Raw genomic sequence first — 72,089 nt, 5'->3', positions numbered from 1 at the left:
TGTCCGTATTCCAAACAGTAAGGGAACAACAAATATGTTTGGTATCAACTCTATTCAACCAAGTGATATGTGTCGGACAAAGGTTCTTCTGTTTATCTTAACATAAACTCCTTCTTCAGGTTCTTAGATATATCTTATGTTCAATTACCAAAGGTAATCGTTAAGGTTTTGCAATCAATACTTTTAATCACAAAAAATTGTATTGATACCGATCTACACAACTAATCAATCCAATCTACCACAAGGATAAACCGATTATAGTTGGATCCACTTATACCGAAACAAGTATTGTGCACACCAAAGATTATAAACCGAAGTCAGAAATCTTCAATCTCTTCTTTGTCTTCAAATCTTCTTAGATCTTCAATAAACACCTGCACACAACAACTTGAATCTCTCTTGTGATCAATCACGCATAGAACAAAGTCTGTTAACAATGGATTATCACAAGATCGTCTTTAGCACTGAAAACAATCTAAAGATCCCTGTCGAAACTTCGATCTAGTTTGAGTGAATCTTATATCATAAGAGAAGATTCTCAATCATAAACAAACTAGGTGCAATCAAAGTTCAACCACCGTTAGTCAATCAAATCAATCGAAAACACAAGATAAACCGCAATTATCTAGTTTCCCACCAACGTTATTCGTAGAGCTTCTCAATCCCAAAGAAGACTTTAAACTGAGCGTCCGTAAGAGATTTCGCCTAATTAGGTTACTCTCCTCTCCGAATAGGCGGCTACACCAGTAACAACACAACCGAGGAAGTTTGCTGTCACAAAGGATTAGTTTGCTAAAAAACTTCAAGTATTTATAGACAAGGAAGTTTGGACACCAAGGAATTTCCAAAACCGAAAATATTCTCAAAGATATTCCATACATTCCAAATTCGGTTTTCATAATTCCTGTAAATGCTCTGTCCAAAATATTGACCGAAAATCTCCTTGGAAAATCTTTAACTAGTAAATGCACATTACTAATTCTTATTTCCATATATAAAATTAACAACCTTAATTAAAAGATTCTTAACTTATTTAATTTCGATCCTGGGATTTTCTTCCTATAGCTATTAAGGAATAACTTTGAACAATAAAAGATAAACAATACTGCCTGTGTTCAAAGTGTGTCGAGATCCTTACTTTGTAAGTCCTCTTTCATACTTACAACCTTGAAACCGATTTGCCACACTTCCAAACAAGTTTATAATTGGTTCATCTGACTTTCAAGAACTATGTGATTGATTAAGAAACACTCAATCACAAATCATGGGTTTAACGGTTCTACCAAAATAAGCTTCGGTTCTACCTCCATGTGAGTAATGTCCATAGTCACACTAGCTTTCCAAATTCGGTTGGCTAGGTACTAGGATCGGTTCCCCACATATATATATGGTATCTAACTTATATGTGTTGCACATGTCCATAAGATCGGTTCCCCTTTGCCTAAAAACGTGTTGCACATGTTCATAGGATCGGTTCCCCTTTCTGCTATAAACCTTGCTGCACCTCATACAAGGATCGATTCCCCTTTGTGATGTACTGCATCTCTTCATAGGATCGGTTCCCCTTTACCCAGATTCGGTTCAACAAAACACAAACTCGATCATACCATCTCAGGTGATTACTTAAGATCGGTTTCACTAATAAAAGTCATACCAATACATAAGTTAGGCCTTTGTGAATAGTTCTACTAGGAACACAAACAAGTCGTGAGTGGTTATACTAAATCACACATATTGGATGTTCACAAGATATGCAATGAATAACAATCCCAATAACGCCTGGAGATTTCCTTTTCGATTCATAAACAAGTTTATGAACTTACTTCCTTAAACACATGTAAAACATTGTTTCCTAGGATGAAATACTCACCTCATACCCATACATAATCACAATAGCATTTAAACGATTATGTCGATGTCTTATCTACAAAGTTTAATGGTTAAGCAATAAACTTCATATTGTATTCCTTAATACTATGTCTATCTAGAGTTTAAACATGCTTCGCAGTTTTGTTTTCAATATGCACGACTTGAAAGATACGTTAGGGAATGAAACAGTTCAAGTCAAATATCACTAACCTCAAGTGGAAGGATGATGTTGTCGTAGATTCTTACTTCTTCACTTATTCAAGTCTTCACAATACTTGTAATGTCTCATATCCTAATACTTTCAAGCTAACCTATACGAAGTTGTCTCTAGTACATAATCAAGCGACTCTTAAATGAGTTTTGATTCACTAAGATATGACAACCAAACTTGACATACCAACGCTTGGTGGGTTCAACCGAGCTATGCTCAAACACTTCTCTAACAGTGTTTTCAAGAGAAATAATATTTTCACGCTGTAGAGTAGTTTCTTGAACTAGTTTTTCGGCATTGTAGAGAGAGATTCTGAAAAGCGGGGGTCTAACAACACTACCCAATATTTCGCTTAGCAATCTGTATGGACTAACTCCGAAATACTTTCTAGAGAATCAACTAGACAGTCAGACTCAATCTAGGTAAAAGTATCTCAAGGAGTTAATCTCTCTCTCTTGTTTTGATTTACTCAAGCTAATAGAAATCAGCGAGTCCTAATCAAATACAAGGAATATCTTGGATGGTATCAAAGACCAATATCCGAGGATCAATCAATGACAATCAACAACCAAAGGTTGGATTGCTCTAATTGATGATCTAACGCACAACCTGTATTATTTCAATTATAAAGATAAAACAATATAATGCGGAAATTGAAATAACACAGACACCAGAAATTTTGTTAACGAGGAAACCGCAAATGCAGAAAACCCCCGGGACCTAGTCCAGATTGAACACACACTGTATTAAGCCGCTACAGACACTAGCCTACTCCAAGCTAACTTCGGACTGGACTGTAGTTGAACCCCAATCAGTCTCTGATGGTTATTTTCAATGATGTTGTAGTAAAAGGTTCGTTGAGACTTGTGAAGGAAGATTTTTTTTAGACTTAATTTTTATAAATAAAAATAACAAACTCAATTAAAAAGTGTTGTAAAAATTATGGAGAGACCGTTGCTAGGATTCCACCATTGGTCGATATTAGTGATTTAATAAAACAATAATTATTCAACTCAACATTCAAATTGATTCTAATAGTATTGCCTAGACATGTAGATTTTCAAAAGAATAGATGTTAATCCAAGCATAGAATATCAAAACCCTAAAGCAAGCATATTCTATCAAGAGAAAATACACCTAACTAATTAAAATCATATAATCAAGTTTTAATTCAAAGCAAAAATCATAATAGAGTTGTTATAATTAATTAGAAATAGAAATGTATCACTTATACCGAAACAACGGCTTCCTCCATAGCCCCAAGGATTGGGGTCTCGCTCCGCATATTGGAAACACACTCAGAATACTTTTTCATTGCTCAAAAGTGTTTACAAGTGATGAAATGGGAGAAAATAATGATTAAACCGGGTTTGCTCTAAACGATCCCCAAACTCTCCATCCCCAAATGTGCTCTCTAGCTCTCTATTTATAGACACAAATACACATTCTTCCATAACTCCAAAATCTTCTTCTTTTTAATTAAAAATATCTTCAGGAATTTTTCCTTCTCTTTATTCTGCATATTTCTTTCCTAAACTAATATCTTCTTTAATTCGCAGAATAGAATCCAAGATAAAATCTTCCAAGGATATCTCTCTTGTTTAATACAAGATAACTTCCTTTTTCTTCAAATTCTTCCTGTTTATAAGGCAAGAAGATATTCTTATCTTAAAGATAATAAATCCTTTACCGGTGGAACCAAATTTCCCGCAAATATTCTTTTTGAATGTTGAAGATGAAGGGTGCCTCTTATCCTTCTGTTGGGGTGTCGATAGTAATTTGGGTGCTGAGAACAAATTTGGGCTGCACATAACCGCGGGTTCCCCTTAGCCAAATCTGAGGTCCGCTTAGCAAATGTCCTCCGGGGGTGCCTTTAGCAGTTTTTCGAGCCGATTCTTCCAAAAACGTTTATTTTCCAAAAATACCTACAAACACACAAAACACCAAAATAAGTACAAAATCGAGTACCAACATAGAGAAAATTGAGGACAATTTAGACAAAAAAATGTGTCTATCAGTCTCCCTCTGATCCAAGGTACAGTTGTACTCCCTATGCCTCTTATCCCAACAGGATACTGCGCACTTGATTCCCTTAGCTGATCTCACCCACAACTAAGAGTTGCTACGACCCAAAGTCGAATACTTGATGACAAACAAATCCGTCTCATACAGACAAGTCTATCGAAGGATTAATCTTTCTACCACAGATAAACCCTAAAAGGTTTTGTTCCGTCTTTTGATAGTAATCAAGGTGAACATGAACCAATTGATAATCCGGTCTTATATTCCCGAAGAACAGCCTAGAGTTATCAATCACCTCACAACAATCTTAATCGTATGGTAGCGAAACAAGATGTTGCGGAATCACAAATGATGAGACGAGATATTTGTGATTACTTTTTATATCTTGCATATCAGAGATATCAATCTCAAGCCAATCAATATGATTGTACTCGTACGACAGAAGATGCAAGATCAGATCACACAACTACGATAAAGTAGTATCGGTCTGGCTTCACATCCTAATGAAGTCTTTAAGTCGTTAACCTGGTTTTAGAAGAAGAAAACCAAAGGTTAAAGGAGAATCGACTCTAGCACGCAAACTAGTATCACACGTAAGGTGTGGGGATTAGTTTTGCATTGATGCTAGATGTCCCGTTATATAGTCTTTCAAATCAGGGTTTGCCATTAAGTTACCTTGGTAACAAAGCAATCAATATCCACCGTTAGATGAAAACCTGATTTATATTCAAGCTAATATTTCTCAACCGTTAGATCGAAAACTTAGCTTGTTACACATAATTGAAATGCACGCTTCTAGGTTTGTTAACCGTACCCAAACGTATGCACTTGTTGGTTATAATAGTTAATCAAAAGGTTAGCCATATGAGCATTTCATATCAACCATGTTCTTCTTCACCATAACTAGTTCACATGACTCAAATGAACTAGTTAGAGAGTTGTTCAATTGCAAAGAATTCTTATGTAACTACACAAGACACAATTGAAGCAAAGATGATTTGATTCACTCGAATCGGTTCATGAACTTTTATAGCTGCGGTTTGCAAACTGCATTCCTTAGTCTTTTTAAGTTTAAGTTCAGAAATCATCTTCAGATATATAACCTTCTTAAGTTCGCAGACTTGGTTCGCGGACTTAAGTTACCGGGCATAGTTTAAAAACTCCGGCAGAAATTCTCGGGATGAGAACTTCGCCGGTTCGCGGACTGAGTTCGCGGACTTAGCTTCACATACTAGTTTGTCAACTCCAGCAGAAATTCTCGGGTTTGAGAACTTCGTCATTTCGTGGACTGAGTTCACGGACTTGGCTCACGTCATTCTTCCGGTTCTCTTGATCAATAAAGTTCGCAAACTTTGGTTCAAGGAATAGGACTTATACATAAATGTATTTCCACAACAATGCTTATGTCCACATTGGTTATGTAATCTAAACTCTCATTCCAATCATTGAAACATTCTTCGTCAAAGCAATTTTCAAAGTGATTGAAACATATCATGACTTTCTTCACTAGGTGAAGATAAACTTGGTTGAAGCGAAAAGATTACAAACACATATTTCAAGATATAGATAGGCGAGGTATACTCGGCTCGAAATACCAACTGTGTATAATCAAAGTCTATATATAGCATACGACTTTTTGTCTCAAGAAGTAGGAGATAGAATAGATAGACTTTTGAGTGATAGATAAGTTCAAGTCTTCACATACCTTTTTGTCAAGAAGTTCCACCAGTTCCTTGAGTAGTTCTTCTTCTTGTATGATGAATTGCCATGAAGTCCTTGAGCTAAACTACTTTCTATCCTAGTCCGAGACTTAGCTATAGTAGACTACAAATCAAGACTTATATTTTTGATCACTAACATTGACAAACATGCTTGAGATAGCAACGCATGCGAGTTCGACCGAGCAATGCTCTAACAATCTCCCCCTTTGTCAATTTTATTGACAAAACTATCAATACATATGGAATACAAAAAAGATAATGAAACCTTTTAGCTCCTATTCCACATGTCTAATCTTCAACGTTCCTCGAAATCTTCGTCATTTCCAAGTAATCCAATGATCCCAAAGGTTGTAAGTTTAGCATCACCGTTTTTGAAGATCCGTAGCTATAACAATGAGAAAACATAATTCTCGATCATTGTTATACAGTGTCATAGTATTATTATACAGTGTCAAAGTTCAATTGTATCACAACTTCAACAATAATACTATGGTGATATGTATCACTCCCACTTAGTCAATACTCCATCTCACATGGAAACCACTCCCCCTTACACAATGATCCGAAAACCATATGTTTTTTTAGTGTGAACTACATATTAATTCTACCCCTTTTTGTCAATAAAATTGGCAAAGGTACAAGAACGGGATCATAATGGAATTTCCGTAAGAGACATTTCATGACTAAAAGAAAAAATACATATCAACTAATTTAGATGCAATCATAAAGCCGAAGCTAAATGCATTCATCAAGGAGTTTAAAGATACAAGATAACCCCTCTAAAATTCCACAGCCGCACATCCCTCAAGATATGACCATTAAGTACAAGTTCAAAAGAACTCTCCCCCATTTGATGTCATTCCCGAGAGAACAACAACGAGCGACCTTAATTTCAAAAAAAAAGAAAAGGATTTCTATTGGTCACCAAAACCATAAGAATGATTTTTATATCCAAAAACTCAATCAAATTAATCACAAGTAAACCCATGATTAATTTAATCGGAATACACAACCAAATTAAACACAAAAAGTGATCAATTTAATTGATTATGCTCAACATAAGTAAACTTACGGAGCTACGACTAAGTTTAACCATAAGGAATGATTAGCTTAACCGTTCATATACTCACCACAAGAAAAACTTATGGAGTAATAACTAAATAACCAAACAAGATGACTAATTTAGTTCATAATGCTCGACATATAGTACCTTACGGAGCAACAACAAAGTCAATCAAAAATAATCAACTTGGTTGTTTAGTGCTCAACATAAGACACATTACGGAGCCTCACAGTATTACATAAAATACAGATCAGTAAAGATCAATACTACACAAGAATTCATTTTATCTTCCATTACTATTCGCATAACGGCATTCAATAGAAATAATCCTTGCAAACAAAAGATTTTAACCTATCTTCCGTCAAAGATTGACAATATAGGCTTAACTTTTGTCATTGTCAAAAGTCATTCATTCTTTAACCAATACATGAATATCGATCACAAACGACTTTACTTTTGACAAGGTATGGGACAAAAATAGTTCACGGATGTAAACACCAATATCCCATAACAAGTTGCAATATAACAAATCATAAAGATTAAATACTGCAAAAACATCATCCTCCAAATATTTTTAGAATTTTTTAAACAAAAAAAAAGAATAAGAAGATGAAAAATAATAGCTATGTGAAGTCACAATCATTGTTATTCAAGCACTAGTTATTCTTCCAACTAAACCAAAAAGAAGACATATTAGGCAACAATGTCTTTCAGAAATTATTTATCATTCTCGAACTCCTTGATGTCAACAACCATTGGTACATAAGGTTCATGAAGATAAGAGTTAATATCAACAAACCGTCTTGGATGGTGATGTCGAACCAGGGCTTTCTGAATTTCCAAAAATCTTATAACGCAAGACTTAATATCACGAATCTCCTTTCTTACTTCCTTCAACTCATCAAGAACATCGGAAAACTTTTGAGAGTTAAAAGGGACAGCCCTTGGCTTTCTTGTATTCCTCCTTTTTCTTTTCAAGGACGGAGTTATTGGAGATATCTGTTTTTCCTTGATTGATGGCTTAACAATCATGTTGACAACATTTCAATCCAAAGACATGATGCTTAAGGGAAAAGTTATAAACAACTGATTTATGTGAGTGGATTTCACAATCTCAACAAGCAGTCTTAAGATATAAAGGATATCAGAGAGGAAAAAGGAATGTAGGGTTCGCAACCTTTGAACAGGTTCGTAGACGTCCAACTCTAAACCCTATAAAGAGTAGAATTTTCGATAATAACCCTTCCTTTTATTTGATAGACAGAAAAGAACAATAAAAAAAAACTTTTCCTAAAGCCTGTGCATTCAAAACCATGTCTCTTTTGATCAGGCACATGAGACAATATTTCCCAAACAACACAATTAATTTGTGATGTGGTGAACAACAATTTGTCCACCATTTTCCTCTTGAGAGGAATCCTCTGACCTCTGTCTATCAAAACGATTTGACCATGCTTTCTTCTATAATGGTCTTATTTTGTCTTTGGAAACTAACTTCTTAGACGAAGATAAAATCCTACATACCTCAGCGGTCTTCTGAGCAAGTTTAAGCTTCCTTGCTAATCGATTTGCTCTTCGTTGAAGTTTGTTGGCGTGCCTCACTTGATGTTTGTACTTGTAACATATTGATAGTTCATGACCCTTCTGAGAACAAAACGAGCACGTCAATCTTGAATAATATCCAGGCATCTGTGGTGTGACTACATCTAGACACAAGGTAGATCTTGAAACATTACAAACAGAATTTCCAAAAGATGGGTCAATTGATTCTTCCAGCTTGATTGGGTTCTCTTCTTCAGCGAAACCATCAAGGTTGATATATGTATTGCTACAATTATCAAAATCATTGTTTTCACATAGAAGACCAACACTTGATTTCCTATTTTCATCAGAATCATAGATTTCAGACATCTCATCAAGTGTTATAGCAAGACCTTTGTTCCCAGTGTATTTTCTACGATTTGGGTACTCGTTTGCAAAATGACCAAAACCTTTACACTTAAAGCACTGTGGCATATCCTCGTCATCAGCCTCATCAGCATCCCTGTTTTTAGGAGGAACACGATTGTGAGGTTTATCTGATGACTAGGTTTGTTTCTTGAAAACAGTTTACTTCTCTTCAATAGAAGATCCCTAAACTGTCTTATGATAAATGAGACTGATTTGTCAAGATCTTCATCTAAAAAATCACTATCAGACTGATCATCCTCAGAGACATAAATACTTTTACTCTTGTCAAGTAATTTAGTGTTCTTTTGTGCTTTAAAGGCAACATCCTTTCCGATTTTGGATGTATACTCATGGTCAAAGATCTTTATCCAACCAATGTATTTCTGGAAAGATTATCAAGGTTATTTCCCTCAACGATGGCATGCTTCTTAGACTCGTATCTAGATGGAAGCGATCTGAGAACTTTCATCACAATGTCCTTTTCAGGAATACTCTTACCCAATGCAAAAGATGCATTAACAATTTCAGAAACTTTGTGATTAAACTCATCAAATGTATCTTCATCTGCAATACGAAGGTTCTCTCAATCAGAATTAAGGTTTTGAAGCCTTCCCTTGCACTGGAGTTACCTTCAAATACGGTTTCTAAGATATCCCAAGCACCTTTAGACCTAGTGCAATTAGCCACATGGTGCTGAAGATTTGGGGTAATGGCATGTATGATGGCATTCAAACTGTCGGAGTTTTTATTTGCAACAAGTATCTCGGAAGGACTGTGTTCACCAATATTCTTTGGAACTTTTACATCTCCAACTTCCACAATGGGAGCATCATAGCCATTAACAACATATACCCATGATTGAAAATCACGTGCTTGAATAAAAGCTCGCATAGAAATTTCCACCATAAGTAATTAGAGCCATCGAAGACTGGTGGTACGTTAATAGAGATAACACCTCTGTCCATAGAGTCAGATCGCTACAAACAGAGACTTGTAAGGTCTTAAACGTGTTTGCCTGTTCTGATACCAATTGAAAAAGCGTGGGTCTAACAACACCACCCAATATTTCGCTTAGCAATCTGTATGGACTAACTCCGAAATACTTTCTAGAGAATCAACTAGACAGTCAGACTCAATCTAGGTAAAAGTATCTCACGGAGTTAATATCTCTCTCTTTTTTTGATTTACTCAAGCTAATAGAAATCAGCGAGTCCTAATCAAATACAAGGAATAACTCGGATGGTACCAAAGACCAATATCCGAGGATCAATCAATGACAATCAACAACCAAAGGTTGGATTACTCTAATTGATGATCTAACGCAGAACTTGTATTATTTCAATTATAAAGACAAAACAATATAATGCGGAAACTGAAATAATACAGACACCAGAAATTTTGTTAACGAGGAAACCGCAAATGCAGAAAAACCCCGGGACCTAGTCCATATTGAACACACACTGTATTAAGCCACTACAGACACTAGCCTACTCCAAGCTAACTTCAGACTGGACTGTAGTTGAACCCCAATTAGTCTCCCACTGATCAAAGGTACAGTTGTACTCCCTACGCCTCTGATCCCAGCAGGATACTGCGCACTTGATTCCCTTAGCTGATCTCACCCACAACTAAGAGTTACTACGACCCAAATTCGAAGACTTGATGACAAACAAATCTGTCTCACACAAACAAGTCTATCGAAGGATTAATCTGTCTACCAAAGATAAACCCTAAAAGGTTTTGTTCCATCTTTTGATAGTAATCAAGGTGAACAGGAACCAATTGATAATCCGGTCTTATATTCTCGAAGAACATCCTAGAGTTATCAATCACCTCAAAACAATCTTAATCGTATGGTAGCGAAACAAGATGTTGCGGAATCACAAACGATGAGACGAAGATGTTTGTGATTACTTTTTATATCTTGCCTATCGGAGATATCAATATCAAGCCAATCAATATGGTCGTACTCGTACGATAGAAGATGTAAGATTAGATCACACAACTACGATAAAGTAATATCGGTCTGACTTCACAATCCCAATGAAGTCTTTAAGTCGTTAACCTGGTGTTTGTGGGTGAAAATGGTTTCTGCTGATTTCGGTAATTTCGGGTGTGTAGGTGAGAAACGAATTTAAACCCTAAACAATGTACTGCAAGGAAGTACTTTAAATTCGAGAGATCAATCTGTACAAGTCCGGCCTAAACCAAGAAATGGCCATTCCAGACTTGATTCGGTCACAAAGTGAAGGAGAATGGGTTGGTTTTGGGGAGGGAAGCAAGGAAAGTGAAGGAGAATGGTTTGGTTTTGGGGAGGGAAGCAAGGAAAGTGAGTGTTTTGGTTTTGGTTGGTTTCTGGAAGAGTAGTTGTTTTCTACGACTTGTATCAGAAAGTGGGAAGCTAACAAAATGGAAAGCTAGCAAATGTTTTCTGAGTGTTGTATGCTCCTGACTGAACTTGTTGTTCGGTGGAAATATGTAAGACCTATTTATACAAGTCGAGGTGTAACGTACTCTGGTCTCATCAAGGAATGGAAAACTGGGTGAGTAAATGGGATGAGGTGGTAACCGTTAACGCATGGAATTGATGTTCCATAAAAAAGAGTGTTTCACCATTACTCCCTGTATTTACTAACCGCCTCATCCTTATGACACTTCCTTATGACGGGTGTAGTGTACGCCGCACGCTATAAACCGCCAAACCAATACCCAAATAGGATCCCCCAGTTTGTGATATGTTTTGATGTCTCGAATGTTTTCGTGGAAAACATGTAGCATATTGTTGTCCTGGCAAGTCGAGCTTGGGAGACTTGCTGGCTTGGTGACCTTCGACAGTCGAGATTTTGCAACTTAAGAGGAAAGGTAACCTTTGATCGTCGCACGCTTCCGTTCTTGGTAGCCGCATAGGGAAGGCCAGTATGGTGGTGCGGCAAGGTTGGCATGCCATTGGCGCGGTTTGGCATGGCCAAACTAGGGTTTTGGGTCAAAGGTTACCACGCGTTTTCTGGTAACCTTGTACGGCTAGGATTTGCTCCTGGGATTGAAGGTCGACCATTGATTGTCGCACGCCTTCGTTTTGGTAGCCGCGTTGTGCATGGCTTTGTCTAAGTTTTGACATGCTGAAACCCTAATTAGCGCCCTTTACTAGAATCATCGTAGAATTCGCATACAGACTCGGATTTTGACGGTCCGGCCATCCATCTGACCGGAAAAGAATTCTCTATCTCCTTGCGCGGGAATATTCAGGTTTTGAGATCGTTTGGGTGGTGAAAACAGCCCGACAGTGAAAACCAGGAAGAATTCAGGAGGGATGGTGGCATGGCCAGGCTAGATTTTGGGTCCAAGGTTACCATGTGTTGTCTGGTAACCTTGGATAGCTAGGATTTGCTCCTGGGATTGAAGGGCGACCGTTGATTATCGCACGCCTTCGTTTTGGTAGCTGCATAGGGAAGGCCGGCATGGTGGCGCGGCTAGGTTGACATGCCTTGGCGCGGTTTGGCGTGGCCAAACTAGGGTTTCGGTCCAAAGGTTACCATGCGTTGTCTGGTAACCTTTGATGGCTAGGATTTGCTCCTGGGATTGAAGGGCGACCGTTGATTATCGCACGCCTTCGTTTTGGTAGCCGCATAGGGAAGTCCAGCATGGTGGCACAGCTAGGTTGGCATGGCATGCCTTGGCGCGGTTTGGCGTGGCCAAACTAGGGTTTCGGGACAAAGGTTACTATGCGTTGTCTGGTAACCTTGGATGGTTAGGATTTGCTCATGAGATTGAAAGGCGACCGTTGATTGTCGCACGCCTTCGTTTTGGTAGCCGCATAGGGAAGACCAGCATGGTGGCGCGGCTAGGTTGGCATGCCATTGGCATGGCATGCCTTGGCGTGGCCAAACTAGGGTTTCGGGCCAAAGGTTACAATGCGTTGTCTGGTAACCTTGGATGGCTACGATTTTCTCATGGGATTGAAGGGCGACCGTTGATTTTCGCACGCATTCGTTTTGGTAGCCGCATAGGGAAGGCCAGCATGGTGGCGCGGCTAGGTTGGCATGGTGCGTTTGGCATGTGGGTCCAAGGGCTTGGCATGCCGTTTGGCACATGGTGCGGCTAGTATGGCTAAGTGCGTTTGTCTTGGCATGGCGGGGCCAAGGGCTTGGCATGCCGTTTGGCACATGGTGCGGCTAGCATGGTTAGGTGCGTTTGGCCTGGCATGGTGGGGACAAGGGCTTGGCATGCCGTTTTGCACATGGTGCGGCTAGCATGGCTAGGTACGTTTGGCGCGGAGATGTGGCTGGCATGGTTTTCCATTGGCACGGTGGTGCGTCTGGCATGGCTGGCATGCCTTGGCGCGGAGATGTGGCTGGCACGGTTTTCCATTGGCACAGTGGTGCGGTTGGCATGGTTGGCATGCCTTGGCGCGGAGATGTGGCTGGCACGGTTTGCCATTGGCACAGTGGTGCGACTGGCATGGTTGGCATGCCTTGGCGCGGAGATGTGGCTGACACGTTTTTCCATTGGCACAGTGGTGCGGCTGGCATGGTTGGCATGCCTTGGCGCGGAGATGTGGCTGGCACGGTTTTCCATTGGCACAGTGGTGCGGCTGGCATGGTTGGCATGCCTTGGCGCGGTAGCATGAGAATTTAGGGTTTTTGCACAGGTGATGTCAGTCAATGATAAGGGTTCTGCCGTGGAACATGACACATAGAAAGAAAAAAGGTACCCTGGTAATTCTTACGTAAGCATGCTGATCAATTCAATATGTGCTAATGGTCATAATAACGTCATGCCAGATGTGCGGTTTTACGATTTTAATCCTAGGCTAAAAACCACCATCAACACCTGGTTTTAGAAGAAGAAAACCAAAGGTTAAAGGAGAACCGACTCTAGCACGCAAACTAGTATCACACATAAGGTGTGGGGATTAGTTTTGCATTGATGCTAGATGTCCCCTTATATAGTCTTTCAAATCAGGGTTTGCCATTAATTTACCTTGGTAACAAAGCAATCAATATCCACCTTTAGATGAAAACCTGGTTTAGATTCAAGCTAATATTTCTCAACCGTTAGATCGAAAACTTAGCTTGTTACACACAATTGAAATGTACTCTTCTAGGTTTGTTAACCGTACCCAAACGTATGCACTTGTTGGTTCAATAATTGTTAACCAAAAGGTTAGCCATATGAGCATTTCATATCAACCATGTTCTTCTTCACCATAACTAGTTCACATGACTCAAATGAACTAGTTAGAGAGTTGTTCAATTGCAAAGAATTCTTATGTAACTACACAAGACATAATTGAAGGAAAGATGATTTGATTCACTCGAATTGGTTCATGAACTTTTATAGCCACGGTTTTCAAACTGCATTCCTTAGTCTTTTTAAGTTTAAGTTCAGAAATCATCTTCAGATATATAACCTTCTTAAGTTCGCAGACTTGGTTCGCGGACTTAAGTTACCGGGTGACCGCTGTCGTATGCGTCAAAAATAATATTACTTTCTCATAACTTAAAATATATAATATATGGCAAGGGTAAGAAAGGATCGTTCCCACAGAGAGGATCTAGGTTGTCAAGTTGTTCCGGTTTCCTATATAAACAAGGGGGGATTTCTGATTTTTATGTAAAGGAAAATAAACTAAAAGCAAATAATGAAATAAACAAGCAAATCAATAAGATAAAGATATTGGTCAAGGATTAGTTTTCATTCACAAACATGAATTTGTAACAATAACTAGAATTGATATTTAATCTCAACTTTTATCAAAAGTCCTAGGATACCTTGATCGCAAGAATATCCCGCTAATTTCCTCTTGTCATCAACAAACACATTAAAAGGTGCGAAAGTGAATTCTTTCTAGAAAGCAACCTAAAGTGTAAAAGCACAATTAAGTTTAACTCCCTAAGAGCACTAAGTTCTATGAAATAAGACTAATCAATGCAAACGAACGTGTAAAAGCACTAATCCGTTTTAACATAGGTTATGATCCACTTGTGACTACTAGGATGTATCACTACAAGCAATAATCACAATAATGCTACTTGTATTCAAGGTGTATCACGATTACGTATAATAAACCTTAAACTAGCAATAGATATGATTACGAGTTCTACCAATTTGCAACTTGACAAAACTAACAATCAATCATACATGGCGATATTTCTAACGAATCATAATCGATAAAACATGGAGACAAAAATAATTTATTGAATGAAAACCCATATTTGGAAATCCAACTTATTTCTTAACCAATAATAAAATCTAGGTACTCCTGGCATAGGAGTTCATCACAAGAAGAAAAAGAAAACTCATGTTTCTAACCCTAGGCAAACAGTAGTAGAGAAGATAATATATATGTAGTGAGCCACCTCTCTTTTTATATGTTTCTACTGCCAATTTCTCAATTTAGGTTGCATCAAACCCACGACAAATACCGCTCAAAACTCTTCTCAAACTTGTCCAGAATATGTTAGGCCCACAACCCATTTTAACACTTAATCTGTCAGTTACAGAGAACTGACAGCATATCTTCAGATTGATTCACTTCCACCAATTTGTATTTCCGGCCTTCTTCCCTGCTTAGCATCAGCATCATCTGCTTACACCATGGTTTGACTGCAACAACTGAGACTTCAACAGCTCCATACTCTCACCTGCAATCTCCCGTTTGTCTTCTCTCCCAATTCCATCTTTCTTGTAGCTGCAACTCCGGCTACGAACTGATTTGCAAAACCCATCGCACCAACACCTTGTTCTTGTGCTCATAACCCAAACCACAAACTCAGCATCACAACCTTGGAAATCTCCATTGCTTCTTTTTCCTGCACTGCACTTAACCAAATCACCGCCAGTTATCCACAGTTCAAGCCATACAACCCATTCCTGCAACACAACATCATTCCTTTAGCTTCAGTTCAGCTGCAATACCAGCAACCTTCCTGCACTTGCATTGTTTCCACTGTAATCCATCTTAGTAACACCAACTTAGCTCAATGCTCTTCTCAGTCAACCAAGCCATTTCAGCCGCACAATCAATCGTGCCATTGCAGTAGCAACTTCAACAGCATCACTGCAATTCCATCACCTTCCAGCCTTCCCTTCTGCTCTTGACTGCAATCCCAGTTCAACATCAAACCCTTGTATTCAACATCAATACCAGCTTCAATTTCCTTTTCTTAACCACCATCCACCAGGTTTAATTCCTTTTCCATCTCAGTTTTGTTGACTGCACTCCTGGGACAGGTTCCTGTGAACTCAAATTCCAACTCCTAAAACAAACCCATTTACTGTCTCAGTACCTTCCCTCTTCAGACACCACAGTCTCTAAGTTAAGACCATTGCATGTACTCAGCTGCAATTAATCATTCACAGCTCCATAACCTCCACCTGCATCATTTCAGTTCAGTTCCTGCAGCTCATTGCACAGCATACTCGATCTTCCCTGTACAACATATAAAAACAGCTCCAGTGCCAACCAACTTCCCTGCAGCTTCATCACTATGAACTGATGGAAGCAACATCATCTCAGCTAACTTGCAATTGCACCTACAACTTCATTTCTGCATTCAATCTCAGTACTTGCTGCTCCAACAACGCAAAACCCAAATTCTCCTTCAATTTCAGATCCACCAGCAGAGCCATTCAATTATATCCTTTCCTTGATTCAACCAAAACCCTTTTAACTTCCTCTCAATTCTCACTGTTAATAGCGATAACAGACCCAAAACTTCTCGATTCCAAGATCAATCATCTGCAATTGCTTCTTGAACTCTCAGTAAACCTCAGCAACAGAAAAACCATCTTAATCTCTGACAGATACCGGAATTAGAACTCAATTCGAGTAAAACCCAACTTCAATTTCATCTTTCAATCATTAGATCCCCTTTATACACAACCACATCTTCTCTGTAATCTTCTCTTCATCATCTCCCTGAGTTACTCTCTTGATCTCACCATAAAACCCTTTCAATTCTTCCTTCTCGATCTCCATTTCCTCTGCCAGCCGGTGCTCTCGATTCTCTGTTCTAATGGTACCGCCATAACTTACTTCACTTCTCTCTGAATTTCAGACGAGAATGATTTCTCTCAGTTTTAGGGTCTTGTGTAGGAACGAGGCTAGTAGATATAGCCACCCTGGTGAGGTAGATAAGGGCCAACCAATAATGTCTTTAGACACCCGCTCATTAGATAAGGGACACTAAGGTTTGCCCCTTGCTTCTCTAGATTAACCCGCAGTGGTTGTCTTCAATCAAGGGCTTGGCTCGGCTCAGTTCCGCCTCCAAAATGACGATCCTGCTCTTTATGCTCAAAATGGATGTTGTCTCCTTCTTTCGCTCCAAATGACTCCATTGCACCTAATAAACTCAGAAGCACACATAAGATACATAATTTACATGAAAACTCGCAAAGAAAGCATAAACAATAGATATAAATCTAGGTGTTTTACAACACCTATACCCCGGCAGAGTTTACAAACTCCAGCAGGAATTCTCGGATGAGAACTTCGCCGGTTCGCGGACTGGGTTCGCGGACTTAGCTTCATGCACTAGTTTGTCAACTCCAGCAGAAATTCTCGGGTTTAAGAACTTCGGCGGTTCGCGGACTGAGTTCGCGGACTTGGCTCACGCCATTCTTCCGGTTCTCTTGATCAACAAAGTTCGCAAACTTTGGTTCAAGGAATAGGACTTATACATAAATGTGTTTCCACAACAATGCTTATGTCCACATTGATTATGTAATCTAAACTCTCATTCCAATCATTGAAACATTCTTCGTCAAAGCAATTTTAAAAGTGATTGAAACATATCATGACTTTCGTCACTAGGTAAAGATAAACTTCGTCGAAGCGAAAAGCTTACCAACACATATTTCAAGATATAAATAGGTGAGGTATACTCGGCTCGAAATACCAATTGTGTATAATCAAAGTCTACATATAGCATACGACTTTTTGTCTCAAGAAGTAGGAGATATAATAAATAGACTTTTGATCTCAACTACACTTTCTATCCTAGTCCGAGACTTAGCTATAGTAGACTAGAAATCAAGACTTATAGTTTGGATCACTAACATTGACAAACATGCTTGAGATAGCAATGCATGCGAGTTCGACCGAGCAATGATCTAACAGATTCAATATAGCAATAGAGTTCACGTTCTCTTTCAAGGGATTTCTCAAGTTCATCAATAAGCATATCATTTTTTTCTTCAAGAGTCATAATTTCAGAAACTTGAACATCAATGATATCAGCTGATTTTTTTAACGATCTGGTGAGTTCCATTACGGATTCTGACACAATCCCGCAGATCTTGTTTTTCCCTCGGGATTCGGAAGAATCTACTAAGGAGTTATCCTTTGAGGCAAATCCAAGATTTTTGGTGTAATCCGAACCTTTTGGAAAACATATAATATGCGTTAACTAAAGAGATACTTCTTAGGTCCTCAGAGCACATATTGCTACAAACACAGACTTATGAGGTCTTAAATGTGTTTGCCTGCTTTGATACCAATTAAAAATGCGGTCTAACAACCACACCCAACGTCTCATTTGGAAATCTGAGAGGACTTACTCCAATACACTTTCTAGAGAATCAACTAGACAGTCAGACTCAATTTCGATTAAAGTATACCAAAGAGTTTAATATCTCTAACTCTTAATTCAATCTGCAATCAACAAATAGAAATCTGCGAGCCTGATTGAATATAAGAGGAATTACTTGAACGGTACCAAAGACCAATGTTCAAGTGTCAATCAATGTAAATCAACAACCAAAGGTTGGATATTCTAATTGATTGGTCTTAACGCACAACCTGTGATATTTCAATTATATAACAAAATATTATGCGAAAAAGAAATAACACAGACACCAGAGTTTTGTTAACGAGGAAACCGCAAATGCAGAAAAACCCCGGGACCCAGTCCATATTGAACACCACACTGTATTAAGACGCTACAGACACTAGACTACTGCTAATTAACTTCAGATTGGACTGTAGTTGAACCCTAATCAATCTCACACTGTTTCAAGGTACAGTTGCGCTCCTTACGTCTCTGATCCCAGCAGGATACTACACACTTGATTTCCTTAGCTGATCTCAACTAAGAGTTGCTATGACCCAAAGTCGAAGACTTGATAGACAAATCTGTCTCACACAGAAAAGTCTATAGGATTGAATAAATCTGTCTCTGACAGAAATACCCAAGAGTTTTTGTTCCGTCTTTTGATAAATCAAGGTGAACAAGAACCAATTGATAAACTAGACTTATATTCCCGAAGAACAACCTAGTATTATCAATCACCTCACAATAAACTTAATCGACTAGAGAAACAAGTTATTATGGAATCACAAACGATGAGACGAAGTTTGTTTGTGATTAATTTTCTATCTTTCCTATCGGAGATATAAAATCTCGAGCCAATTATTTCAATTGCACTCAACATGATTGAAACAGTAATATCAGATCACGCAAACTACAAAGATAATAGTTGGGCCTGGCTTCACAATCCCAATGAAGTCTTCAAGTCGTTAACCTACAGGGTCTCGAGAAGAAACCTAAGGTTAAAGGAGAATCGACTCTAGTTATGCAACTAGTAACACACATGAGGTGTGGGGATTAGTTTTCCCAGTTGCTAGAGTTCTCCTTTATATAGTTTTCAAAATAGGGTTTGCAATCCAAGTTACCTTGGTAACAAAGCATTCAATATTCACCGTTAGATGAAAAACCTGATTCAACCAAGCTAATATCTTTCAAATGTTAGATCGAACTTAGCTTGTTACACACAAATGAAATGTACCCTCATTTAGGTTTATGTAGCCGTACCTAAACGTGTACACCATGTTGGTTCACAAATAGATAACCGAGGTTAGCCATATGATTACTCTCATATCAACCTTATTCATCTCAACCATAACTAGTTCAAATGACTCAAATGAAACTAGTTAAAGAGTTGTTCAATTGTTTAGAAAACACAATTGAAATCAAATCGGTTTGATTCACTTGAATCAATCATGAACATTATAGCCACGGTTTGCAAAGATTGCATTCCTTATGATTTAAATGTTTAAGTTCATGGACTTGACCGATTTGACAAAGTAACCAGCTTAAGTATGCGTACGGGTGTGCGTACTTAAGCAACCAGATTTGAGTTTGTAAAGTTTCCAAACTCAGCATAAATTTTCGGTTCAAAAACTTCCGCCAGTATGTGTACGAGTACACATACTTAAGGTGACTAGTTAAGAGTTTTTCCAAACCCAAACTCAGCAGAAACTCGGTTTGAGAACTTCCGCCAGTATGCGTACGGGTACACATACTTAACCTGTCTCCTTCACCAATTCCGTATACACACATATGCACATTCTTGGATTCCGGTTTATGGACTTATACACTAATGTGCGAACACACTATATATGCTTATATCCCAAGATGGTTACATCATCAACTTTTTATTTCAATCTGAAACATTCTTCTATAATGTTAATAGTCGTTTTCACACACTATTAGCATCAAACCAATTTTCAAGATATTGAAATAATCAGTATTGAAACCTTCCAAGTCTTACACCAAATGATTGTATCACACAAACCATGTAAGATGTTACTCGGAAATTTTCTCATGATATAAGATGAACTTGGTCGAAGCGAAAGCTTACCAACACATATTTCGAGAAATATGTAAGCGAGATATACTCAGCTCTAAATCTCAAATGTGTATAGAGAAAACTATATCGTAACACGACTTATGTCTCAATATAGGATATAATAGAAATAAACTTTCCAAGTGATAGATAAGTTCAAGTCTCCACATACCTTTTGTCGAAGAAGTTCCACAAGCTCCCCTTAGTAGTTCTTCGTCTTCAAGAGATGAACGTCGAGAGATTTAAGCTCAACTACACTATCTATGTCCTAGTCCGAGATACCTACAAATAGGCTAGAAATCAAGACATATAGTTTTTTGATCACTAACATTGAAAAACATGCTTGACTGAGCAATACTCTAACACAATCTGATAGAAGTCAACCCAATGATCGAATCCGACCAAATCTCTTCTCAAAATCGATCTAAAACCCAGTACTATTCTCCTTCCCTGTTTACTCGTGAAATAATTATTCAGCCCAACTTTTGCGAATCTAACAGATATACAAACTCTTTTTAATCCAAACAGGCCCAACGCAATTGATATCCGTGATTGAATCTCGTTTAAACCCATCCAAAATCCGAACAAAAAGTTACGCAGGTGAAAACTCCTTTTTTCCCGATTCTTCAAAATCCGATTATCTAGCCCAACTGGACTGAATCAAACAAGCATATCAGTCCTTTTTAGCTATAAGATGTCCATACCAACAAGTTTTAGTGATTGAATCTCTCTCAAAAGCCTCCAAAAATCCAGCCCTAATTTTGTTTGTGAAGGAACCAGTTTCCCGCCAAAATGTTTTGAAACTGTAAATTCTTTGTTCTTTAAATCTCGACATTTCAGCTAATTCTAGACGAAACTAAGACCATTACCAGCTCTGTCTATCCCATTAGAATATACCCATTTAGTTTCATAGCTTTAGTCTCATTATAAATCACCAAAAATCCAAACCTTAAATCCGCAACCAGTATTCCCGCCAAAATTTAAATTCAAAAAAGTTGAAGATGACCTCCCCTTATCCAACATCGGTGTCCTTTTAGCAATTTGGGGTACAAATAGCAATTTTTGGGTGCGATTAGCAATTTGTGGGCCACAAGAAGTGATTTTCGGCTGTAAATAGCAAAAACTCCTTTGGGTGTCTTTAACACATTTCTCCGGAGGTTCAAACACCACTAATTATTTCACCAACAACAACCGTCTCTTACCTCTCAGATCCACTTCTTTTCTTCAATTTCTTTACATCACTAAAGTTGTCATGCTTTTCAGACATAACTTGCATTACTAAAGCCGACATGCTTTTAAGATAGAGATGAAGAAATAAAAGCAAATAATGAGAAATAATTCGCCTCCAACAGTAGTTGCACATGAAATGACACTTTAGCTCTTTTAAGCGGCGTTTTTTCTTCTTTTGCTCCAAAGTACCTAAAACTCAAAACTAAACGTAAGATACATAATTTACAAGAAAACTTAGCAAACAAAGCATAAAAATAGATAAATTTCAAGGTGTTTTAGACACCTATCATGTAGCTATTAGGATTAGTTTCCTCAATGGCTTTGACATACCAAGCTAAATCGCTATACGACTTCTCGTCATCCCCAAACTGTTGTTCAAATACGGATTTTCCCTCTACAGGCATGGTGATACTTAATATTGAACCCATAAGTCTTCTTTAAAAGTGAAATGATCTGATTGGGTTTTAAACTAGGATCCCCTTGTATATTTTCAGTGATCAAATGCTTGACTAACTTGGTTGTCACCGCAGAACTCTTCAACCTCAAACCAACACTACAACTACAAAAAAAAAAGTTGGAATAAGTAATGTGCACCAAAATGTACAACTAATCAGATCTCAAAACCAACACCACATATGCAAAAAAAAAGAAAATAAAAAGACCAAGCAAGAATATGTAATTTACACCACAATGTGCACCTAAAAAGCCTACAACAAGTAATGTGCACCACAATGTACACCTAAAACAAGTCTACATATATAAAGCGCACAACTATGTACACCACTATGGACATACACATAAAAAGCCTAAAAATAAGTAACGTGGATCATAAAAAGAATAATTAGTAATGTGGACTAATATGAACACCACTCACCTGTGAAGAACATTAACATCTTTCAGCATGAACCGGGTGAAAAAGCGGGGGTCTAACAACACCACCCCATATTTCATTTGGCAATCTGAATAGACAAACTTCAATATACTTTCAAGAGAATCAACTAGACAGTTAGACTCAATCTATAAAAAGTATATCAAAGAGTTTTATATCTCTATCTCTTGATTCAATCCGCAATCAGCAAATAGGGATTTGCGAGCCCGATTGAATATAAGAGGATTAACTTGAACGGTACCAAAGACCAATGTTCAAGTGTCAATCAATTCACTCAATAACCCTAAGGCCGGATACAAGAACTGATTGATCTTAACGTACAACCTGTGATATTTCTATTATATAAATAAAATATAATGCGGAAAATAAATAACACAGACACCAGAATTTTGTTAACGAGGAAACCCCCGGGGCCTAGTCCAGAATAAACACACACTGATAATAAGTTGTTACACCAATTTCCTACTACCTATTCGGACTAGATGTAATACCTTCTTCAGCACTTGTAGAACTCCTAGCAGAACACCGATTCTCTTTAGAAATTCTTTACATAAATCTTCTAGCAGAACCCAAGGTTCTCTTTAGAAGATACACCACCACGATTGATACGATTCGATATTTTGTTTGCACAAAACACCGGTTTGATTTCCCTTTAGATGTAAATCAAGGTTTTGGAAATCTTGTGTTTATTTTGATAAAAATAATTACTAGGTAAAAGTAATATCAAAACAAACTTGTAGATTAGGGTTTTAACTTACAATCAATATGCGTATACAAGGAGTCCGTGAACCTGATTTCTGTAAGTAAACTTGGGTGATTCCAAAGATCAATTTCCAAGTTAAGAAAACCCTAATAATTCTACAACAAGAACAACTAGAATAAATCTAGAGATATCTTGTTTCAAACTTCTCAAGGATATTTACGAGATGCCTCAATAGAAGTTTTTCTTTCTAGTCTCCGATTTCGACTAACAAGTGTTGGTATACGATCGGAAACTGAAATCTATCAAAACCTAGGGTTTATGATCAACAACTCTTGAATGGTTTTATATCAGAAGAGAAAACCTTAAAATAGACAAGAGGTGAAAAACCTAGATTACAAGTTGTATGATCAATCACGAAGATTAAATCCAACTTGGCTTTGTGATCCCTAATACAAAGACTTTTATCTCACTCTCGTTCACGAAGAACGGAAGACGTGGAAAACAACCTGCAGAGCTTACGCCAATTTTTCAAAGGGATAAAAAACGTGTAAACTCACGAACTCCTTATTTATAATGAACAATAGCTTGGAAGCTAAGCAAAGTTATTTTCCTTTTTCAAGACTCTCCTAAATAAGTGAGTCTTTCATAAGTTACAACTCTTGCCAAAATAATTAAATAAATAATTAATTTAGCAAATTGTATTTTTGTGAATAAATCACAAATTAAATTAGGAAGGAATCACAAACACTTTAATATGGTAATCAAAAATATTTGGACCAATAGCCATCTTGCCTAGATAAGGAAACATCACCAATTTGACCAAAAATGCCCTTTAGTCACGTAATTGGGCCCAAGTCCGTGAACTGTTGCAAACAACCCATGGATTATTTTCTACTAACGAACTGTAACAATCACAACAACACTTATAATTGTTACTTTAATAAATCACTCATAACTTCATCGTTATAACTCGGAATTGAGTGATTCTTGGCTCATTGAGCTCATTCACTATAACATGAGATTCTTTATAAGGATAAAGGTTATTGTCTCCAAGGTCGTGAATCAAATAACCTCAAGTATATATACATAAATGTAAATTTACCGTCATTGGAACTGTTCCATGGAGTGAGCATTTATCTTGATAGATTAGAAAGGTAGAATTGAACAAGAATCCAAATGAAGTCAATCACATACGTTTGTTGATGAAGTACTTGTTGATGTCTTCTTGTAGTATTCAATCTTCAATCTTAACCCTTTAAGGATAGCTTCGATTCAACTTCTTAGATCTAATCTAGTACGAAACAATCTTTAGTATGCTAAATCAAGAATGCATTTTGGCAACTAAAATTGACAACTAACTTGACATACCAACGCTAGTGGGTTCAACCGAGCAGTGCTCTAAAAATCTCCCCCTTTGTCAATTTTAGTGACAAAACCATTTTACAAACGACAATCTTGATTTCCTTGGTTCTTGAACTCTTCATGTGTTCATATTGTACTTGCTGAAGATCCATCATAGTATTATTACACAGTATCAAAGTTTCATTGTATCACAACTTTGACAATAATACTACGGTGATATGTATCACTCCCCCTTAGTCAATACTCCATCTCACATGGAAACCACTCCCCCTTACACAATGATCCGAAAACCATATGTATATGTAGTAGAACTACACATTAATTCTCACCCTTTTTGTCAATAAAATTGGCAAAGGTACAAGAACGGGATCCTAATGAAATTTCCGAGAAGAGACGTTTCATAGACTTAGAAGAAAAAATACATACTAACTTAATTTAGATGCAATCATAAAGCCGAAGCTAAATGCATTCATCAAGGAGTTTTAAGATACAAGATAACCCCTATAAAATTCCACAGCCGCACACCCCGCAAGATATTACCATTAAGCACAAGTTCAAAAGAACTCTCCCCCATTAGATGTCATTCCCGAAAGAACAACAAGAGTGACCTTACTCCATAGATAAGGATTTATATATTGGATTTTAGAAAACCCACAAGGAGATCAAGTCTCTCATGAGATCAAGTTACTGAACAATAGAACTATCTCATGGTAATAATACACAATATGTAATCATGAAGATCAAATATTATGATCATCTTTTCTAAGATACAAACTTGTATGAACAAGAAATGATATACTTAGAAGGAAGAATAATCTTTTCCATAAGGATTTACACCAAGAATGGTTACCATAAGAGTATGAAAAAGGATTCTTTGACAATAAAAACCAACATCCATGGCTTTGATAATTGCTTCTAACCTGTTATATTTAAGAATTTCAATCACAAATCAAGTTAGGTAATTAAGACTCATACATGTGGTATCTAACCATATTCATCTTAACCATAACTAGTTCAAGTGTCTCAAATGAACTAGTTAGAGAGTTTTTCAATTGATATGAGATCTTATGTAACTACACAAGACACAATTGAGACAAAGATGATTCGATTCACATGAATCGGCTCATGAACTTTATGGACACAATTTTCATACTGCATTCCTTAGTGATTTAAGTTTCATGTTCATAGCATATCTTTAGATCATAACCCACTCAAGTTCACAAACAAGTTCGCGGACTTAAGGCAACCGGCAGAGTTTCCAAACTCAGCAGAAAATCTCGGCAAAGAGACGTTTGCCAGTTCGCGGACTGGGTTCGAGGACTTGGCAAAGCCAATTCCTACGATTTCTCTCAATCAACAAAGTTCGAAAACTTAGGATTAAGGAATACATGGTTATGTAATCTAAACTCTCATTCCAATCATTGAGTCATTCTCAGAGGACGTTATATAGCCGTTATTCACAGACCGTTTCACGTTAGAGCAATTCTCAAAGTAATTGAAACTTTTCATGACTTTCGTCACTAGGTGAAGATAAACTTGATCAAAGCGAAAGCTTACCAACACATGTTTCGAGGAATATATAAGCGAGTTAAACTCAGCTCGAAACAATAAATTGTTCCACATATTCAGAAATTTCCCAACTTAATATGTGCGCCCAAATTCTTTTGCAATCCTCACCGCATTTATCAGGGCTTCTTGGCGAGGATGCACTCTCAACACAATCAGGTTGTGTTGAGGTGAGCAAAATCTTGCTCACTACAGGTATTTGAAACAAAATCATGCATGGACTCTAGGAATTTAAAAACTTCCTTGAAACTTTTAATAAATGTTCCATACCTTTTTAAGATGTTATCCCTTGTCAAACTCTTATCTGGGAGATCCTTCTTAATAGTACTCGTTGCTTTATTAGTCTTCTTTGGTACCCATTTCTGAGCAGCTTTTAGAGCAACGTATTTCTTTTTCTCCCCAATATAATTGTGAAACTTCTTTGGGGGAATATTGAAAGAACTGATATTATGAGACTCAGTTTTTCTCCAGTTTGGAACATCAGATCTTGTCATCTTGACAGACACATATATGGTTTTATCTCGTTTAAGAAATCTGCAATTCCTTTGCAAGTGACCTGGTTTTCCACAATAAAAACAATGTTTAGTATAATGGAAAAAGTTATATTTAGTATTACCTGAATGTGTATGTGCTTGCTTTGGAGCTTGGCAGGATTTCTTCTTTTCACCATCCGTAGTTGGTAGAGATACTTTACTTTTGTAAACTGTGGAAGGTTTTGGTTGAGAAGAATATTTAGCTTTGACAAATTTTACCTCTTTGCAAATACTAGGAGCGTCTATTCCTTTATATCCCAATCCTCGTGTATCATGATGTATTCTACATGCTCCCAATATCGAGGTTAATTTATATGAGCTGCTATTTCTAGACAAACTCTCTTTTAAGCTCAAGTTTTCTTCTTCCAAATTTTTGACCTTCTCAAGCGCAATAACTAGATCGTTCTTGGATGATTCACATTGAATTTTGATATCTTCTCGTTCCGAATCAAATAACAAGTTCATCTCAATGTTTTCCAAGTTATCTAGCTTTGCTTGAAAAGTAATTTCCCGATCTCGACCTTCGGCAATTTCTTCTTTAAGCTTTCGTATTTCATCTCTCGCACCACTAGAATCAAGTTGATCTTACAAATCTTTATTCCGACTATGAAGTCTGTCATATTTAACTTTCTCACTGAAAATGGTATTATCAGCTTCCGAAAGTTACCGATGACATTCTTTAAGAAGATTATTAGCAACTGGATCAACGTAGAACACTTCTTCGTCAGAATCAGTATCCAAAAGAATTTTTCTAGAAGCTAATGCAACCTCGCATATGAGCTCTTGAGGATTATAATATTCAGGTCCATCATCAAGAATTTTTCTAGAAGCTAATACAACCTCGCATATGAGCTCTTGAACACTTCTACGGCTCCAGCTAGGGCATATTGAAGACAAGTGCCCGAAACCACAACAGTTATAGCAATGGACATCATCCTTAGGAGATGACACACTTTTAGAAAAAATCTTTTTCTTGTCTCTCAAGAATTTTCTAAATTGTCGTGGAGTAACATCCTTAATATCTAGCGAACCAGATTTATCCTTGGAGGATTAGAATTGTTTGCATCTCTAAGAGAAATCACCTCTTTTCTGGCGTGTTCATTATCAAAGATCTTTAGCTTTCTAGCAAGAGTATTTCTGGATAGTGTCGAAAGATCGTTTCCTTCTTCAATGGCATGTTTCTTAGACTCGTATCTTGATGGTAGAGACCTGAGAATTTTGCACACAATATCTTTCTCCGGAATAGTTCTTCCTAACGCAAATGAGGAGTTAACTATTTGAGAAAGTCTTTGGTTAAACTCATCAAAGGTTTCATCATCAGACATGCGAAGGTTTTCCCAGTCAGAAGCTAGATTTGGAAGTCTTGCTTCTTTCTCTGCGGCATTCCCTTCGAATACAGTTTCTAAGATATCCCAAGCATCTTTAGACTTATTGCATGTAGTCACGTGGTGCTGAAGATCTGGGGTAATGGCATGTATGATGGCATTCAAACCGTCGGAATTTTGCTTTGCAGCAAGTATCTCGGCAGGACTGTATTCACCAATGTTCTTGGGAACGTTTACATCTCCAACTGCCACAACGGGAGCATCATAGCTATTAACTATATATACCCATGTTTGAAAATCACGTGCTTGAAGAAAAGCTCGCATAACAATTTTCCACCATAGGTAGTTTGTGCTATCGAAGGCTGGTGGTACGTTTATAGAGATAACAACTCTGTCCATAGAATCAGATTGCTACAAACACAGACTTATGAGGTCTTAGCGTGTTTGCCTGCTCTGATACCAATTGAAAAAGTGAGGGTCTAACAACACCACCCAATATTTCCTTTGGCAATCTGAATATACAAACTTCAATATACTTTCAAGAGAATCAACTAGACAGTTAGACTCAATCTATAAAAAGTATATCAAAGAGTTTTATATCTCTATCTCTTGATTCAATCCGCAATCAGCAAATAGGGATTTGGAAGCCCGATTGAATATAAGAGGATTAACTTGAACGGTACCAAAGACCAATGTTCAAATGTCAATCAATTCACTCAACAACCCTAAGGCCCGATTGAACCAACATACACGTACACGTTTGGGCATGGTTTTCACAAACCTAGTAAACGTCTACCCAAGTGTGTGTGACAAGATAAGTTTTCGATCTAACGGTTGAAAAATATTAGCTTGAATCTAAATCAGGTTTTCATCTAACGGTGAATATGGATTGATTTGTAACTAAGGCAAAACCCTGATTTGAAGGCTATATAAAGGAGATATCTAGCATTGTGCAAAACTAATCCCCACACGTCCGTGTGATACTAGTGCGCTCGCTAGAGTCGATTCTCCTTTAACCTTTGGTTTTCTTCTCTAAAACCAGGTTAACGACTTAAAGACTTCATTGGGATTGTGAAGCCAGACCGATACTACTTTATCGTAGTTGTGTGATCTGATCTTGCATCTTCTATCGTACGGGTAAAATATATTGATTGGCTTGAGATCGTGAGATTTCTATGATAGGCAAGATAAAGAAGTCACAAACATCTTCGTCTCACTATTTGTGAATCCTCGACAAACCGCTTGTGTAGTCAAGAAGGATTGTTGAGAGGTGATTGATTAATCTAGGTTGTTCTTCGGGAATATAAGATCGGATTATCAATTGGTTCATGTTCACCTTGATTTTATATATTAGGACGGAATAAAACCTAGGGTTTTTCTGTGGGAGACAAATTTATCCTTTGATAGACTTTTCTGTGTGAGACAGATTTGTTTATTATCAAGTCTGCGATTTTGGGTTGCAGCAACTCTTAGTTGTGGGTGAGATCAGCTAAGGGAATCAAGTGCGCAGTATCCTGCTGGGTTCAGAGACGTAGGAGTACAACTGTACCTTGAATCGTTGGGAGACTGAATGGGGTTCAACTATAGTCCAGTCCGAAGTTAGCTTGTAGTAGGCTAATTTCTGTAGCGGCTTAATACAGTGTGTATTCAATCTGGACTAGGTCCCGGGGTTTTTCTGCATTTGCGGTTTCCTCGTTAATAAAACTTCTGGTGTCTGTGTTATTTCTTTTCCGCATTATAATTTATATAATTGAAATAATACAGGTTGTGCGTTAAGATCATCAATTGGAAATCCAACCTTTGGTTGTTGATTGATATTGATTGATCCTTGGATATTGGTCTTTGGTACCGTCCAAGTTATTCCTTGTGTTTGATTAAAGACTCGCTATTTTTTTAGCTTGATTAAATCAAAAAAGTGAGAGATATTGACTCCTTGAGATACTTTAATCTAGATTGAGTCTGAATGTCTAGTTGATTCTCTAGCAAAATATTTCGGAGTTAGTCCATATAGATTGCTAAGCGAAATATTGGGTGGTGTTGTTAGACCCCCGCTTTTTCAATTGGTATCAGAGCAGGAAAACACGTTAAAGACCTCATCAGTCTGTGTTTGTAGCGATCTGACTCTATGGACGGAAGTGTTATCTCTGTAAACGTACCACCAGTCTTCGATGGCTCAAACTATCTATGGTGGAAAGTTGTTATGCGCACATTTCTTCAGTCGCGTGACTTCCAATCATGGATCTATGTTGTGAATGGCTATGAAACTCCCGTTGTTATGGAAAGAGATGCATTTGTACCTAATGAATTTCTTATGTATAATGTTGCCGAGTTAATTGCTGCAAGGCAAAACTACGACGGGCTAAACGCCATCCTGCATGCTATTACCCCAAATTTTCGACATCATGTGGCCTCGTGCACGACATCTAAAGAAGCTTGGGATACTTTGGAAAGCGTATTTGAAGGTAACCCCAGTGAAAAGGAAGCTAGGCTTCAAAACCTTAATTCCGAATGGGAAGACCTTTATATGGCAGAAGAAGAATCGTTTAAACTTTTTTATCACAAACTGTCTGAAATTGTTAACGCATCATGTACACTGGGTAAGACCATTCCTGAAAAGGAAATTGTGATGAAAATCTTCCGATCGCTGCCATCCATATACGAGTCCAAAAAACATGCCATCGTTGAGGGAAATAACCTTAATACTCTTTCGCGAAACACACTTGTCGGAAAACTTAGAATTTTTTATCGCGAATACATGTCAAGAGGTGAGCATCTATTGTCTAGCAATCACGTCACTTCTCCTGATTGTAAGACCTGTCGTCCTAAATTGACGAACAAGAAAAGTGAGAATTGCTTTATTTCTACGTTGTCTCTGTTTATACAGAAACTTAAGAAAATACTCAGACGTAGTAAAAGAAAGTCTCAAAAAGAAACTCTGTTAGTAAATGTAAAGGATAGAATATCCAGAAAATTCGTACAAATGAAACTGGTCTCACGTGCTATAAAAGTGTTCAGGTCACTTCGAAAGATCCTGAAACGGAGGAAAGAGAGATAACTAAAGCATGGATGAATACTCTTGATTATTTCCTTGAGAAAATCTATGATTGCTTTCACAGTCTTTTTGCTGAAAATCATTCTCATAATTCCTTCATGATATGTCCGTCTGTGTCTCATGAGTGGGGTCAGCAAACCTCTCCTGATTTTGTGTTGAACTTCAGAAGGTTCTCGGAGAAGGCTCTACCAAATCTCTTTGTTCATTTGAGTTCATCTCAGGATTATCTTAGCATGATAAATCAAAATCAGCCCTTCCCGACTAACCATTTTATGCAGAAAAAGAAAAGGAAGTCTACATTTCATTAAAAGGTGTTTTCAAAAATGGTGCAGGATTTGCAAAGATTTGCAGTCAAGTTTTTTAAAGCTGCGATTACAATGGATAAGAAAGTTCTTCATAACTCTCCTTTTCAAATAGATAAGCAGAAACCTAGTGGAATGGGTGGTTTCTCTCTTTGCAAAGATTATCCCAGTCCAACCTTGGATTGGAGGCCTTATGCTCAGTAATATTGTTGAAAAATGATTCTTGTATTTTCTTCCTCTTATACAAGAATCATGATATACAAGAGGACTGTAATATAATCTTGTTATTTTCTGTTTGTGCTTTTACCAGGTCCTGTTCTTGAACGGCTTCAGCTTTTTGGATAACCAACTTCTGTTAGGGTTTGGTAAAACTGGTGTTTCTGGGAATTATACACCTGTATTCCTTTTAAAAGATCTACCTCTTGAGCACTCTCATTTCATCTTCTTTATCATGTCCTCCTCTAGTCTTTCAAGTAAAGAAAGTGATGTATGGACAGTTTTTTTTCCTTCAAAAAGGATTCTTTTCGATTCTTCTGACAATGAGACGTGCTACGACAAACATGTCTCTTCTTATGATGAGAACCCTACTGTCTATCAGTTTGATAAGCTCTTTTTAACCATGAATCTCGTCTTGGAACAAGTTCGTGCTCTGAAAAATGAACTTGAAGTTTCTTCCAAAAGACTTGAGGAGAAAATGGATAGTCTTGAATCCAGGATTGACCTAATCGAAGATGATCTTGAATAATATAGAGAATACGAGAAGATTATTCAAGGTGAGTGAAATGATTGTTAAGAGGTATAGATACCTAGTAAGTTTTCATTTTGGTCTAGTTGGAAGAATAACTAGCGTTTTGAATAGCGAAGATTGTGACTACACATACCTATTTTTGTTTTCATCTTCTTATGTTTATTTTTTAGGTTTATTGGTTTTTAAATTCTAAAAATATTTGGAGGATGATATTATTGCAGTATTAATCTGTTTTGAAGTATTGCAATATTTTTATGGGATATGTATTATTTGCGTCCGTGAACTTGAAGGTCCCATATTATGTCAAAAGTAAAGTCGTTCATAAATTGATATTCGTATTGATGAAAGGACGAATGGACTTTTGACAATTACAAAAGTTATGCCTATGCAGTCATTTATTTGATGGAACATAGGATGAAATCTTTTGTTTGACAAGGATAAAGTCTATTATGTCGTTATGCAAATAGTGATGGAAAATAGAATAGATCCTTGTATGTTATCCACGGTATTGATCTTCATTGATCCATTTTGTTATGTTTTACCCTGAAGGCTCCATTGTGCATCTTATGTTGAGCACCTTACAACTATGTTGATTAATATTGGCCTTGTTGGTTGTTCCATGAGATGTTATATGTTGAGCATTCTTGAACTAAATTAATCATCTTGATTGGTTATTTAGTTATTTGCTTCGAAAATCTTCTTTTGTCGAGCAAAATATTTTGACAATTAAAGTGATTGCTACGGTGATTAGTTTGGTGTGTATTCCAATTCGATTAATTATAGGTTATCTTGTAATTAATCTAGTTGAGTTTTTCATATATTCCACAAGTTCTTGTGTTGAGTATATGAATGACTATACTAATCATGTTATATTGGTTGATGTAGTCGTATATTCCGTAAGGTTTTCCTTATGTTGAGTATTTGAATGATTAAGGTAGTCATCTCCGTGTGATTATCTTAGTCGTAGCTCCGTGAGTTTTCTTATGTTGAGAACAATCAATTAAATTGATAACTTTTGTGGTTTGATTTAGTTGCGTATTCCGATTAAATTAATCGTGGGTTTACTTGTGATTAATTTGATTGAGATTTGGATATAGAAAATCATTTCCATGGTTTTTGGTGTCCAATTAAAAAATCCTTCTTTTCTTTCGAAATTAAGGTCGCTCTTGTTGTTCTTTCGGGAATGACATCAAATGGGGGAGAGTTCTTTTGAACTTGTGCTTAATGGTAATATCTTGCGGGGTGTGCGGCTGAGGAATTGTATAGGGGTTATCTTGTATCTTAAAACTCCTTGATGAATGCATTTAGCTTCGGATTTATGATTGCATCTAAATTAAGTTGGTATGTATTTTTCTTTTAGTCTATGAAATGTCTCTTGTGGAAATTTCATTATGATCCCGTTCTTTTACCTTTGCCAATTTTATTGACAAAAATGGGGAGAAATAATGTAGTTCACACTACAAATAAATATGGTTTTCGGATCATTGTGTAAGGGGAAGTGGTTTCCATGATCCAGATGGAGTATTAACTAAGGGGGAGTGATACATATCACCATAGTATTGTTGTTAAAGTCGTGATGCAATTGGACTTTGATGTTACATAATGATACTATGACACTGTATAATAATGATTGAGAATCTCGATTTCTCTCATTGTTATAGCTACGGATCTTCAACAACGGTGGTGCTAAACTTACAACCTTTGGGATCATTGGAGTACTTGGAAGGACGAAGATTTCAAGGAACGTTGAAGATTAGACTATGGAATAGGAGCCACTAAAGTTTATCTTTTTTGTATTCCATATGTATTAATAGTTTTGTCACTAAAATTGACAAATGGGGAGATTATTAGAGCATAGCTCGGTCGACCTTGCATGCGTTGCTATATCAAGCATGTTTGTCAATGTTAGCGATCAAAACTATGAGTCTTGATGTCTAGTCTATTATAGCTAAATCTCGGACTAGGGTAGAAAAGTGTAGTTGAGCTCAAGGACTTCATGGCGATTCATCATACAACGATGAAGATCTACTCAAGGAAACGTGGAACTTCATCAACAAAAAGGTATGTGGAGACTTGAACTTATCTATCACTCAAGAGTCTATCTATTCTATCTCCTACTTCTTATGAGACAAAAAGTCGTATGCTATATAGACTGGATCATACACATTTGACATTTCGAGCTGAGTATTCACTACTTATCTTTTTCTCGAAATCGTGTGTTGGTAAAGCGTTTCGCTTTGATCAAGTTTATCTTCACCTAGTGACGAAAGTCATGAAAAGTTTCAATTACTTTGAGAATTGCTCTGACGTGAAACGGTCTGTGAATAACGGCTATATAACGTCCTCTGAGAATGTCTCAATGATTGGAATGAGAGTTTAGATTACATAACCATGTATTCTTTAATCCTAAGTTTTCGAACTTTGTTGATTGAGAGAAACCGGAGGAATTGGCTTTGCCAAGTCCGCGAACTCAGTTTGCGAACTCAGTCCGCGAACTGACGGAAGTTCTCTTGCCGAGAATTTCTGCTGGGATTTTCCAAAAAACTCGTTTGCGTGTTTAGTCCGCGAACTGGCGGAAGTCTCTTTGACGAGATTTTCTGCTGAGTTTGGAAAACTCTGCCGGTTGCCTTAAGTCCGCGAACTTGTTTGTGAGCTTAAGTGGTTATGGTCTAAAGATGTGCTCTGAACATGAAACTTAAATTACTAAGGAATGCTTTATGCAAACCATGGCTGTAAAGTTCATGAGCCGATTCAATCGAATCGAATCATCTTTGTTTCAATTGTGTCTTGTGTAGTTACATAAGATCTCATAGCAATTGAACAACTCTCTAACTAGTTCATTTGAGTCAATTGAACTAGTTATGGTGAAGAAGAACTAGGTTAGTATGATTTGCTCATATGGTTAACCTTTTTGGGTTACTATGTTGAACCAACATACACGTATACGTTTGGGCATGGTTTTCACAAACCCAGTAAACGTCTACCCAAGTGTGTGTGTGACAAGCTAAGTTTTCGATCTAATGGTTGAGAAATATTAGCTTGAATCTAAATCAGGTTTTCATCTAACGGTGAATATGGATTGCTTTGTAACTAAGGAAAAACCCTGATTTGAAGGCTATATAAAGAAGATATCTAGCATTGTGCAAAAATAATCCCCACACGTCTGTGTGATACTAGTGCGCTCGCAAAAGTCGATTCTCTTTTAACCTTTGGTTTTCTTCTCTAAAACCAGGTTAACGACTTAAAAGATTTCATTGGGATTGTGAAGCCAGACCGATACTACTTTTATCGTAGTTGTGTGATCTGATCTTGCATATTCTATCGTACGAGTACAATCTATTGAATGGCTTGAGATCGTGAGAGTTCTCCGGTAGGAACGATAAAGAAGTCACAAACATCTTCGTCTCACTGTTTGTGATTCCTCGACAAACCGCATGTGTAGTCAAGAAGGATTGTTGAGAAGTGATTGATTAATCTAGGATGTTCTTCGGGAATATAAGACCGGGTTATCAATTGGTTCCTGTTCACCTTGATTTTATATCTTAATACGGAACAAAACTTAGGGTTTTTCTGTGGGAGACAAATTTATCCTTTGATAGACTTTTCTGTGTGAGACAGATTTGTTTATTCTCAAGTCTACGATTTTGGGTTGCAGCAACTCTTAGTTGTGGGTGAGATCAGCTAAGTGAATCAAATGCGCAGTATCCTGTTGGGATCAGAGGCGTAGGAGTACAACCGTACCTTGAATCGGTGGGAGACTGATTGGGGTTCAACTATAGTCCAGTCCGAAGTTAGCTTGTAGTAGGCCAGTGTCTGTAGCGGCTTAATACAGTGTGTATTCAATCTAGACTAGGTCCCAGGGTTTTTCTGCATTTGCAGTTTCCTCGTTAACAAAACTTCTGGTGTATGTGTTATTTATTTTCCGCATTATATTTTACATAATTGAAATAATACAGGTTGTGCGTTAAGATCATTAATTGGAAATCCAACCTTTGGTTGTTGATTGATCCTTGGATATTGGTCTTTGGTACCGTCCAAGTTATTCCTTGTGTTTGATTAAAGACTCGTTATTGTTTTAGCTTGAGTGAATCAAAACAAGTGAGAGATTTTGACTCCTTGAGATACTTTAATCTAGATTGAGTCTGATTGTCTAGTTGATTCTCTAGCAAAGTATTTCGGAGTTAGTCCATACAGATTGCTAAGCGAAATATTGGGTGGTGTTGTTAGACCCTCGCTTTTTCACCTAGATTACAAGTTGTATGATCAATCACGAAGATTAAATCCAACTTGGCTTTGTGATCCCTAATACAAAGACTTTTGTCTCACTCTCGTTCACGAAGAACGGAAGACGTGGAAAACAACCTGCAGAGCTTACGCCAATTTTCCAAAGGGATAAAAAACGTGTAAACTCACGAACTCCTTATTTATAATGAACAATAGCTTGTAATCTAAGCAAAGCTATTTTCCTTTTTCAAGACTCTCCTAAATAAGTGAGTCTTTCCTAAGTTACAACTCTTGCCAAAATAATTAAATAAATAATTAATTTAGCAAATTGTATTTTTGTGAATAAATCACAAATTAAATTAGGAAGGAATCACATACACTTTAATATGGCAATCAAAAATGTTTGCACCAATAGACATCTTGCCTAGATAAGGAAACATCACCAATTTGACCAAAAATGCCTTTTAGTCACGTAATTGGGCCCAAGTCCGTGAACTGTTGCAAACAACCCATGGATTGTTTTTTACTAACGAAGTGTAACAATCACAGCAACACTTATAATTGTTACTTTAATAAATCACTCATAACTTCATCGTTATAACTCAGAATTGAGTGATTCTTGGCTCGTTGGATTCATAAGCTCATTCAAGGTCGTGAATAACTTCGATTCAACTTCTTATACCTAATCTAGTCCGAAACTATCTTTAGTATGCTAAATCAAGAATGCATTTTGGCAACTAAAATTGACAACCAACTTGACATACCAACGCTAGTGGGTTCAATCGAGCAGTGCTCTAACACCGAGAAGTGTCACCATTCACAGGCCCAAACTGAATCCTCCAAGAACAACCATCTTCTTCGAACTTTGCAGTTAAACGAGTGTTGTCATTTTTCTGAATCTTAATCTTGTAACCAGTAGCCATATTTTACTTATCCACATCAAGTCTAATAGCTTTAGCACCACCCATAAATTCTCTACCAATCTTGTCAAAAATATAAATTCATTTATTAGAAATCAGAGGCTTGGCCTTGTCTGCATCATGATCTACCACCCTTACAAGCTTAAGACTTTCAGTTACACAAGAATTTGCAGTACTAGAACTATTACGCCTTCTACAACCATATTTAGAACGAGAAGTATGCTTCGGAATCACTCCAACATTCAAATAGAAATCTTCATTGTTAATAACAACAATAACAAGAGCAATTAAACCTTGCAGTTGTATATGACCTTGTACAAAACCTATTTGATCGTTATCCATATAGCTCAGACGTATACTTCCAGGAGACAAATACCTCCAATGTTTACATGTAAAATGCTTCAATTCATCTACGGTGCTCGAAGTATTAACACGAAAAGCAGCAGAATGCTCACCATGATTCAAAATAACATGAATAACCTTCTCAGACATATTTGATACCCCTACATATTACAAAAGAAATAATAATAAAAATTTGAAGCTTCAAATCACAATTTCAGATTTAAATAACCTAAAATGTGAATAATGTACAGGAAGGTACACATTTATTCAAATCCAAACATCAAATAACAGTAAACCTAAATCAATTACTACATCGATTAATCGAAGATATAAGCTTCAGAATCTTACTAGAACACATAGATGAATAAATCAGAAGCCTACGATCAAATATCAGTTCGATTTCATATCATGCATCATAAAACAAAAATTATCAAAAAACAGTAATCAAAAACCATTTCACGAGAATCAAAATCTAAGATATAACAAAAATCAAATCAAGATCATACAAACAATAAGATGTAACAGATCGTCTCAAAATCAGAAGCAAATTTGAACGATGAACCAAAAGAAAACTAAAGATTAAAGATTCCAAACTAACCTGAAGTTGAATTTTGTTGCAGAAACGATCAAATCCACCATAACCTTTATGAATCTGTTAAATCACTACCGAAATTTATATCTGGATCGATCTATCTCACAATCTTTCGTGAATTCAAATCTGAGATCCAAAAAAATCAATTTCAAAACACTTTCAAACTAACTTGAAGATGAATTCTGTTGGAGAAACGATTAAAATCTGATTAATCGCCTATAATATATCTTTGTCTCGCTCTCTCTATCAATCTCAGATCCAAAAAAGAAAATTATCAATTCAAAAAGCTATGTTTAAATATTGAATCGATAGAAGGTCAGTTCTGAAATATTTAAAAATCGGAACTAACTCGTCAAGATTTGGACGAGGCTGTAAAACACGGGTGATATTTGGACTAGAGCGTGCTGGGCTTTGGGATAGCATCCAAAGCCCACTAAAAATGGGACTAAATGTTAATTTCCACATTTTAAAACTTTAAATGAAGTCATTTCAACCGGAAAAAGGCGATCCACGTTACCAAATCAAATGGACGGTCGATAACAAGTCATGTGAAATCGGTAGGAGAGACGAATGACCATTCACTGTTAATTAAATCTCTATCTATTCTGGATTTATGTTTACTTGGACCATGTTTATTGCTGATCCAAGTAAAATGTTTGCTTCTAAACCCTAAATCAGTAAGATAAGTGTCTTTAATGAGAGATATGACTTCAGGTAGGGTTGGGTTTGTCGATATAGAGTTTCTCTCATTGGGGTTTAGGGTTATATTAACCCAAGGGAGATTAATGGTTCTACATAGTTCATTAATTGAATACCATTGATTAAGTTGTTCAGTTTTATATGGAGAACCGTATACTCATGTTAGAAATCAATCGCCTTTACTAGGGTCATTATTCACTAAAGCATTAATCAATTTCTCATTGGTACTAATAATATTCAGACTAAAACCATCTTTCAATAATATGATTAGTCCACCCGCTGCTGCCACGGAAGGAACATAAAATTTGTTGGGCATATTTAAAAAGTTGGTAAGGTTAATGATTCTGCCATCATTAATTTTAGTTGTTGAAAGAAAAATAATATCCGGAGCATGAGAGATGTTCAATTGGTGAAGATGATCTTTAGTGTCTCTATCTAAGAAGCCTTGGCAGTTCCAACTAAGTATCTTCATGATCGTAATTGTATGAGTGAAACAGGAAGAAAAAATATTTAAAATTTGAGAACTAAGAAGAAGAGAACAAGTGAACAAAGAAATAAAATTATTAGAGTGAGAGTTTTTTACCAAAGTAGCGGGTGCCTTCTCCACATCATAAAGATACTCCTTTTCATAAATTTTTCCTTCTTCAATCAAGTCATGCTCCATACCATCAGTAGGTACAACATATGGTCTTTTTCCAGTACCCTTCTCAGATATATTTTCTTGAACAACAACATCTTGAGTTACACCAACAGCAGATTCAGTGTGATCTGAGATATTATCAGACTCATTTTTTCTTGATCTTTTAGGTCTTCTACTAGGTTCATGGTATTCATTATTTGTATTGTTCATACGCTTAAGACTCGCTTCACATATTCTTTGCAGCAATAAGTCCAGATCATCAATAATCTCAACTCCGTAAGCAGTTGCCAGTTCATGAAAATAAGCAATGTACTCTTCAATAGTATAGCCTCTAATCTTCGGATCATCTGCTGTGTTTTTACACTCATCTTCATTGTGGTCAATGAAAAAACACTCATGACAGATTTTACGTGGTTATCTCTTCCAGTGATAACGGACCCAAGCAACTCCTCCTGCAACTGTGTTCCACCAAACCTCCTCTATGCAAAGTCTTAGACAAATCTATCTTGACTCTCGCAGTAATCACACTGCTATAACCTGTTCTACAGTTTTTTGGGTTTATCCAGATCTTTTCTCATAGTTCTTCAACAACGTCATTAACAACAGCTTTGTAGTGATGATCTATTAGAAGATGTTGGAATTGAACATTTCATTCTTGATGAGAGAGAAATTGGTCTTGTACTAAGATGGATGGGTCATATTCATTAAGATTCAGGTGACACTTCAAAAGATTCCATGGACCTTTCTTTGGTTTTGTATCTTTTCCGTATATCTTTAGCAGCCTTACATCTTCAGTTCCGAATGAGTCATCTGGAAAAAAAAGCTTACCGATTAAGGTGTTACTCCAATTTTCTTGAGCTTCAGTTAGGATAGCCTGTTTTGAAATAAGAGCTCTTCTCATTAATCAGGCACAAATATCACGAATGTTTGTCTTCTGCATTTGATTATTGATGACAGAGATCTGGGTATTAGGGGTTTCGTCCATTTCCACAAAGTTTCTCTCTTGGAGAATAAAAGACTCAGGATTGTTGTTAGGGTGAATAGAGTTATTTGTATTTAAGGAGTGAAAGTGGGTGATAATATCATAGTAAATGACGAATCAGAGATCTTTTGTATCAATGGAAATAGATAATCTAGACTGAGATATTTTCATGAGAAAATAAACTGCTTTGAATTTGAAAAAGGTCAACTACGAATAATCCGGCTGCCAGCTTTCATAATTGAGAAAAATCAGCTTTGTGAAAGGAGAGAAGATTGAATAGTGAGAATTCAAATTTCTATGTTGACTGTGAAGGATCGGTTCTACTGATTGCAAGTAACCAAATCATATACATGATTAAACTGAGAAGAATACTGGAACATACTATTGAAGACCATAAAAAATCTGATGTCCTGCAATACTGCTGAAGAAGAAGATGACGATACTCTATTTGATTGTAACAATATAGTTAGCAGAAGGAGAAAGTTGGGTACAAAGGTCCAATACCGAATGCCCTTCATGATAAAAAGAGAATTCTCCACAAAAATAAATTAACAATCCATAAGAAGAAAACAAGATAAAAAAAAGAAGAGAATCAACAGTTTAAAACTTAAGAAGAAAAAAAAAACTTAGACAAAAAACTTAAAAACAAAAAGATGAATGTATCATAAAGGTCAAATAAAACGAAATAAGACTAAATTATGAAGATGAAGATCAGGCCGGTTCCTATGAGGGGTAGCTAACCCACCCACTTTCCATGCCAGCTGGCTTGGCAAACTGCCGCGCCACTATGGGAAAAAAGATAAGCGATCGAGTCACCACCTAGCTGTCGAGACTGCACCGCTAGCAGTCTCCGAGCGATCGCCCGGTCTAGTTTACAACGCTAGCGGTTTAATCTCGACCGTCCATGGTCGGTGCCCTACCACCTATAAATACCCCTATTCCCTTCAGTTTTCATTCACAAAAAAATTTCTTTCTTCCCTTCTCTAGAGAGCAGACCAGAGCGATTTTTAAAAAATGAGTAGTTCCAAAACAAATAGACAAAGGAAAAGAAACAGGAAAGAAAAAGGAAAATCTGTTGCAGATAGTGATATTGTATGGGTTCATGATAAAGAGCACGAGTTCGCTAATGTTAGGCAACTAGTTGGATCTGGCGTAACATCTACGCATTTATGTAACCATCCCGAGCGAGTTTTGTTACCTAAATTAAGAGGTGGGTGGTCTGAGCTAACTGAAGTGTTTGGGTTAATCCCCGACGCTGTTCAAAAATCCTTGAGAAGATATCCTTGGCAGAGTTTATATTTCATGAAAGGCAAAAACCACAGGACTCAAATTGTGCGAGTTATTTGTGAATGTTGGTGGAACACTGCAATACGTCCTTTTTCAAGGATTTCGAGTGTGTTAAGTTCTATTTTTTCCATTTAATAGTTTAATTTTGGTTCAGAAACAAATTTTAATTTTTAGAGATTCAATTTTTTAGTTTGATACAAATTTTACTTCCACACACAAACTTTAATTTTATGAGCATGTTGTTTTTAGGGTTCACACCGTTAGATTTGTATATGTTGACTGGAATAAAAAGTGAGGGTGAAATAGTACAATTTAACCAATTAAAGTGGATATCAGAAGGAAGATGGAAACAATTACTCCTCTTGTACGCAAATGATACTGAAGGAATACAGACAGTTACACTCATATGGATTAAGAGTGTCTGGGTTGAAGGATTTTTTGAGCCGTTATAATGCCAAGGGGATAAACAGAACTGAAGATTATCTCGAGCTTGAACGTATTTTTGTATTATGGATGTTAGACCAAGTTTTTTCCCCCAATGCTAGCAAATTGTCATTAATTGGTTTTCTAGAATCTTTAGAAGATTTAAGTAAAGCGCCAAATTATGATTGGGGTTCTACAATTTTAGCTGAGCTATACATATGTCTCGGTGATTGCTCAACTAAGAAGACAGACAGCTTAAATGCATTTTGGGTCGTATTGGAGGTAAGAACTATTTATTAGATTTATTATCGAGTTGTGAAACTAGTGGTGAATGTACTAACACATCAATTTTGGTCAATGTTATTTTTCAGTATTGGTGGTATACTTACTTTACGGTCGGCGAACCTGATCTTCACGATAAACGATTAATTTTTCTAGTCGTGTACAAGTACAAAGATGATAATTGGATTGTCCAGATTAATGATGATCAAGATGTTGTTGTTGTGAAAAGGATGCAACAAGTGTGCAGAACTAGTATCAACATTACGCCAGTGCCGAATACAATAATTAATGAGTTCCATGAACGAGTGGCACAATCCATGCTTCAGTTAAGCCTTAAGCGACTTGTGTTTTACAGTCCAGTTAGTGGTCAGAGTATTTGGTACTACGGAGAAAGACATTTGTTTCAGCTACAAGGAAGAAAGGTAAAAGCAATCAACCCGTTTCCAACTTCAATTATTTCACATGATGATTGGATAAAATTGATAAATAATGGACAACCTTGGGAAGAAGCTGATGATTTGATCCAAGAACCAGAAAATGACTATGATTACTACAGTTGGTTCCAAAAGGTATGCAAGATAAATATTGTTGTTCATCCATAAAATTTAGGTAGTGTTGAGTTTCCAGCAATTGGAATTTTTCCACTTACAGATCTTCCATCCCAACCCCCACTACCGACGGGCGAAGCATGTACATACCCTAGCAGTCAAGTGGGGTCGTCACATATGCCTCCATTATCTTGGGAAGTCATACTTTATTACCAAGTGGAAATATTGTTACAGTTTCACTTACTAGTGAAGGTATGCAGCAGAGCTATCCATACGATGGTGTGGTGCCAACAAAAGAAGAGTATCAGAACGAGTTGAACAACTTTGCGCTTTTTACCAATCAATTACGTAATTTTCACTTGATTCAGATGCAAGCTTTGAGGGAGAGTATGAGTTATGAATTGCCTGAGACTCCGTTAGGGTCAAGTTCTCAAATGCCCGGGGAGAGCAATACAAGAAATCGTGCAAGTGGAAGTCGTGGAAGTCGTCATCACACTCCGATGGAAGAGACTATGGTGGAAGAGACTCAACTACCACCAACAGCAGCAAACATGGAGACGGATTTCCAGCCTCCTCTTGGTTTCATTCCCCAAGGTCCTGTACTTACTCCTAGTGGTGGACACGTCAATTTGGATGCATTTAGGAAATCCGTAACTTACACCCCCAACAAGTTCATCATTTCACCGATTTCAAGCACCTCTAATGGCTCCGATACCATTTGAAGGTTATGAATCACCCGATGCTACTCAACCACCATATCAGAGTCCAAATAATGAGTTTTCATAAGATCAAACAGGCTTAGGGGATTATGTATTTGGTGGTAATCATTAGTTTGAGAGTTTTGTTAATCGTTAACATGAATCGTGGTTTGTTTAACTCGTTAATTTAATTGCACTTTTTTTTGATAAATAATAATCTTCATTTGAATTTTTCTACATAAGTTAAAATTGAGAACTTAGAATTGATAAGCTAGATTAAATTGGGGCAACACTTTTAAGATTTCATAACAACTTGCATATCAGAACTTCTCTCTGTTGTCACGGAGCCACTTTGCACGACATCTTTGATCAATCTCCAGCAGGGTTTCACCACTTCTCATGTTTCGAGCCTCTTCCCTTATTATACCAATATGCTTCTTAACATTCTTGGAAATTATGGAGAACCGAGCACTCAACACCATCGAATTGCGATTGTTGAGGTTCGTTGTTGCTTCTTCAAGTTTCATTAAAACGCGTCCTCAAAACGGAATAAGTCGTGATGCGCCATTAACCATTGGATGATTAGTGAAGAAAACATAATTCTTGCAGATGCATTAATCTTCTAACGTGCTAAAATTGCGCTGTTGTGCAACTCTCCAACTATTTGCTCTTCTTAATTCATTTTGCACACTAGCTCGAAGTGCAACTTTTTGATTTTCGGCCGCATGTTGCTCTTCTATTAATTGAGATGTAGCGCCCCCAAAGCTAGCAGCTGACTAATCCAAGAGATTAGCTAAATAAAGAGGCACTAAGGATCTAAAACATTTACTTAAACATTCAATTAAGAAATCTGCTACAAAACTTAACCTAGAAACTAGCCCCTCTCTGAAATATATATGTATACAAGAACTCCTCTCAAATGATACATATATAATAGTCATTTGGTTTACAAATACAATATGCAATATAATAAACATAGTAAAAATTAACCAACTAACGAAATCAACCTTTTAAGCTTTCGCTGCGCAACTCTGATCTGTCTCTGAAACTGAAAGTGGAAATGGGTGAGCACATCATACCTAAAAAGGGTGCCCAGTAGGAAAATAACATTTAACTTTCAAAAAATTCAACCCTTGAAGCTTTCGCTGTGCAACTCTGATCTGACTCTGAAACTGAAAGTGGGAATGGGTGAGCACATCATCCCTAAAAGGGGTGCCTAGTAGGAAAATAACATCTAACTTTCAAGTAATCATTGGAATGATTTGGAAAACAATTCATGTTTTCCGAAAACACTAAAAGACAACCAATTCACAGAAATAAATAACCATGGTATATGGAACTAACTCTTTCGACAAAACAATGAATTATTGGATGTCGATCAATTCCTTACACATCCAATTGTATACATTGACAATGAAATATATTGGATGTTGATCACTTCCTTACACATCCAATATTATACATTGATGTTGATCAATTCCTTACACACCAAAATGAAGGAGCGTATTCTATATACTTTCGGAATTTAAATAAAACAATGCAAGGAATACACAATCCGATAATGCATGAATTTGTTAAACATAAACTTTTGTAAACTAAAACAGCAATAATCACAAAAGAGTTAAATATAAATTCCCACCTCTTTTGATGAAAAGCCACGCCTACCTCGAGATCCACGATCCACTGGTTCATCCTTTGAATCGATCGTTGTTAATAACTAACTGTTAATCACACAAGAACTCTAAGAATCTAGCCACAGTGGCTCATACAAGAATCATACAAGTCTAACTAATGGTTTTAAGTCCATTTATGGTTCTGCACCTATTATTATTTATCTTTAGTATATCTAACGTTTACTAATTCAATTAGGTTGGTTCTATAGTCCATTAGCTAAGTCATAAGAATATCTACAACTTTGTAGAAGGAACCAAAGGTCAATTCGGACCATAAGGGTTCGATTCATGTTCAATAGTAAATCTGGTTCTAAACCCAAGCCCAACAAACCGGCCCGTTAAACTAAGGTCCAGCCTATATGAGTCTACTAATGGTCACTAACAGTCAACACGTCAACTGGCGGTCCACGTCTAAAGTCAAGGTCAGAGTCCAGGGTCTGGTCAATTCAAAGTCTAACTATTCTGGTCAAATAAGTCAAAATTGGGTTAATAGAAGACCCGTTGGTTTAATAGAAGACCCGTTGGTTTCAGAGGATGATAGAAATGGTAAAAGTAATATTAAGCGAGGAGACGCTCCAACGTGTTTCATGACCGCAGAGGTACATCAAGGTGTAGACCAGGAACAACGTGCAGATGTCAGTTTATCTCCTTTTTTTACCATTGGCAAGAATCCTTTCTGTTACAAAAGAGTTCCAGGAGCGGTGAATGGTTTGTCATGTTTCTCCCATTATTATGATGATGAATTCTGCGTGCTAAATTTGGCGACTACAGAAGTGACGGATTGGTTTGCATCTAGAGCTATGGAGTCCAATGAACATAGAAAGTATTATGAAGGTGAACTGGCTATGGGTTGCTGTCAGCTTGCGAATGAGGATAAAGTGCATAAAGTCGTGTGGAAATGGTCTAGAAGAAAAGCTTCGGAGATGTCTAAGGTTCATGACGGCTCGAAAGAGGTCTGGGAAGTGTGGACTATTGGAAGAACACCTGTAATATAATCAAGAATGTACCTTTTTTTGTCGGTTTGCGTGCACAGTCTATATATGTTAGTGGGTATATATATTGGTTGCCGTTCTGTCCAAGGAGGGAGCCTTGCAAAGATGTGTTGCTCGCAGCTTTCAATGTTGAAACAGAGACGTTCAGCACAGTCACCATTAAGCAGTTCCTTGATGGTCCGTCAGATAACACCTTTGCTACCCGACAGGTTGTGAATTATAATGGTGGTCTTGCTATTATTGTAAGTCCGGTACATTCAGATAAAGTTCATGTTTGGACCTACAATCCATCTGACGGAGAATCCCAAAAGGTAGATCTACCTGCTCCTATGAGATGGCGTGAAGGCTCTAATCGCATTTTCCATACTGCTTTCGTTCCAAACTGTGTTGTAATCGAAATTCAAAATGTTGCCAGCTCAATACCACGACTTTATAACTGGAACTTGATAAGTGGGGTTTGTTCCCAGATACATTTTTATAGAGGTCAGGAGTTATACCAACGTGCTGGTAATGTTCTCCGTCGTCTTGATTTTACCGGTTTCATCGTGTACAACGAAAGCATGCTGCCATTGTCACTGTAAGTACCGCATGTCAGATCTTTTAAATCAGTTAATTTTTATACTTGTTTATCGTTTTTTAGTATTCAGTAGAGTTGTACCTGTTTTTTAGAGTACCACATTTTTCAGTAGAGACGAGGCCGTGATTTTGAAGCATAAGTTTGAGGGTCTCTGCAAGGTGATTAAGGAAGTTCTGGTTGACAGAGTAGAGAAGGTCGTTCTCTCTGAGCGTGTTGTTGAATCTCCATGTGGTTTGGTTATCGAAGATTATGATTGCATGTCCAAGAAGACCATGGTGATTAACCCTGAAAACTTAATCATGGAGGAGCTCAGGAACAGGGCTGATGCTGACGAGATTGACATGTCTGTGAAGGATTTGATTCTCTTGTTGTTTGAGACTGCTCTTGTTACATCTGGTTTCAGTCTTGAGGAGCCAACCACCTTTGGGAACATAATCTACAAGATATTGAAGCTGAGTTTTAGGATTGGCACCGAAGCTGAGATGGCTGAACTTGTTGAAGATGATCCCGATGGCAGCAATATGGAGGCTCTATGCAAGGTGATCAAGGAAGTTTTGGGTGAAAGAGTAGGGAAGGTCGTTGTCTCTGAGCTTGTTGCTGAATATCCCTGTGGTTTACTTACTGAACATCGTGGTCACATGTCCAACAAGACCATGGTGATCAACCCTGGAAACTTAATCATGAAGGACCTCAGGAAGAGGGCTGATGCTGACAAGAATGACAAGCTTGTGAAGGATTTGATTCTCTTGTTGTTTGAGACTGTTCGCGCTACAACTGGTTTCAGTCTTGAGGAGCCAACCATCTTCATGAACATATAATCCACATGATGTTGAAATTGCGTTTGGGTATTTACACTTAGCTGTCACGGAGACACCTGAACTTTTTGAAGATGCTCCCTTAGATCTGGCACCCTCTCTTTAACAGATTCAACTTTGTTTTCTAGGACTTGATTTCTTTCTGATGAAATGAAGTAGTTGACTCATGTTTGACCACACTTCATAGTATTATCGAGAATTAATGTAAACTACACCCTAGTTAGTAATTCTCGGAATCATTCCCGAATGATTCGCGAACGTATCCGAACTGACCGAATCCGAATGATATTTCCGAATTATTTGAATTCCGAACCTAGTTTCCGGATATGGACCCCACGAATGATTCGCGAACGTATCTGAACTGATCGAATCCGAATGATATTTTCGAACTAGAACTCCCATAGGTAACTCTCTGACCCGAGTTCTGTTAATTGATTTTTGTTTGATTTTGTATATACTTTATATTTAAATACAATTATTCAGTTAAAATTTTCTATCGGTAGTTGTTTAACCAGTGTTTTATATGTTGATTTTTGTTAAAAGTCTATAAACTCGTTTTATAATACATTTATGCGATTAAATTGTTTACTTCTTGTTAAATAATCACGCTAAAATGTTTTTTTCCATCTTATAAATCATATGCAAATAAAATTAGTCCCGTAATAAGGTCATAATACTTATCAATTTATTATACATGTAAGCCGAATTTTAAGTGCCGAACTCACATTTATAAAACGAATATGCACGTACGTATGCCGTTCCAAACTACTGTCCGAACAATGAACCGTTGACCGGATTTTTGACCAAATCCAACATATCCGAATCCGTATAATTCCCGTACGTATGCTGTCCAAAACTACTACCCGTACCCCAAATTGCTAACCAAAGAATACAGTAATATGGAGGAGTTTTGAGTTTCTGGTTCTGGCACCCTCTCTTTAACAGATTCAGCTTTGTTTACTAGTAGTTCCTTTTTTTAATGAGACCACGATGCTTAAAATAACATAATGTTTTTCAGAATGGTCACTGTCCCCTAATTAGTGTTGACAAAATTAGTCATGTTTTGGTCCTAAATACCCCTCCATTGTTGAGGTGATGCTAATGAAGTGATGACGTCGACAGTGGCTATACCCAAGAGAGGAAGTGGTGAACCCTTTTAAGAAATGTGACATAACATTCAATTTCAATTTCAATAACAACAATAACAACGAAGGCAGCAGCAACAACATCACCACCCTTGTCCCAATTTGTTGAGGGACAAGTAGGTAATTTCCATGCCTGACTTAACTGTGACGCATGACATAACGCTCCCGTTAGCTGCCTAGTGACTGTTTTGCAAAAACTTTGCAACAGTGTGACTTTAAACCGGGATTAAGAAGTGTGACTGTTATTATAAATACGCAAAAAAATATCGTTTTTTCGTTGACCAGTGAGTCAAACGTCTACAAAACTTGTACTGTAGCAAAACTCAAAACAAAAGATATGTGGATGTAATGCAATCTCTGGATTCTGGATGGTCCTCAACAAAAGTTTAAGGTATGTCTGTCTGTCTACTATTCTTTCTTTTCTCTTGTCTGTATGTAATTTGCTTCTTCCAAAACAAATGGAGAAAATTGGGCAGCTTACATTTACAGCTCCAATTCCAATTCCACTATCATCATCATCATCATCATCACAATCAGGAACTCAATTTGTTAGTCCACTGTTACTCATCCATTCTTCTAATAAAAATTCACTGAAATTGCAGCAAGAACAGCCCCAATACTTCAAAGGAAATGGGATGAGGAGGAGGAAAATTGATTTCACTCATCAAATCATTACCAATGCATCATCATCATTATCACCATCTCTCACTACTAATGGCAGCAGCAACATCTTGGAAATTAGTGAGATAAAAGAGAATTCTAAGAAATGGAAATGGAGGGGAGAGTACTCTATCAATTACTTTGTGGTTCAATCCTCTTCTTCTGCTAATGGTTCTTTGAATCCTCCTTTGCTTCTAATCCATGGATTTGGTGCATCCATTCCTCACTGGCGAAGGAATATGAGAGTATTAGCTGAGAATAACACTGTTTATGCCATTGATTTACTTGGTTTTGGTGATTCGGATAAACCATCAGATTTTGCATACACCATGGAATCATGGGCACAGTTGATATTGGATTTCTTGGATGAAGTTGTTCAGAAACCAACTGTTTTGGTTGGTAACTCTATCGGGAGCCTTGCATGTGTCATTGCAACCTCAGGTATATTTGAATTGTGCAAGTATTTCTGCATTTGGTTTCTGCTCATGTCTTGCATATGAACTGTTGTTTGTTTTGTACCATAGAGTCGGGATCTAGCCGGGTTCAAGGGCTGGTGTTACTAAACTGTTCTGGTGGCATGAACAATAAGGCAGTTGTTGATGATTGGAGAATTAAGCTACTGTTGCCTTTGTTTTGGTTGATTGACTTCTTGTTGAACCAGCCATTTATTGCTTCAGCAATTTTCGAGCGCGTCAAACAAAGGTCTGTGCTGTTTCTAGACTAGTAGTATATGTCCTTTTAAAGCTGCAGGTTCTAGTACCACCTGAAAAAACAACACTCTGATGCTTTTTGAGTCATGGCACTGTATTGCAGAGAGACCCTGAAGAATGTTCTATTATCCGTTTATGGAAATAAAGATTCCGTGGATGACGATCTAGTAGAGGTAATAAAAAATGGGTACCTATCCAATGCCTGAACATAATATGATTGAACTTATTTTATATGGCTGAATGAACTTGTTTGTTTGAAATGCAGATCATCAAAGGACCAGCTGATGCTGCTGGAGCACTTGACGCTTTCGTGTCTATTATCACAGGTCCGCCAGGACCAAACCCAATTAAGTTGATGCGAAGAATTTCGCAACCTGTTCTTGTTTTATGGGGCAATGAAGATCCTTTTACACCACTTGATGGTCCTGTTGGAAGGTTTTTTTCTTCTCTACCTTCTACTTCACCAAATATTACCCTTTCTGTCCTAGATGGGGTGGGACATTGTCCTCATGATGACAGGCCTGAATTGGTGCACGAAAAATTGCTCCCCTGGTTGGCTTCTCTTCCTTCTTCATGACTCGTGAAGGATATGCACAGTAAAGGAAATTCAGGACTCTTGGAGCAAAAAATAAATTCTCTTGCATCCTAATTGATCATCAAACCGAAGTAGGCTACTTTGCCTTTCATGATTTTTATATAAACTTTTCACATTAAGAAAAAGTGTATATATTGGTTGATCAGTTATTACAACTTAGTGGATACTGTGTGGTCAGATATCTCCAATTTGTTGATTTGATTCTTTGAGTTGAGGAAATGATAGTTAATACAAGCACACGACACGATATGAACCGTTTGGTTTGCGATGATATGGTGTAATTATATATTGCTTGTCTTTGCATGAATGAGCAATAGCATATGTGGTTCATCTCTTATTGGTTGTTCCATGAGTGATGATAACCTGAAGAATCAGTAAACTGTCAAGGATACATGGTTCTTTCTTCTTTTTATGGTCATGACTTTTTCTTGTTGCTATCTGTTGGTTATAAAATGTGCATAAGTAAACTTTGGGAGCCAGTTGGCAAGTGAGGGCAACTGCCCCCACTTGCTGATATCTAGTTCACAAAAGGATTAGTGAATCATTCTTTAGAGATAAGAAACTAAACTATAAGAGGAGCGATTCCTCTTTAATAGTTAATTTTATTCAATTGACTTCTGTAATTCTTACCTATAACGTTACTTGGTTGTTGTTACATTCTTGATAGTTATTTGACTTTTTGATTTGTTTGAACTACCAATGACGAACAGTGTCGACTTAGTCATTCATATTTTGCTTATTCTCTTATTACATTGCATAATCATGAAATTATCAACTACATTGTGTTTTCAAATCTTTATACTTGGTATAGCTTTCATGCGGGATAGATAATCTGGTCAGCAATCACAATCTTTACTTGGAAATGATTTTGAATAGGAAATGGTGGGGTAGTAGGAGAAATGGTAGTATTTGACCCTCTGTATTCACTCAATGATGTCCTGCTGAGGGTGAGGGGACTCGGTATTGTATCAATGATGGATCGAGGTTGAATTTCATGTTATGTTTTTTGAATTTCATGTTATGTTTTTTGATCTTTGGGTTGTTTGAATAACAATGATGGATCGAGGAATTATGCTGTCTTTGCTTGTTGGGTTGTTCCAGTTCTTGGGCGCAGAAGCAACAACGGACCCTCAGGATTGTATTTATCTAAAGCTCTTATGGTTCTTTTTCATTTTTAATAGCCTCGTGTGTATTTTACTATTTTCTGCGTTGCATCAGAATTTTTAATAAAATGTGCATGTGTAAAGTACTGCTTTTCGCAATTCTGTTGTACTCATGTCCATTTTGCGTTTCCAACAATAGTTGCAGTTCTGAGGTCCTTCAAGACTCAGTGGCAGAACATTCCACCCAATTGGGTCGGTTCGGATCCTTGTGCAGAAGGTTGGGAAGGAATTGTCTGCACAGATTCACGTGTTTTTTCCATGTATGTCTCTTTTATCAGTTACTTCTTTTACTTCTTTTGCTTGTTTTTAGTCGGCATCTGGAATATGGGGAGATTCTTGATTCAACAATTTCATTTCAGTCAATTATCTACCATGGGTCTGAATGGTCAGCTTTCTGGGGACATTGGGTCTCTTAGTGAGTTACAAACTCTGTAAGTCATTGTCTTTCTATAAATATCAATCCTATGTGCCTTACATGAGTAATCTAGTAGATAGTGTGTACAGTGTCAGGAATATTGGTTCTAGTTGAATGCTATTTGTAAAGCATCACATCTGATTCTCAGTAACATCCAGGGATTTATCATACAACACGGGACTGACTGGCCCCCTCCCACCGTCATTTGGGAATTTGAAGAAGCTGACGAACTTGTGAGAGTTTAAACTTTTGGTATAGTGGTTACCTAGATTTTTTATTTTAGACTATTACTTACAGCGTTGTTTCATTTAAATCTCAGGATCCTTGTTGGTTGCGGTTTCTCTGGTCCAATTCCACCCGAAATAGGATCTCTGCCAAAACTAGTCTTTTTGTAAGAAGTTTCACTTGGTAGAACTTGTTTTATACTTTAAAGTGAAGTATTAAGCTTTCCTGTAATCACGTCTCCCGCTTAAATTAGCCAACTGGAGCTGAGAAGTTGAATATTTGGTGCAGTTTTCTGAAACTTTATACTTTAACTCATTGCAGATCTAGAAACTCTAACAGCTTCAATGGAAATATACCTCCTACCATTGGCAGTCTATCTAGTCTTTATTGGTTGGATCTGGCCGATAACCAACTTAGTGGCAGCATCCCAGTCTCCAGCGAGAACACCACTGGTCTAGATATGCTAACCCATACCAAGCACTTGTATGTTTTAACTTCTGGCAGTATAACTTTGTATGCGTAGCGTTATATTTGTGCTGGTGTTATTTGTTTACTAGGATATCTATGAATTTACTCTTACTTGCAGTTATTTCGGTAAGAATCAGCTTTCTGGAGCCATTCCGGATCAACTTTTCAGCTCAGAAATGAAACTGATACATGTGTAAGTTAATTTTATCCGTTGTTTTATGAAAATATAGCAGTAATTGTTAAAAGAATTATAAGGTCGCAACCAACAAAGTGCATAATGGTTTTCTTCTTCAAATGTATATTTTACTTGACAGGTTTTTTGAAGATACCAATTTACTGGAAGTATCCCTGCAACTCTTGGACTTGTGCACACTCTTGAGGTTTTGTGAGTATCACAACCAACTAAAAGAGTTAATGTGAAAGTGGAGTGTCTAATTGTACATTGCAAACTGAAACTTAATCATTTCTACAGACGTCTTGACAGGAATTTGTTAAGCGGGAATGTCCCTACAAATCTCAAGAACCTTACTAGCGTGAGTGAGCTGTAAGTTCTTTTTTTAATTGAATTTTGGGATCTTGTTTAAAGTTGCATTACCATTTTGTATTTCGAGTTCAGAATTCTTAAGAGATATTTGGTTTTTCGTTTCCAGGCATTTGGCCAACAATGATTTTGTTGGCCCATTTCCAGATCTAAGTGGAATGCAAGTTCTCAATTTTGTGTAAGTGGACAAATTCGTCGGTTATGTGCGGATCATGAGTGGTGCTGTCCGTGCAAATTTTGATTTTACTGTTAACTCCACCATAATCTACATTTAGGTGATACCGATACGTACTGATCATTCAGTGATTCGCATATTACAGGGACTTGAGCAACAACACTTCCGATGTGTCAGATTTTCCATCATATTTCTCAACCTTAAAGTCCTTGACCACATTGTATCTCTCTCTCTCTCTCTATATATATATATATATATATATATATATATATATATACCACTTTTCACGGAAATAGGAGGTTTAGCTACAAAGTTACATATATTTCATGCAGGGAGGCAGAGAACACAAATCTTCAAGGACTACTCCCTCCGGCTTTGTTTGTGCTTCCACAGTTACAGACTTTGTAAGTAACAAATGTGCTGATTCTCATGTCCATTACATGAATAATCATGGTTTTCATTTATTTCCTGTGCTGCTCTTAATCGACCGAACTGCATACAAGAAAAGGGCGTTCGTCACTGGTATAGGGTGTCTGATATAGTGACCCAAAATAGCACGCTTGGATATGGGAAATTGGATAACAACTTGAGAACGTAACTGGGACCAAAAAGAATATAGAAACACCATTAGTTCATCCCATAATGAAACAGTACCATAGGAAAGAGTCAATCCTCATAGCTTTCCTGGTTTTCATTTTATTATTTGAAAGCTGATGGTTTGTGATTCTGGCGGTAAGAATTTAAAGAAAAACATGCTCAATGGCTCCTTGGAAATAGGTAGCAGCTTCAGTGACCAACTGGAGCTTATTGATCTGCAGAGTAATTTTATTACAGGTTATGTTGAGAGAGGTAGTTACCCTAATGAGTTACAGTAAGACACTCACTTGTATTCATTTTATCTCTCTATATATACCTACAATTATGAATTTTCAGCTTTCTATCTGGTTGTGTTGGAAACTGGAAAGATTAAGTCGATCTAGTCAATATAGCCTGTTCTAGTGAATTTTTGCCTCTCATGTTTGATTTGATACATTTTACTCCACGTTACACTGCAGACTCATGGGTAATCCAGTTTGCGGCCCATCAGCAACAGCAAAATTCTGTCAACTTGCAGTACACTCATCTCCTCCATATTCAACTCCCCCTAATAATTGTGTACCTAGTCTCTGTCCTAATGGCCAAAATAGCAGCCCCAACTGTGAATGTTCATATCCCTACAATGGTACCCTATTCTTCAGGGCCCCATCCTTCTCAGACTTGGGAAACGCCTCATACTACACTTCTCTGCAGAATGCACTTCTACTGTCATTTCAGAAACACAATGCTCCCGTGGATTCGGTTTCTCTTAGTAACCCGAACAAAGATGCAGACAGTTACCTTGAAGTGAGTCTGCAAGTCTTTCCATCCGGTAAACAAAGTTTTAGTCGATCAGATATTGCAAAAATGGGTTTCATGCTCAGCAACCGAACATTCAAACCTCCTGCAAAAGAACGATTTTTTGGGGACCATGGTTTTTTTGGGGGGACCATGGTCCTATTAGGCCACCTACCCTACAATGTTAAGGGATGTCCTAAAATCAGATGAGATTACTAATTTGGCCCTTACCCTAATTAAATTAACCCTAACCTAATAACTACATCTAACTTAATCAGAAAGAAAAACCTAAATATAACCCTAATCTAACCTAGCCGCACAAAAAAAAATATTTGAGGAACTGTTCTCCTCTTCTTCTTTCCTCTTCCCCCATTTCAACATCATCTTCATCGATTAGTCGTCGATTCATAAAATTTTCATCGTCGATTAATCAAGACTATAAGAACGGTTCTTCGAAAGAAAACCAATAGACTCCCAGGAACAGGTCCCCCATTAGAACATCTAGCAAATTAGCCAAGTGATTTTGAGATTCATAAAGAAGTGGAAGAGCCAAGTGAATCCATAATCCAATATAATAGACGCAGTAAGAAGCAGCTTGATTCTGTCATAGGACCGATTCGCAGGTATTTTCCAACAAACCCATACTTTTAATTTGATTTTGATTCGTTTAATTGAATAGAAATCATCAAAATAGGGTTCGAATGGGAGTTACAGTGCGCTGTTCGGTTAGGACGAATTTCTAGAAAATCCTAGTTTGTTAACCGAACTTCCTGAAAGGAAGAACAGATCGGTTTTATAGGATTCAAAACTGGGTCACCGAACTGCCAGTTCGGTTAGTTCGCAAAAAAGCCTAAAACTTTTTTCTAACCGAACTTCACCAGTTTTATAACAATTTTTTTCCACTTGTAACCGAACTGTGCAATTTTGCCCGCTATTTTGAGTTTTTGTGTAACCGAACTGAGCTATCTTGTTCGGTTGGTTTGCATAATATTCTAAAAATATTTAGTAACCGAACTTTACCAAAAAAAAACAAATTTCAATATAACCTAACTATGCTATTTTGCCCTATATGTTGAGTTTCAATTTAACCGAACTTGTCCAACTATGTTTTGTTGCATACATGTGGAGTTCGGTTTATTCGCAAAAAACCTTGACAAACCGAACTCTTCACTATTAGTTACTAATGTTGAGTTCGGTTTATTCGCAAAAAACCTTGACAAACCGAACTCTTCAGTGTTTGCGCACATGTGGAGTTCGGTTTGATCGCAAAAAACCTTGACAAACCGAACTCTTTACTATTAGTGACCAATGTTGAGTTCGGTTTATTCGCAAAAATCCTTGACAAACCGAACTCTTCAGTATTTGCACACATGTGGAGTTCAGTGTGTTCGCAAAAAACCTATTCAAACTGAACCTTACGCTGAGAACCCTTATGTTGCATCTGATTTAGTCAATCATTTATCGGTTAAGCTAATATATTTTGTTTTCTTGATTAGAGGAAAACAACCTTTACTGGAAGATCTGAGAACTCCCACGTCTCGAGGCAAAGTACATTGTGGTGCCGGTAAGCGTGGAACCAAAAATGCTAAGTATGGAGGTGGGTCATTACCGGGTATTGTCATCCAAGATGGTGTCAATAGAGATAATGTTGACAACGTAAGCCAACAAGTTAATGAAGAGATTGTGGAAGAGATGGGCAGTCAAGAACATAATCAAGGTGGAGAAGATGAACCAGTTCAAGGAGGAGGAAATGAGGGTGGCGATGATGAGGGTGAAAAGGATGAGGAAGATGGAGACAAGGATGGAGATAAGGATGATGATGGATCAGAGGAGGACTCGGATGAAGAGGAAGAAGAAGAGGAACAAGCAGACATAGTGGTAAAGAGACCGAGAAAGACGCATAAAAATCCTTGTGCTAGATATTCATACATTCCTCATAAGGATTTGTGTTTGCCGCCAAAGAATCCAACATATGGTACTCCAAGAGATGGCAGGGAGGTATTGATGGGCTACAAAAACTCATGGGCTGCCAAGATCTTTGCGACAAAGGTATGGTTCAATCTTAACCATCAAGATTTAGATTTCTCAGTCATTTTATTATATTTTGACATATATTGTTCTTTTCTATATATATTAGTATATAAGATATGATGTTGTTTTTTTAGGATCATAAAAATGTTGTTCGTGTTTTGAAACGTCAAAAGAACAAGGTATGGAATATATAAAATGAGTGTGATGAGGTCCGCTTGGCGGTATTTGATTGTGTACTATGGAACGGGATACAACATGCGCACCAAAAATTTGATGTTGTCACTGTTACTGCATTTGCCGAGAGGGCTTATCCAGAAACGGATACCTTTCATCTACCTTTTGGTGAGATGGCAATAACTCCGGATGATTGTTTTAGAATCACATCCCTACCAATTACAGGAACAAGTGTTCGAGATGGCTACGATCCCTCGATGAGTTATGAAGTTCTTGAAAAACTAGTCGAAAGGTGTCTAGGATGGAGCGATAAAAAGGCACAATGTGAGTTTAGGCGAGCTAACAAAGAGCCTAAGGAAGGTGATGAGTATAATGAGTTTGAGGAAGACCGCACGTACAAGAAGAAGTTGAAAAAGATCAAGCTCAAAACCTTGTTTGATGAGTTTTCAGGGACGAAAGATTAGGTTGCTCAAGGAAAGTTGGTGATGACAGAGGAGAAGAATAAGCACCATGTGACTGCTTATTTGTTATATCAACTTGGAACCATCTTCTTCCCTGACACTTCAGGCCACGTGGTAAATGCTCATTACTTCCAGCTATTGGACCCCTTGGATGAGGTGAACAACTACTCTTGGGGCATTGCGGTTCTTTCATTCGTTCAAGTGGAACTCAGAAAAGCTTCGAGGCTTAGGAGTCTATATTTTGGAGGCTTATACACCCTTGTTCAGGTACCCCGTTAAATTATTGTTTGTGTGTTTGAATATATAAGTGAATGAATGTGTATTGTTACTAATCATATTGCGAATGTATTATTTTTTGCCTCTTCTCATAGGTTTGGGTGTACGACCACTTCCCTAAACTGCAATTGTCTCATGCTCGCACTCCTTGGCCTTATGGGAAGCCTACAGCTGGTAAATATGAATTTCTGAACTCACAGGAAAAGAATAAGGAAAAAAAGGTGTTGGAGTTGAGGGAGACATTGGATAAGTTAACAGTGGAAGATGTGGTTTTCCGTCCTTACAGCATTGCATCAGATGAAGACGAGGAGGATGTTGATGTTATTAATTTCTCACCTGTTGCGGGTTATAATAGACCGTTGTTTCATCCTGGGGGTTGTACAATGTATAATCCTCGAAGAGTACTTAGACAACTTTCTTGTGTCCAAAGTGTCTCACAAGTGGAAAACTTCAACTTCAAGGTAAAGAAGGTCGGAACTAAGAACAGCGAGAAGAATTTCATCCCCAAATACGATCCTGCTCCATCAGTGGACCACTGGAAGAACTTTGGGGATTATCTTGTTCCAGTCGAAGAGTTACAAGATTCGCTTGATGAGCCAAATGCCGCTGACGATGGATATATGGAATGGTATGGACATTTTTCTCATCCTCGTGTAATAAACAGTGTCCAACAAGCCCGTGCTGATAAAGCAAAAGCGACGGCAATGGAGAAAGAGGCTCAGAAGATTATGAAGCATACCCCTATGTGTGGTGATGAGGCCATGATCTTGTGGAATTCGGCGGTAAGATATTTACTCTTATTTTTGTTTTTCAAAATGTTATAAAGTATCGAAAAATGATAGTTACTTATGTTTTTGATGAGAAAAGGTGAAGGCAAGTGCTAAATTGTTGAAGAAAATGATGGCGAAAATCCGGAGTAGAGAGTCGATGGACACTCGAGAACAAACAGACCTCTACAACCAAATAACTAATATTTTTAATCCCAACCTTGTCGATACAAGCCAGGTTGATCCAAGCCAGACCATGCCGTCGAAGAGGAGTCGCCGAGAAGGGGAAGGTTCAAGTCGGATGGTTCAACAACAAAGCAGTGGAGATGACACTCCTAGTGACGAAGGACGACCTAAAGCTCCTAAACGCAAGAGTAGAAAAGTTTCTCGTAGTAGTCGTGGTAAATGAGTGATTGCAACAATTAGTACTTTGTTTTCTTATGTTTGGAAGACTTTTTTATTGCGGATTTGGTAGTTTGTTTCCTTATGTTTGGAAGACTTTTGTTTTGCGGATTTGGTAGTTTGTTTTCTTATGTTTGCTTCCAACATTTAGTTATATGGATTACTCAATGAATTTCATAATTTGGTTTTTAATTTGTGTTTTAAGGGATTAGTTTGGCTATTTGACTCATATGTGTTTCATTAAATTCAAATTTTTAAGAAATTATTAGTTAGTTTGGCTATTTGACTCATATGTGTTCCATTAAACTCAAATTTTTAAAGAAATTATTAGGAAGATCGGTTAGTTGATTAAATTTGGCAAACAACCGAACTTGATAAAAAAACAAGTTCGGTTGTTTCGCAGATTTAATCAACTAACCAAACTCATTAACAACAAATTTCAAAAGTTACAGTGTAATGTTCGGTTACCTGGTATTATTTCGCAGGTAAACGAACTCTGTTGTTCGGTTACCTGCGAAATAATACCAGGTAACCGAACTATGGAGCTCAAAAATCAGTGAAAATTTTTCTAAGTTCGGTTACCTGCAAAATAATACCAGGTAACCGAACATTACACTGTAACTTTATATTGTTTTTGCTTAGTTCGGTTAGTTGACCAAATCTGCGAAACAACCGAACTTTTAGACTGCCATGTTCGGTTTTGTCTATGCATTTCCTATGTAACTGAACTCTGTATTTTGAAATTTGAATGACACAAATTTCAAGTAAAGGCTATTTTTCTTGCCGTTATACACCTCTTTGGTTATAAATATGTGTCTCATAGTTAACATTTTGTCTCAAAATCTTCTAAAAATGGCAGCTAATAGTGCTAAATTTACTCTAGATGAAGATCTCTCTCTTTGCAGAAACTACAAACTATACTATCCAAAGAGGGGTGAAGAACGAAGAATGAATGGTATTATGAGTCAAAGTTATTGGGGAAAAAATCATGAGCAATTTTGCTCCGACACAGGAAACCCTCATAACCGTGATCATATAGCTTTGTTACTTCGATTTGATAAGATTAAAGAGAGAGTTGTGGAATTTATGGCTTTGTTTCGGATTGTAAGGCGGTATCGACTTAGGGATGAAACAGGCGAGGAAATTCTTTTAACAGCAAAAAATGAATGGCGAAGATGGAAGACAAAAAATTTCAAATATGAAGATCATTTCCGCATCCTTGTGCACTTTTTCGTAACGCGTTTCGGATATTAAATGTTATGCAATTTTAGCTTTAGTATCACCCACAACTTTTGTTTGTTATTTTGATGTTGTATTTTAATTAATTATTGAACTTTTAAGTACCCGAATTAGTGAAAATGCTATGTCCATAAGAAGTTCGGTTTGTTCATTATTCTGCGGGATCAACCGACCTGCTAGTTCGGTAGTATCTCAAATATATGTATGCCACCGAACTATCTGTTCGGTTACCACCATAAATTTGATAGGTAACCGAACCTATCACTGTAAACCAAGAGTGACTTTTTGTATAAAAGCAAATTATGCAAACACACTATAATACACCCAAATTCCAAAAAACACAATCTTTAATTCTTATGATGATGTTCAAAGCATACATATTCTAGCTAAGGGTACATTTAATCATCCCCAAGGGAAATTGAACCTTCGTGTATAATTTTGTCCGATTCCTCCAAAGCTTTCCACATCTCCATGTTATGTTCATACATAATGCACCAACCCAACATTGTGTCGGGGTTAAATCCATTCCAATAAGAGCATCCACATATCGGAGGCAATGGAAAATTGTCTTCTAACCGAAGGCCTATAAAATGGTTGTGGTTAACGAGCGCAATCACCACTCTCATACGTCTAAGTTTCTCGACACATATGGTTAGATAGTTGGTACATGCAGTTTGCGAACCAACCGAACTGTATACAATTAGTTAAACTTTATTTTTACGTAAAGTTCGGTTAGTTTCGAACCAACCGAACATAACACTGCATCTCAGAACTTCCATTAATATGGAGTTCGGTAACCTGCGTGTTTGGATAAAGTAACCGAACTACATCTTCAAATGAGTTCGGTTACTTATTCATATCACAAGGCAACCGAACTACACCTTCAGAACAGTTCGGTTACATGTTCTTCATATAATGTAACCGAACTGTGCAAAATCCAGTTCAAAAATTTACATTCTTGGGGAAGTTTTTACCAATTCAACATACATTATCTAAGTTTGGAGCATACTTGTTCACCAAATACTCTTCCTCCGGTTGTGGTTGATAAAATCCATCATTTTCATCTTGAGTTTCATTTTGGGGAAGAATACAATCACCATCTAAGAAATAATCCAAATCTGAATCATTTTGAAGATTAACAAATATTCTAGGAGAGGATGGAGATGAAGAATCAGATGAGTTTTCATCACTTGAATACTCAAAGGGGGTGAATTGGATTTTTTTTATATTCCATGTTTTTCTCCTTCATCTTCTCTAACTCTACTCTCACAATAATTCTACTCAACTAATAATAAACCCATCTTTTAATTTAATCTCACTAATTGTTTTTAACTAAATCATTAACCTAAAATTAGTTAAGAGGGTAGATTAGATATTAAATAAATAACTAGATATGGGGTGACCTAGAATTACTTCTAATGTATTTACACAAAATAAAACCATGGTCCCCCAAAAAACCATGGTCCCAAAAAATCGTTCCTGCAAAAACCTTTGGGCCCTACTTTTTCATCGCCTCACAGTATGCACACTTTAGTGGTGATTAACCATCTTTCTTAAATGCAATGAAAAACATGAAGAAATCTTATGCACTTATTCTGTATATGTCTCCATCTCTGTTTATAGAATCAACATCACGTGGTGAATCGAAATAAATTTTATACACTTATTCTGTATGCGTTTACTTTTTGTGCCTATCCGACCGAATGTTATAACAATAATTTGTTGCATAAAATCGGCCTTTATCAACTACTAAGAAAATAATAATTTGTTACCTTCGTCAACTTTGGCACAAAGCCGGGCCTGTAAATTGAGCATTTTAATGGAGATGTAAATTGAGCGTTATTTGCTGATGCTTCTTCTATTGGATTAGGTTGTTGAATTTTGAAATATGTTTCAAAGTACTTCTTCCCTGGTTAGGCCTTGACGACGAGGAGTTAAACATCACCGATTTACATAAACAAGGTTCAATTTCATCTGAAAATCTCAATTCTAAAAAGAACTATAAAATCCAATTAACTTCACAATTATTGATTAGAATTATTGTGTTTCTAACATTCTAAGTTACATTGTGTGAGGTTGGCGTATGTTGGGTCCTCTATTGACATCTTGCCAGATAAATGGATACCAAATAAGTAAACCTCTGGTAGAGTTAGATTTTGAAATTAAGAAACCTAGACTTTAACATTTATAACTGACCTGATTCTGATTGACTCAGTTCACAAATTTCTCGATAAAAATCGCTAAACAGATTATGAGTATTAGAATGCATAAACCACTTAATGGTAAAAGACGTAAAGATAAATTGGGTAGACTTTGACTGAAAATATGGTGGTTTTTTAGTCATAACGCTATGTTCAAAACTTAGCAATCCCTCTGGCGCTACTAATCATGTTATGCAGGAATGTGAGTCAAGCTTTGTTTTGGAACAAATTATGGATTCTAAATATTCCCAACACATAAAGTTTTAATTTGGAAATGCTTAGCTAACTGTCTCCCAACAAGAGGTACTCTATCTAATCTTGTTACTGTAGAGGATAAATTCATTTTTTGTTCCATGAATCCGAAACAACAACGCATTTATTTTTCGATTTCCATTTTTCTAAAACAATTTGGGTTTTGCCTCCCGGCCTGTCACAGTAGAAAATACAAAGCAATTGTAGTGTGTTCAAGGATTATTACAAGGTCTAGTCAAACATGGGAAATTAGGGATCTATGCTGGTGATTGCATCTACTAAATGCTAGTGCATCTAGAATAAACGATGTACCGGGATTTTTGAAGAAAAAATGGTCACAAGTATGCAAGTTTCTTTAGAAAATTGGTGACACTTATCCTAATCTTGGTTTTCTGTTATCGAGGTTTTCGTAATCTCTTTCAGGCAAGATAGATAGTAATCGCAAAGTTCTCTTCGTCTCAGCCTTTATAATTCCACAAGATAGATATCTGACAACTGATCCTAATTGAAGATTGTTCTTGCGAGGTGGTTAAGAATCTAGGCTTCTCTCTGGGAGTCATAAGTTCCATATTTGTGAGTTTTTCTAGCTTTATTTACCGCAAATAAATTTCCTCACCTTGATCTTTGATCAAATGGAAATCAAATAGTCTTGTCGGTTAGAGGCAGAATTGTGTCAGTCTTATCAGTTAGAGGCAGATTTGTATCAAAAGTCTTCACTTTGGCTATAACAACTCTTACACTATAAATGATGTCATCTAAGGGAATCAATTGCGCAGAGCCTTGCGAGGTTCAAGAGACGTAAGGAGCACGACTGTAAATGAATCGCTTGGAGGGTGGGTTCGGTCTCAACTATATTCCAGTCTGAAGTCTTATAATAGGCTAGTGTCTGTAGCGGCTTAATACAGTTTGGTGATTAAATCTGGACGAGGTCTCTGGGTTCTTCTGTTATTACAGTTTCCTAGTTAACAAAATTTCTGGTGTCTTGTGTTTTTCTTTTCCGTTTTATACTGTTTATCTTTATAATTGGATTTATACAGGTTTTACGTATTCAATCTAGGTAGACACGTTCGTTTAATTGTAATCGATTACGAGACTTGTTTCTTGTAGAATTTGTATCTTGAAATATGGATAAAAAGTTTAATCGCTTGGCAGAATTCTGATTGGATCATTTGGATACGACTAGATTGATCTTGGATATATTAATTTTTGAGATCGTCCAAGTACTCTGCTTAACAATTAGGTTCATGGACTCTGTGTCTATACACATACTGATGAGTATAGGTTGATAAATAAACTCTATACGCATATTTTCAAGGATCATTCAGTTGGTATACTTTCTATTGTATTAAGTTTTGTCTATACAGGTTTCAGAATGAAAAAGTTGGGTGTACTTTATATCCCCTGCGTTCTCACTCATCTTTTAGCCAGTGACGAACACAAAGAGTTAAGAGCTTAACCTATGACAAAATATGAGATATTTGTTCTAATCACCAAAAATATGATAGCAAAGAACACATCTCACAAAATATATATAATAAATAATAAATAAAGATTAGGAATTTCAAGTCATCTCCGAAATAAAATTTAAATAAATAAACTTTAATTGTTGCAAGATGATAGTATTTGGAATAGCTAATGCAAATACATATAAACGCTACTCCAAAAACTAGTATTCCCCCTTAAAACAGTAAAAATAAAATTATTACAAGGAGTGAACTAGTAATTAATATATTCTTAAAGAATCCTTCATCATTCCCGAACTTGTTCTCAGCAACCGACACTGGGACGTAGGATTTATGAATAAGAGTATTTACTCCTTCAAACCTATTAGGATGTTATTTGACAAGTGTTTCTTAAATCTCGAGCAATTTTTGCAGAATTTCTTTAAGTACTTGCACTTCCATCTTAGTCTTCTTAAGTTATTCAAGAAGGGTTGCAATCCCTTTGTCGGTTGGAGCAGTTTGCTCTAGGCTTCTTCATATTCTTCTTTTTCTTTTCAAAAATGAAATAGTTCTCCTTAGGGTAGGATTTCCCATCTTCTTACTAGAATAAATCTTGCTTGGAGGCTCCACACAGTTCTTACGAATACGAGTTTGTGTTTACAAGACACATATATAACACTCCACAACGACATTTTGGAAGAGTTTCAAAACCAAGGCAATTCTTAAGAGGATTCCGTTCAGGAACTAGAACTCAAACTAGAAGGGTTAAATTCCCAGGAGTTTACAAAAATGAATTCTTCATAAATTGGGTTTCCATCATCCAAACTAATATCAACCAACCAGTCGATGATATTTGGCTATTACAAAATTGCTAGTGCTATTGCACATAAGAGTCCATTTCAACCAATAATAACTGGTCAAAACCGGGTTTGTGCATTCACCTAGCTTAGCAAATGTGTTTCTTTTCCGAGTCCCACTAGACTTTCTCTAATGGGAAAAAAACTTCCACAAACAAAATAAAAAACTATGGATTTTGGGAGGAAGTTTAAGCTTCCAAAAAGAGTTCAATTTAACGGATTTTGAAAACTAGTGTTACCACCATTATAGTTCCTCTGAATCACATGATAAGAAGACTTAACTATAAAATTTTCATTGTTGCTAGGTAACTGCCTAAATTTCCTGTACCTCTGGAAAGAATTTAAATATTTAGGAAATTCCTATCAACATTTATGTCAAATAATATATTCCAAGTGTTAACATTCCTTTATTTAATTAGAATCTTTATCGATGAGTTTGGATATTGTTATATTACCTATTATTAAGTATGCTAAAATGGCTTACCTCATTCTAAGATAACACGTTAGTCACCATAATGTATTTAGTATCTCAATAAATGACAAACCTTTAAATCCTATAAGTGAAATTCGTCCATGACCATAGACGAAACTGAAAAGATAATTTTATCTTACTGAGAATTTGTAAATGACTAGTGTGTAGTACCATGGTCCCACGAGGATGATGCACTTACATAAGGTCCTTGAAAGAGGTGCCTTGTGTTAGAGAATTGTTTTATTGAACCCACAAGTTTTACTATCTCAAGCTTGTTGTCAATGTTAGGTGATCAAAACTATATCTTGATTTTTACTCTACTAAGTCAAGTTTCAGATAGGTTAGAATTGTAGTTGAAAATCAAAGATCACCCTTGAATACTGAAGATCGACGAAGACATTTGAAGAGCTTCTGTATCAGGTATGTGAAGATTGAACCATTCTATTTTACTCACTATACCACCTTTTATTGAGACTATGTCGTATGACTTATATATAGTAGATTTACAAAGAAGATGTTTCGAGTCAAGCTTGTCTAGTGAAAATCTCGAAATACGATTTAGCGATCAGATGTTCAAAGGTCCTTAACAATGTTAGTTCTATGAATTAATTTTTGGATCAATTGAAAATTCCCCATCCAGATGATTAATTATACACTTGGGAATGTTTCAAACATCATAAGAAAGAAATATGAACTTACTGAAATTTCTACTCAGGGTATGTTAGCGAACCGGCTTGCAAACCATAGATATCTGAGATATGGAAATACCGCAAGTTCATTTCGGAACAGTTCACGAACCCGGTCGGAGAACCGTTGGGAATTGATTTTATAAGTTGGATAAATTGTCTAGAAGTTGGCGAACTCGGTTCACGAACCGTGGTCAATTGAGTTCGGTAGTCTAGTCTTAAAAACTTCTAATAATTCATTGATCAACTAATAGGTTTACAATTCATAGAACTCTCTTAAACACTTCTAAGAATTCATTGATCACTTAAAAAATAATGTGTGTGAACCATGATTAATTTCTTAGGTGCTTAAATGAACATAAAATAGCTTTTAGTTCTTTGGCTAACTTGCCAAACCGAACAGTCATTATACAAAGTTCAGTAACCGAACCTATGTGTATAGTCTTCTATTGTAGTTTGAAGACCTAATTTGTTTTCTTGATTCTTAAGTTATCTTAGCTTTAATTCTAATCTAACCCCAGTCTTTGAAAACTATAAATATAATATCTTTGTCATATGGGAAATTCAATCCCTGACACTTTGCGTCCTAGTTGATTCTAGAGTCACCTCTATTGACCTTTTAGGTCTACAACAAAAAGACTTCGCTCGGGGATTCGTGAAGCCAGGTTCGACTATCTTTACCTTGATAGTTCGTGTATCCCGATATTGCTTTTCTGTTATCGAGGTTCTCGTAGTCTCTTTCAGGCAAGATAGATAGGAATCGCAAATTTCTCTTCGTCTCAGACTTTGTGATTCCTCAAGATAGATATATAAAGACTGATCTTAGTTGATCTTTTGATGATTGTTCTTGAGAGGTGGTTAAGAATCTAGGCCGCTCTTCAGGAGTCGTAAGTTCTGGATTTGTGATGTTTGCTAGTATATTGCAAACATATTCTACACCTTAATCCTTGATCTAAACGGAAATCAAATAGGCTTATCTGTTAGAGGCAGATTGGTATTAAAAGTCTTCACTTCGCCTGAAACAATTCTTAGGCTATAAAGTATGTTAGCTAAGGGAATCAAGTGCATAGAACCTTACGAGGTTCAAGAGACGTAAGGAGCGAGATTGTAACTTAATCGCTTGGAGGGTGGGTTCGATCTCAACTATATTCCAATCCGAAGTCTTATAGTAAGCTAGTGTCTATAACGGCTTAATACAGTTTGGTGTTCAAATCTGGACGAGGTCCTTGGGTTTTTGTGCTATTGTAATTTCCTCGTTAACAAAATTTCTTGTGTCTTGTATTTTTCCTTTTCCACATTATACTGTTTATCTTTATAATTGGATTTACACAGGTTTGCACATATTCAGTCTAAGTAGATACATCTGCTTAATTATAATCGATTTTGAGACTATTTTATTATAAAAATCGTATATTAAAATATAAATAACAAGTTTAGTTACTTGGTAGAATTCCGATTGAATTATTTGAATACGACGACTAGATTGATCATGGATATTGATTTTTGAGATGGTCCAAGTACTCTGCTTAACAATCAGGTTCACAGACCTTATGTTTATATACATATTGATTGAGTAGAGGTTGAAATATTAACTCTATATACATATTTCTAAGGATCATTAAGTTGGTCTTCTTGCAATTGTATTTAGTTTTGTCTATACAGGTCGCGGAACGAAAAAGTTGGGTGTATTTGGTATCCCCTAGGTTTTCAATTGGTATCCGAGCAGGTAAACAATATTGACCTAATAAGTCTATGTTTGAAGCGATGTGTATTATAGACAAGAGTGCAATCTCAATCAACGTATTGCCAGCTTTCGATGGCACAAATTACTTATGGTAGAAAACTGATGCGTTCTTTCTTACAAGCTCGTGATTTTCGGACATGGGTACTTGTTGTAAGAGGATATAATGCTCCACTCGTTGGAGAAGGAGTTGTTGCTATTCCTAAAGGCATGATGAAGAAATCAAATATGCTAAATGTAACTTTGATGGATTAAATGTCATTATCCACGCCATAAGCCAAGATCTTCAACATCATGCGTCTACGTGCACTAGATCAAAAGAGTCTTAGGATATCTTAGAAACTGTATTTGAAGGGAATTACGCATAGAAGTAAGTCAGGCTTCAAAACCTAACTTATGACTTGTAAAACCTTCGTATGTTTGATGAAGATTCGTTTGAGAAATTTAATCACAAATTGTCGGAAATTGTGAATGCTTGGTTTTCAATGGGAAAGATTATTAATGAGCTTTGTAGAGTAGAATCTCAATTTAATTATCAGTTTGATGCACTAAATATTAGAGTCATAGTCTTGAACAAAAAATTTCTTCGACTTTAAGGATTCTAGGTTATGGAAAACTAGTGAATGCGAACGATGAGTACCTTCGTATGGGAAAAACAACTTCATGCACTTATCTTTCATTGTTTTGCGAAGTAATAATTAATTATTTTGGTCAAACGTATTTCCGAAAACCAACCGAGGAAGATGTTAGACAAATGGAGAATCAGGAAAGGGGATTTCCGAGAATGCTAGGTAGTCTTGATTGCATGCATTCGGTATGGCAGGGATACCTTGTTTATTGGGCCGGTAAATATAAGGGCCCTTACCCCGAAACCAACTGTTATCCTTGAAGTTGTTGTTTCTTATGATTGTTGGATATGGAACACCTTTTTTGGTCCTCTGAGTTCACATAATGATATTAATGTTTTACAAAAGTCGCCTCTGTTTGAAGATCTGAAGTATGAAAATTTGTCCCGAGGTCTGTTTCACAATCAACGACAATCAATACACTCACGGGTATTATCTTGCAGTGGCATCGGGTAATTCATATCGTCATTTTGACGAACGCCAAATGGCATTGAGAAGGATGTGGAACGAGATTTTGGAATTTTGAAGAGGAAGTTCGCTATCATTTGTGGTCCATATCATGGTTTAAGTCCTCGTGAAATGCACAAGACTATGCTCACTTGCATAATTGTACATAACATGGTAATTCAAGAAACCCATCGTGACAAGGAGTGGACTAACTATGAAGATGAAGGTTTAAGGCCTGAGATTCAATCACAAAGAGGCGTGCCTGCAAGAAACTATGGGAAAATGACTAATTACATTTATAACCAGAATTTGTATGACTGATTAAGAGAAGATATGAGAGTAGATCTTTGGACAGAGTAAGGAAGAGCCGGTTGGCGTAATTATTAAGTTTTGTTCTATGTATCAGTCTAAACATCTAATTGTCAATTTGTTTGTAGTTTTTTTATTTAACATATTAAGTTAATGAGTTGAGCTTGTTATTAAGTAGAATACACATTTCAAATTAAGAAACTTTTCATTTTAAATTAATATTAAGTAAAATGCAATACACTTTAAAATTATAATTCAACATTTCAAATTAATACATCAATTATCTAGAGGTACTACTACATCGAACTCATCATGCTCATCATCGTCACTAGGTTGGTTGTTATTAAATTCAGCTTGTTGTTTAATTTGTGCTTGAAACCTGTCAAATTCAATTTGCCACACATATTTTTGTCGGGGGTTCATAATTGAAGTGTCAGCTTGAATAATTTGATGCTTGGTGAAAATGCGGGGGATACAACAACCACACCTAACTTTTTCATTCGACAATCTGTATGGACTAAACTCCAATATAATTACGAGAGTAACAACTTAGTTAAACTCGATCAAGGGAAGATATCAAAGAGCTTTATCTCTTTCTCATCACAATCAGAAATCAAACAAATAAGAGTCTGTCAACCTGATTGGAATGAGAATAACTCAGATGGTACCATATACCAATATCTGAGTATCAATCAAGTTATATCCAACAAACAAGGTCGGATTTATAAACTGTGATTGACATAACATGTGATATTTCAATTATATAAAGAAAATATAATGCCGAAAAGAAATAACACATACACCAGAAATTTTGTTAATGAGGAAAACCTCGGGACCTAGTCCATACTTGAACACCACACTGTATTAAGCCTCTACAGATTCTAGTCTACCATAAGTTAACTTCAGACTGGAATGTAGTTGAGCCCTAACCCATTATCGCACTGATTAATGTACAATCGCGTTCCTTAAGCCTCTTGAATCTGGAAAGATCTGCGCACCTGATTCCCCTAGATAACGTCCTTTATAACCTAGGAGTTTCTCCGACCCAAATTCGAATACTTATAAAAAAAATATGTCTCCCACAGATAAGTCTATTATATTTTTGGTTTCCGTCTTTAGATAAAGATCAAGGTGGACAGGAAACACAACTAATAATCCGGTCTTATGTCCCCCGAAGAGAAGCCTAGAATATGAGTCACCTCACAATAACCTAACTGATATACATAAGAAGTTATTGCGAAATCATAAGAGTATGAGACGAAGAACTGTTGTGATTACTTTTTATATCTTACCTATCATAGATAATTCTCTAGATAATCTTAAAGAATATTAAACTCAATACGATAGAATAATAAGATCAGGATACGCAACTACAAAGAAAATAGTTGGACTTGGCTTCAGGAATCCCAAGCGAAGTATTTGAGTCTTTAAACCTAGTAATGATTTTCAGAAGAACTGGAAACCTAGGTTAAGAGAGAATCGACTCTAGTTTGCAACTAAGAGACATGAAAGTGTCGGGATTAGGTTTCCCATCTGCTAGAGCTTCTTCTTATACAGTCTTTCAAATCAGGGTTGCTTACAATCAAAGCTAATATAGCTTATTAAGAAAGAAATTAATATTCACTGTTAGATGAAAACCTGACTTGAGATTCAAGCTAAGTTTGCATAGAAAATAAGCAATCAATCTCCACTGTTAGATGGTTTAGCTTGATATACACAAATGAAATACACTTATATTCAGATATGGATAAACTGTACCTAAACGTTTATAACGATTTGTCTCAATAACAGTTAACCGAAGTTAGCCATATGAACACTTTTAAGTTGGCTATTTTTATCTAACACTTCTGGAATCAATCCGGTAATCCACCAATTATGATAGATGATCAAATGTATCTAAATGTGTATTAAGAGAGTTGTTCAAATGCTTAATATCTCATAGAAATATATGTGAAGCATTTGAAACATATTCGGCATAGTTTGTATGTGGACAAAGTACATATACTAGAACCAATGCATGAACGTAATGCCACAGTTTGCAAACCGAGTTCTCATACCTTAAAGGCATTGAAAATTCTGGGACTTTAGTTCGCAAACAGAGTTCACGAATGAATATGAGTTCATGAGTATAGACAATTTAGTTTGAATTAGAGCATTGCTCGGCCGAACTCGCATCGTTTCTATCTCAAGCATGTTTGTCAATATTAGTGATCAAAACTATATGTCTTGATTTCTAGTATACTTATGACTAAGTCTCGGTCTAGGATAGTTAGGAATAGTTGAACTCCAGACTCCATGGCGATTATCTTGCAAAGACGAAGAACTACTCAAGGAACCAGTGGAACTTCATCCGACCAAAAGGTATGT

At 36.9% G+C, this 72,089-nt stretch overlaps 1 protein-coding gene and 1 pseudogene across 1 annotated transcript; both read left to right on the top strand.

Annotated features, from left to right (window-relative positions):
* Window positions 1-49,431: 49,431 nt before the first annotated feature.
* Window positions 49,432-51,313, top strand: LOC113284391 (uncharacterized hydrolase YugF-like). The gene is made up of 4 exons (XM_026533837.1): window positions 49,432-50,114; window positions 50,198-50,375; window positions 50,487-50,556; window positions 50,649-51,313. Exons 1-4 carry the CDS (start codon window positions 49,472-49,474, stop codon window positions 50,958-50,960), a joined length of 1,203 nt encoding a protein of 400 aa, XP_026389622.1. The 5' UTR covers window positions 49,432-49,471; the 3' UTR covers window positions 50,961-51,313.
* Window positions 51,314-51,877: 564 nt separating this feature from the next.
* On the top strand, window positions 51,878-68,595 carry LOC113280604 (annotated as a pseudogene).
* The last annotated feature ends 3,494 nt before the right edge of the window (window positions 68,596-72,089 follow it).

This window comes from Papaver somniferum, chromosome 5 (genome assembly GCF_003573695.1).
Source record: "Papaver somniferum cultivar HN1 chromosome 5, ASM357369v1, whole genome shotgun sequence".
Taxonomy (NCBI): domain Eukaryota; kingdom Viridiplantae; phylum Streptophyta; class Magnoliopsida; order Ranunculales; family Papaveraceae; genus Papaver; species Papaver somniferum.
The sequence above is the reverse complement of the archived record's forward strand: the minus strand, read 5'-3'. Positions and strand labels throughout refer to the sequence as shown.

What these genes read in the sequence shown, in the direction of transcription:
- LOC113284391 (XM_026533837.1), top strand. Translation starts at nt 49,472, where the DNA reads ATGGAGAAAATTGGGCAGCTTACATTTACAGCTCCAATTCCAATTCCA. An exon ending in ATGTGTCATTGCAACCTCAG is followed by an intron (nt 50,115 to 50,197) that starts GTATATTTGAAT and finishes TTTGTACCATAG; the next exon opens with AGTCGGGATCTAGCCGGGTT. An exon ending in TTCGAGCGCGTCAAACAAAG is followed by an intron (nt 50,376 to 50,486) that starts GTCTGTGCTGTT and finishes ACTGTATTGCAG; the next exon opens with AGAGACCCTGAAGAATGTTC.